The 71,778-nt window shown below is 46.0% G+C and overlaps 4 protein-coding genes across 4 annotated transcripts; 1 reads left to right on the plus strand and 3 right to left on the minus strand.

Annotated features, from left to right (window-relative positions):
• The first annotated feature begins 25,485 nt into the window (after positions 1-25,485).
• Positions 25,486-26,277, plus strand: LOC102462664 (olfactory receptor 52D1-like). The gene has a single exon (XM_006120155.3). It carries the CDS (start codon positions 25,486-25,488, stop codon positions 26,275-26,277), a length of 792 nt encoding a protein of 263 aa, XP_006120217.2.
• An 11,700-nt stretch (positions 26,278-37,977) lies between these two features.
• LOC142829102 (olfactory receptor 52P1-like) lies at positions 37,978-38,916 on the minus strand. The gene has a single exon (XM_075926884.2). The coding sequence runs from the start codon at positions 38,914-38,916 to the stop codon at positions 37,978-37,980; it is 939 nt and encodes a 312-aa protein (XP_075782999.2).
• A 6,648-nt stretch (positions 38,917-45,564) lies between these two features.
• On the minus strand, positions 45,565-46,503 carry LOC142829113 (olfactory receptor 52D1-like). The gene has a single exon (XM_075926958.2). The coding sequence runs from the start codon at positions 46,501-46,503 to the stop codon at positions 45,565-45,567; it is 939 nt and encodes a 312-aa protein (XP_075783073.1).
• An 11,750-nt stretch (positions 46,504-58,253) lies between these two features.
• On the minus strand, positions 58,254-63,762 carry LOC102461939 (olfactory receptor 52N4-like). Its single transcript, XM_089780965.1, has 2 exons — positions 63,702-63,762; positions 58,254-59,038 (listed from the first exon to the last, which is right to left on the minus strand). The coding sequence occupies exons 1-2, from the start codon at positions 63,760-63,762 to the stop codon at positions 58,254-58,256; spliced, it is 846 nt and encodes a 281-aa protein (XP_089637091.1).
• Between the last annotated feature and the right edge of the window lie 8,016 nt (positions 63,763-71,778).

A 71,778-nucleotide genomic window follows, 5' to 3' on the forward strand; every position in this document is an offset into this window, starting at 1 on the left:
GAAATAGCTTATTTCAAAATAGCATGTCTACACTACAGGGAAGCCTAGAAATTAGTCCGAAGTAGGCTCCCCAGATGTAGACATGCTATTTTGATTTAGAGTCCCAGGAAGCACTGGGGAGTAATTACTTTGAAAGGGGGAGGAGATACTTCAAAATAGCAGAAGTGGAGCGTCCACACTACTGCTATTCAGAAATAGCTATTTCGGAAGATGCATTATTCCTCATGGAATGAGGTTTACAAAAGCCAAAATAAGCTGCCTGTTATTTTGAAAGTATGTTAAAATAATGTGCTAGCTGTGTAAATGCTCACATAATTATTTCCAAATAATGGACGTTATTCTGAAATAACGCTGTTGTGTACCCATACCGGCAAACACCTTTGATGTCAGAATGTTGGGAGAGGAAGAATTCCCCATGCCCGAAATCTTCCATGAATTCAGGATCACGTTATTTGGATGCAGTAGGGTGGCAGAGAGTTTTCGGAAGCTAATTGCCTACATATTGCAACTGCACGGGTGATATGCAGCAATATTGATCTAAATTAAATACAGTTTCTAGGGTTGTGATCCTGTGTCGTCTGGTGCTACTCCCAAACATAGTGGAGATGGCAGTATATTAGAGACAGAAAAAACACCATCCTGAATTGATATGGTGGGCAATTTGCAAATCTAAGCTTGCCTGGACAATCAGAGCCGCTGGTATTGGTAAATCATTTCTTCATTCCGGGAGGGGTGGGGTGGGGAGAGAGAGTTTCTCAGGTTGTTGTTCAGCAGGGTTTATTTTCTGCTGTTCCCAATGCTCGTGGAGTCGAGGGAATTTTCAGGAAGTCCTGCCAATGTGTGAGCGTGCAGGGACTGTACAGGGGAAATATAAAAGTTGCTGTCCAGCACAGTGTATCATGCATGTGAAATTCCTACCCTGATTCTCAGTGCTCTTGTCTTCCCTTCACAGTCCAGTGATTTCCTTTCCCCGCCGAATGGGATTTCGGTGAGTGCCTCTTTCTACATTATAGTTAGTGCTTAAGGTCTCAGGGAATGTCTTGGCTTAAGCCAAGAACTTGGGCAGGAATTTACCAGGATAGAGTCTTGAACTGTTTACTATTATCTGAAACACTAAGGGTGAAATTGGAACTAGAGGTATACTGGAAAGAGTTTAAACAAACATTAGTTTTTTAACATCAGTACCTTGTCTCTTGCTGGGTCCTTCTTTGTGTCCCAGTAGTGTTTTGTTTTTTGGGGCTGGTGGGACTTTTCATCTGGTTCTCTCCAGTTTTCAAATTCAACAGCTTCTTTGCCCTGTTCAGAAGACAAGCTCAAGCTTCTGCAGTTGATACATGAGAACTGGTCTCTCTCTGAGAGCAAAATCAGGACTCGTGTGTTTTTCGAATCCTGTCTTTCATACCCAGTCTCATAACGCCACGTAAGCTGAGTGTTCCCTTTGGAATATCCCAATGCCTTACCAGGATAATGCTCTGTTGCAGGAGTCAGCATCGTGAAGATCATAGCTTGGGCTACATCTAGACTGCAAGCCTATTTCGAAAAAGAGCGTCTAGACTGCAACCAGTACTTTCGAAAAAGCAAGCCGCTTTTTCGAAAGGAAGCACTCAAGCAGTCTGGAGGCTCTCTTTCGAAAACGCCCTGTTTGCATTCAAGAACGCCTTTTATCAAAAGAGCGCTTTCGAAAAAAGGCGTTCTTCCTCGTGAAATTAGGTTTACCGCCGTCGAAAGAAAAGCCGCGTTCTTTCGATTTAATTTTGAAAGAACGCGGCTGTAGTCTAGATGCAAGTGAAGTTTTTTCGAAAAAAGGCTACTTTTTTCGAAAAAAAACCCTTGAGTCTGGACACAGCTTTGGAGCGGAAAACTAAATACTCTGGCTGTGTCTACACTGCAAAGTTCTATCAGAAAAAAGATAGGCAAATTGCAAACCGCAATTAGTGTATCTTTTCCCACTTTTCTTTCCACTTTTCTTCCTGAGAGGCTTTTCCGACATATGCCCCATCTACATGGGGACAAATGTTGGAAAAAAAACCCCTCTTTTGGAACGTCCCTTCTTCCTCGTGCAATGAGATTTACAGGGATGCCGAAAAAACACGTCTGCTTTTCTGATTTTTTTTGGAAAAGCAGACACATTCCTTTGAAAAACTGCAGTCTAGACTTACCCTCACTGTGAGTCTGGTCCCATTGAGATCAGTAATAAAACACCCAACCATGAAACAACCACAAAAGACCATGAATCCACACACAGGGACTTACATATATTTCCTGATTTATACTGGCTACGATCCGCCAGTGACTTCTATTGGAGATCCCCACTGACCTTTAGGGATAGGTGAAATGGCTTCCACTGAGGGGAACTGACCAGAAAGTTACTGATGTTCCAAACTCACAGGCTTAACATTCAGAACCATTAGGGGAAAAAATGAATTAAAGGCATGGCGGGGTCTGTGTTTTTTGAGCCCTGGTGTCTCTGGCTCTGGAGAGGATGCGAAGCAGCAAAGGCATTAAAAATGAGGCATGTTTCTGGCTAAGCGGTAAATAATTTGTATTGGAAATTTTTCCAGGGAAGGTCTAGGAACAGTGTTTGTGCCGGGGCTGGGAAGCAGGACGGTGGGATGTGCATCTAGATCACAGTAGCACGGTGTACTGAACCTGGGTGAAATCGGGAATAGATAGCCTGCCTCATGCACAGACTGAAGAAAGTGCAATGAGGACTTATAGTTTAGGGGAGTGTCTCAGACTGTAATCGAATGTTGCATATCGTCTCTGACACCATCCCTCAGGTGGACAATTCCTCCACCCAAGAGTAACCCTGCTACAGCCTGGTGGCCATGTCTGCAATTGCTGACATGGAGAAGCAGCCTCGGCAGTCCATGTTTCTAACAGGCTGCAATACATTTAAGCCTTGCGTTCTATTAAAGATGTACTCAGACTGGCACCTTTTAGACTCCAAATCCTCTTTCCCTCCTGCCGGGCTTGTCCCTCCCCAACTTCCCTGCATGGGGTGACCTGCTTCTGGGGAGCCCTACAACCAGAGACAGTTCAGGCTGATCTCCCCCTTCTCCTCAATGCAGGCAGGCGTTGAATTTAACCCAGTGTGGGGGGATATTTTGGTGAGGTATTGCGGTTAGATCTGTTAAATGGGTTTGCTCTGGGTAAAGGTTTTTACTGACTTACAATTCAGGGGACTGGACTTGATGGTCTCTTGAGGTCCCTTCCAGTTCTAGTATTCTATGAATTCTGGAAGTTGTGGGGGTGGTAGACCAATATAAATAAGTAGTCAGCCCTGGGGGATGTGGGGCAGAGAGTGAGCAGTAGGTGAGAGGTGAAGAGAAGCATCTTCACAGATGGATCTGGCTGTTCAAATTATGTGGATTTTTTTCTTTCTGATGGTTGATCCAAGGCCAATGCTGAGACCTTTCTAGGCATGGAGTGTGTTTGGAGGAGGGATGGGGGTCTCTTCAGGATGGCAAGGCACAGAACTACAGACTGCACATCACAACCTTTATTCAGGTCTCAAGCCAACCTTTGTTGATGTTGTGTAACTCCAGGCATTTGTCAGTCTGTGACACTGCCCACACTTTTGTGACGGGGATATTATTATGATACACTTCATGCACAATGGGTTATGTAAGATAACAATAAAGAAATTCTAATTTCCTGAATATGATTCTCTTACTCGTAGGTCTGCAATACAGACATTGTTGTATCTATATTTCACATGCTGTTACACTGAGGTGTTATCCACTAGGAAAGAGTCCTTCTATCTAGATAGTAGGTTTGGAAGGGTCTACTCAGGGCAATAAGCCTTTGGAAAAACTATCAGCCTTAGCAGAATCTTATCTAAAGAACCAGATAAATTCATGGAGGTTAAGTCCATTAATGGCTATTAGCCAGGATGGGTAAGGAATGGTGTCCCTAGCCTCTGTTTGTCAGAGGGTGGAGATAGATGGCAGGAGAGAGATCGTTTGATCATTACCTATTTGATTCACTCCCTCTGGGGCACCTGGCATTGGCCACTATCAGCAGACAGGACATTGGGCTAGATGGACCTTTGGTCTGAACCAGCATGGCCATTCTTATGTTCTTATCTCCTGCATGGTGATGCTCCCTGAGAATGCTCTAGACAGCGTATAAGCAAGGGTAAGATTTAGCAGGCATTTTGATTGATCATGGAAAATGAAGGGTTAGGATTGGGGGTTAATGGTGTTTTGGCAGGCTCTCTGTGCATAGGGCTGCTCTGGAATGGGGGGCAGGGTTCTGGGAACCTGATAATGTTGAGGGGATCTCCAGTGTGCATGCTGGTGCTCAGCAGTGGGGAGAATGGCCCAGGCTTGAGACAGCCCCAGTGACACGTAACAGTCACAGCCACTGCAGGCAGGTATCAGACTCATCACTCTGGGAAATCATTAATGATACTGATGGGAGGTGACCCAATACAGCTACTGCTACTGGCTGGAGTGCACAGGATCACCACACAGGGGCAAGGGTCAGTATGGTTGTCACCTCGGCCTCCTAGGCTGCTCAGATGGCCCTTGCATCGGTACAGGGTGGTGGGTGGTATCTAAGAAGCGTCAGAGGGTGATAACCTGACAATGTCAGAGGGTGGCAACTTGACACGCCAACAGTGATGTGTACGTTGTTTGTACCTGTATATAAGTAGTGTCTTGGGGGGACAGTCTTCGGATGACATAGGTGACAGGAGAAATTTCCCATTGATTGGGTCATTCCACTGTTATGGGGTACATATGCATAGTGGTTCAGTAGAGTCTACTGACAGCTATGACTTTACTTCGCTTAATAATAAACCTGGCCGGGCACCTTCAATCCTGATTTGGTTTGTGGTCTTCGGGGGCTCTCTTGGGGTCTGCTGTGGTGACTAAGAGCACAAGTCGACATGTTCCACATCATTGGGCACACACGTAAGCAGCCTTCTGGTCATCGTCAACGGAGCCCGAGACCTGTGAGGACACTTCAGCAGTCAATCCTGACCCCTCCTGAATAACTGCAGTGTGCATTGTCCTCTCCACACTGAGGAAAGGGTAACCTTGTCGCAAATTCATTCTGGTTGGAGTTCAGGCAAGGGCAAGATGTTCTTTTTTGGTCATGTTGCTTACTTTGCCTGTAGACTTTCTGTAGTTCATTCATGCCGTGGAAGGTGAAAGAATCTGAATGTAACTTCCTGTGTGAATGCTCGTGGAGTTGTAGGACCAGGAATGTCTCAGGAGTGCTTGTCCCCCCCCCCCCCAGCACATGGAGTGAGGGAGTCCAGGCTGGTGAGTCACAGAGTTCAATGGAAGCCCACTTCCAAGTGTCACACTTTTCTCCTCAGCTGCTCCAGTCTTCCATCATACTCTAGCACCCCCGTCCATATTTTCCTTCCCCATCCCAATCTGCCCTGATTCCTATATCCATACTCTATCTGCCACTCTCCTATGGCACTCTATCCACCACTCTCCTCTCCAAGCTCCCTAGTCATCCTACCACATCCAACCTACCACACACCACCCACAGCTCTTCCTCTGCAGGGTAGGGGACGGTTCCTCCTGTCTCACCTATTCCCTTGGTGAAGGGGAGAGCAGTGACTGTGTGTCACCAGCAAGGCCTCTCACACACAAGTGGCAAATGGGAAGGAAGGTCTCTGTGCTGCTGTTCATGACACCCGTGCAATCTATTGTGCACCAAGAACTACTATGGCATGAATAACTCACAGTTTGCGCCTTATGTAATAAGAGAGAGCAACTCTAGGACAGGTGAGGGCCAAGATCCATACAGCTGCCAGATGCTGGAACTACAGACACTGAAATGTTGGGCGATCCCCACCACAGATTGAGTCGTTCCATTGTTACAGGGTACATATGCGTAGTGGTTCAGTAGAGTCTACTGACAGCTATGACTGTACTTTGCTTAACAATAAACCTGGCTGGGCCAAGATACTCTGGGGTAATTTGAACTTTGTTGCCTGATCTAAGATCATGTTTAAATTTCTAATGACCCACCTTTAGGTTTGGCAGGTTCTTAGCCCCAGGATCAGGCCCAGTATTCAATTATTCTATGATTGGGAACACTGATGTGCACAGTTGCAACACTCACACTATAGAAACTCTGGTATATTTACAAATATAGGTTATCAATACCATTAGCACAGTCAGAAACACCCCAATTTCATAAGATCAGGAATGTCCATCCATATTTCCATACCATATACGTGCATCATTCCTTCTAGAACAATCTCAGGTGATAGCCCAACATCTTTTTCATTATCTTCATCTTCCTCATCATCATCAGGGGCCATCATTATGGCCCTTCCAAGAACGACATCTTCTTCTCCCTCTCGCCCCTATACCGGGGTCCCCCTTGTATACTATGTGACCCTGATGATTCTATGTTTGATGCATATTCAGTAGGGGATGTTTCTAATGCTGAAGTGTCCTTTTTGTGTCAGTCAATGTATCATTACTCTCAGCTTATTATCATATATGTCAATTCGTTGCCATGAGCCTTTGTGGTTATCTATCACATCCTGTGTCCTGATTACTCAACTCAGCCTGAACCAATTATCTGGGGACTTTTATATACTGATGCACCTGCTGGGTTTGAGGGTATTTGCAATCCTGGGAAACCATAAATAAGCTATGATCAATATCTAGGTGAGACCATGTCTCAACCACAGAAATCTGCTACATTAGTTTCTCCTGATCTTGCAAACAGCCTGTTACAGCATGGACTGAAGATAAAATGTAGCCCCATATTACTTGATCTGGACTGTGAGCTTATGTGTGTTTTTTTCAATCAAGTGCAACCCTGCCCTCTAACTGGCTGTAAAGCAGACATGGCGCTCATTGAAAAGTGCATTCAGAGGCTGAACTGTTTTGTTATACCCTACAGCAGGAACCACTGCACTGCAGGGGAACCCAATTCACCAGACAGCCCTTGGGCTGGGCTGTACTGAACCCATACTGCTCGTACACCTAATGGCATCTGGACTGCCACACAGACCAGTCAGTGCATGGCACCAGAAGGCTTGTGGTTGGCTGTGTGGGAGGAGGCCGGGCTTTTTACCAGGCATGGGCACCATATGAAGTAGCACACACACACAGACAGGTACCAGCAGCAGGACCACTAATTTAGGGCTCTTGCTAGACTCTTCTATACAAACATGTCCTGGCCCCCACTAAGAAAGGGCATGGACCTGTGCCCAGGCGCGTCAATGGCAAAGCACCCCCAAGGAGTTGAGTGCTGCTGTGCTAGTATTCAGTGGGCCTTCACAAACTGCAATGGGCAGACATAAGGCCTAGTTCAGGGGTGGGCAAAAGGGTCTCCAGGGGCTGGATGTGGCCCACCAAGTAGGTTGATCTGGCCCACGGAGGACCTGCCGCTCCACCTCCCCCAGGTCAATTAGGGCCTAGAAGCGGGGGGAGGGGGAAGGGCACGAAGTTTCCTTTGCCCTGCCAGGAGCGCACAGTGCTTAGAAGCACCATGAGCTTCTGGAAGGGTGGAAGGAGACTTTCTGCACTCCCCTGCCCCCAAGCCCTGATTGGCCTGGGGGCAGAAGTGGGAGCGCGTAAAGTCTCCTCCCACCGCCACGGGCAAGGGCGCCTAGGAGAAACCTTGGGAAGGGGGGCAAAGACTTCATAGTCTGCCCCATCTCTAGACCAATCACAGTATGTGGGTGGGGAAGCAGGGAAGTATCCTGGCCCCGCCCCTTCCACTTGAAGCCCCGCCCTTTCCGGAGTGGCCTGGGGCCACTTCAAAAATTTCTGAAGTGGCCCCCGGCAAAAAAATTATTGCCCACCCATGGCCTAGTGTATTACACCTGAACCAGACATCAGTCAAGCTAACACAAAGAGCCTGCGAGAATGCTGAGAGCAGCTTTCCAACACCTGCCTTTCTCCCACTCCTCTGAGTGTAGCCCTTTGGCCAGGTAGATATGCCACCCCCGGGTGCTCCAGTCTGAGGCATTGGGCAGACAGGGCACATAGTGCTGCAGGCCAGCCTTTAGCGGATTTTTTTTTTTTGCATTACAACTCTAAACTATGACGTAATTCATCTAATTTAACACAACCATCTTATTAGCATGGTAGGCAAGTAACTTGATAGGCTACAACTTGCAGGCAAAATGCCTCGTAGATTCCCAGGCCAGAATGGGCTATTGTGATGATCTTATCTGTACACTATTGTCCTATGTAAAATGTTATTCACCAAAACTTTTCCAAGATCTCAACATCCGACCTTGATTTAAAAATTCTCAGTGCTAAAGAATCAAGCCAGATCCCTGATAAATTATCCCAGTGCCTAACTACTAAGGCTGTTAAAAAAATGTATGCCTTATCATAAAATCCTAGGGCTGGAAGAGACCTCAGGAGGTCATCAAGTCCAGCCCTCCCTGCCCAAAGCAGGACCAACCCCAGCTAAATCAACCCAGCCAGGGCATATTTCCGGTCAGAATTTATTCAGCTTCAAATTTGAGCCATTGGATCCTCCTACACATCTGTATGGTAGCCTGAAAAGTCTATTATTAAGCATTAGTTTCCTGGGGAGGTAGTTACAGACTGTTATTAGGTTACCTCTAAGCCATCACTGTGAAATTAAATAGTCTGAGATCCTTGCGTCTATCCTTATAAGGTAGATATTCCAATCTTTTATTAATTCTTGTGAATCTTTACTGGAGTCTCTTTAATGTATCCACATCGATCTTCCATCAGGAACAGAAGAACTAGAAACAAGATTCCAGGAGCAGTTGGACCAGTGTCAAATATGGAGGTACTATATCTTCTCTACCTCTCCTTGAGATATGCCTTATTGTCAGCCGGGGTCACGTGGATAGTTTTGGCCACAGGGTTAGTTTGTGAGCTCATATTCAGCCAATTTAGTGCACAAATGGCATTCAGAGTGATTGCATTCCCATAGGAGTCTGCAATTGTTTAATCATCACCAACATTTTTTTGTTTCTGTAGAATTTGCATATCCTCTTTTGAAAATTCTGCGTAGTCTAGACATAGATTAGGGCTTGCCTAAATCATTCATTTGGGGTTCTGATCCCATCTGGGGAGTGGCATCCCATGAAGCTAGGCCCAAAACTGCACTCTCTTTGGACCTGAAGAGTTTCAGTGTCTGTGCTACTTTTTGCGGGGCAGGGGGAGGGATGATCTGGGGGAGACCAGGGAGCTGGCCCAGCAGGAGAGGGTGCTGAGAAGCCCAAGAATGCAAGAAGACGAGTGTCAGTGGCTGTGTCAGCCCTCTAGGATGCACCCCTAAAGGGTCTTCTGTTACCTCACCCCACCGCCGAAGGGTACTCAGTACTAAAGAGAAGAATACACAGGACGGTGAAACATTGAGCTCGACGGAGCTCATGGCATTGTATTTTCTGGATGAATTCCCATCCCACTCCTCCTGGAGCCCAATATTTTGCTTAGTCTCTGCCTGTGCTTGCACTGTGAACAGGGTTCAACAGAGCTGTGTCCCATAATGCCCTCGTTCCTGGCCTCAATTCATACTGTTAAATTAGAGTCTTATCAGGTGTTGAAGGCGTTCAAGTTTTCCACGCCAATGGACACAAACTTAGGGTATGTCTACACTACAGCGCTAATTCAAACGAACTTAGTTCGAATTAGTTAATTCGAACTAAGCTAATTCGAACTAACGCATCTAGACCTAAAGACTAGTTCGAATTAGCGTTTTGCTAATTCGAACTAGCATGTCCACATTGAGTGGACCCTGAACAGAGGTTAAGGATGGCCGGAAGCAGTGCCGGCAGGGCATCAGGTTAGGACTTAGAGCATGGAGCTGCTGTCTCAGGCTAGCTGAGGGCTGTGCTTAAAGGGACCCGACCCCCACCCCGGACAGACAGTTCTCAGGGGTGCCCCGCTTGCAAAGCAGTCCTGGCTTGGAGTGCCCGGAGTACCCACACTGGGCACATCACAGCACTCGGCCATCAGCCCGGCTGCACTTGCCACAGGCTGCCATCCGGGGGGAGGGGACAATCGGGGGGCTGCAGGAGAACTTCCACCCCAAGCAGCCCGCAGAGCCAGCCCAGTCCTCCCCATCGGAGGCTCGTACCCCATTCCTCCCTCACCTCCTTCCACTTACCCCTCCCTAGCCCCCCTTCCTGATCTACAAAATAAAGGACAAGTGTGTTCAAAAATAGAATCTCTCTTTATTGAACAAAACTGGGGGACACTGGGAAAAGGAGGTGGGAGAGGGGAAGAGAGAGGGTGGGAGCGGGGAGGGCAACTAAAATGATCAGGGGTTTGGAACAGGTCCCATATGAAGAGAGGCTAAAGAGCCTGGGACTTTTCAGCGTAGAGAAGAGGAGGGGGGATATGATAGAGGTCTCTAAAAGTATGAGTGGTGTGGAGAGGGTGCATAAAGAAAAGTTCTCCATTAGTTCCCATAAAAGAAGGACTAGAGGACACCAAAGGAAATGAATGGGTAGCAGGCTTCAAACTAGTAACAGAAAGTTATTCTTCACAAAGCAAATAGTCAACCTGTGGAACTCCTTGCTGCAGGAGGCTGTGAAGGCTAGAACTAGACCAGAGTTTAAAGAGAAGTTAGATCAATTCATGGAGGTTGGGTCCACGGAGTGCTATTAGCCAGTGGGTAGGAATGGTGTCTCTGCCCAAAGTTTGTGGAAGGCTGGAGAGGGATGGCACGAGACAAATGGCTTGGTCACTGTCTGTGGTCCATCCCCACCTAGGGTTGGCTGCTGTCGGCAGACAGGCTACTGGACTAGATGGACCTTTGGTCTGACCCAGTACGGCCATTGTAAGCTCAGGGCTCAGGGTCGGGGGTCTCAGTGGACCACCTTGATTTTCATGCAATCCTGCTCCTGGGTGGCCAGGCTGGCAGCTATCCTGCCCTAGACAGCCACTTTCCTGTGCCTAGTGCGGAGATTGTGGACGAGGTCCACAATGTCTGCACTAGACCAGGCGGGTGCCCGCCTCTTGCGGTCCTGGGCAGGCTCCCGAGAGCCGCCAGCCTGGTCCCGGGAAGAGGCGGAGGGCTGGGGGGCATCGGGTAGCTGGCTCGAGCCGTGCCAGGTGCAGGGTCTGCTGGCTGGGTGCTGGCAGGCTTGCACCTGGCATGGGCACCGTAGCCAGCCCGTGCCCCTTTAAGGGCTCCGGGGCTGGGAGGGGGGCATTCGAGTTTCCCTGGTGGTGCCCAGAGTGGACACCAGGGAAAGATGGGGAGGGCTAGCCTCCCACTAGTTCGAATTAAGGGGCTACACAGCCCTTAATTCGAACTAGTAAGTTCGAACTAGGCTTAGTCCTCGTGGAATGAGGTTTACCTAGTTCAAACTAAGCGCTCCGCTAGTTCGAATTAAGTTCAAACTAGCGGAGCGCTAGTGTAGCGCCTATCAAAGTTAATTCGAACTAACGTCTGTTAGTTCGAATTAACTTTGTAGTGTAGACATACCCATAGGAGTTAGTTTAAAAACAACCAATAGTCTAGTAGCACTTTAAAGACTAACAAAACATGTAAATGGTATCATGAGCTAATCATTCTTAACTTGAACAATCTACTCACCATCTACATGTTTTGTTCGTCCTTAGAGTGCTGCTGGACTGGTTGTTGTTTTTTAAATTGTATCTACTCACTGTCTCTCTTTTTCTTTCTCCCCGCACTCTTCCCTTATTTATCCTTGGATCTGGACTCATTATACTCCAATCATCTGAAGAAGTAGGTTTTGCCCACGAAAGCTCATGATACCATCTACATGTTTTGTTAGGCTTTAAAGTGCTACTAGACTATATGTTGATTTTTAAGTATTTCCTGTTACAGACTAACTCAGCTATCCCGCTGAAGCTTAGGAGTTAGTGACATCAAATTTCACCTGCCATTCTGCCGCTCATGTCTTTGGCTTGGTTACCTCCTCCTGAGGACTTCCCTGGACTTGATTATACCCTAAATAACCTGGCACCTCTGTCAATATTGCCACCTCCCTGCTCCACCCCCTTCTAGATTGATAATAAATATAAATTATTTGTTATAAAAGGTGTAATCCTCTCTCCGGGCTTATTTCTCTTCACAGATACCTTGAGCATTTCTGAGACTGAGATGCATCAGACGCCTCATGGCAACTTTCAACCTCACTTTCTCTGACTCTACAACATTCACCCTTATAGGCATCCCTGGCCTGGAAGCTGCCCACATGTGGATTTCAATCCCGTTCTTTGTATGTTACATTATCAGTCTGTTGGGAAATTTCACGGTTCTGGCTCTTGTCGGCAAAGATCAGACTCTGCACAAGCCAATGTACCTGCTGCTCTCCATGCTGGCACTCACGGACATTTCCACATCTACCTGTGTTGTTCCAAAGGCCCTGTGTATATTTTGGTTTAATTTGAAAGACATTACACTGGGGGGTTGCCTGACTCAGATGTTCTTTCTTAATACGGTTTTAGTTACGCAATCAGCCGTCCTGGTGGCAATGGCCTTCGATCGCTACGTTGCCATATGTAACCCTCTGAGATACACCACCATCCTCAGCAATGCACGGGTAGCAAAGCTAGGCCTAGTGTGTTTCATAAGAGCTGTTTTTTTCATTCTGCCCATGCCCCTGCTCCTAAGCAGGCTGCCGTTCTGTTCCGGCCACATTATCCTCCACACGTACTGTGATAGCATAGCTGTGATGAAGCTGTCTTGTGGGGACACTGCCTTAGACAGAACGCACAGCTTGGTGTTACTGATTTTGATCACAGGGCTAGACCAGAGTCTCATTGCCCTGTCCTATATTCTGATCATAAGGGCCGTCCTCCGACTATCCTCCACAAAAGCTCTTTGTAAAGCCCTCAACACCTGCACAGCCCACCTCTGTGTGATGCTGTTATATTGGACTCCCAGCTTCTTCTCCAATGTATCACAGCGGTTCGCTCAGAACATCGCTCCCCATGTAAACATCATTTTGGCCAACGTTTATCTCCTCGTCCCCTCCGTGCTCAATCCCATCATTTATGGATTCCAGACGAAAGAGCTCCGTGGCAAAATTTGGAAATGTGTCTGCAGAAAATGATCAGGGAGAGCCACCCACTTTAAACATGTGAAACCAGAAATAGAAAGATACTTCTTCTGTAGTCAAGGGGACTCAGTTTGGCTTCACCTTTGTGGAAGTTCAGAATGTAAGAATGTCTTGATAATTAGCATGTTATCATTCATGTTATCAGGGATGATCTAGACGGTGCTCTGGTCCCCCAGAGCAGGGGACTGGACTCGATGACCTCTTGACGGGCCCTCCGGTTTCCAGAATTCTATGATTCTGATTCCTTCACCAAGTCCTAATTTCTCTATTGCTGAATCCTCTCTTTGGACTGCTCTCCTGACTTCTTTCATGTCACCTGTGAGCCACCCCACTTACACATCTTTTCTCTTGTCTTTTCCATAATCCCCTGACTACCAGAATATAGTGCAGATTTCTGACACAACTTGGCTTTCCATTAGTCTCTCTCTGTTCATTCCCTCTAGGAGCACTTGCATTGACCACTGTCAGCAGACAGGACACTGGGCTAGAAAGACCTTTGGTCTGACCCAGTGTGCCCATTCTTATGTTCTTACTGAAGAAGGTTCTTGATCATTTCGGCAAATAAAATCTAGTTTCAGAGAGCCAAAGAACAGAAACTGTGATATTGAACTTCCTTGTCTAATGTACAGTAATTTAGTGAGTGAAATTTGCCTTTTTTTATGTCTACTCCTTCAGGAAATCTGGACTAAAAACTAAATGATGACTTACACTTACCAGCCATTTCAACACAAAATATGGATAGTGACTGCCACCATTGAATGGAAATATAATAATATTTTATAAAACCTTAAAAAACAGAAAATAGAATAGCAACTCCTTAAAGACTAACAAAACATGTAGGCGGTATCATGAGCTTTTGTGGGCACAATCTACTTCTTCAGATGAATCCAAGTGGGTTATACCCATGAACGCTCATGATACCAACTACATGTTTTGTTAGTCTGTAACTGGAAAAACTTTAAAAACAACAAATAGTCTAGCAGCTCTTTAAACACTAATTTGGCTACCTCTCTAAAGCTTTTAATATCTTATAGTTCCTGATGGCTCTTCAACACATATGTTTTTGGCTACTTTGGGGCTACTTTTAACATCATTTTCTTTGTTTGAATCACCTTCCAATTCTCAACCAGAATAGAACTGCAACAATGGGAGGGGGAATTTTGAATGTGATTGTCATAAGAACATAAGAATGGCTGTACTGGGTCAGGCCAAAGGTCCATCTAGCCTGGTAGCCTGTCTGCCGACAGTGGCCAGCACCAGGTGCCCCAGAGAGGGTTGACCGAAGACAATGATCAAGTGATTTGTCTCCTGCCATCCTTCTCCAGCCTCTGACAAACAGAGGCCAGGGACACCATTTCTATCCCCTGGCTAATAGCCTTTTATGGATCTAACCTCCATGAAATTATCTAGCTTCTCTTTAAACTCTGTTATAGTCCTAGCCTTCTCAGCCTCCTCTGGCAAGGAGTTCCACAGGTTGACTACACGTCTGGTGAAGAAGAACTTTCTTTTATTAGTTTTAAACCTGCTACCCATTAACTTCATTTGGTGTCCTCTACTTCTTCTATTATGGGAACTAATAAATAACTTTTCTTTATTGGCCCTCTCCACACCACTCATGATTTTAAATACCTCTATCATATCTCCCCTCAGTCTCCTCTTCTCTAAACTGAAAAGTCCCAGTCGTTTTAACCTCTCTTCATATTGTCACCTCATAAGTTTGTGGGGGAAACTCCTGAGAGGGCTGTTGGCTTTCTCATTTTGTTAGTCAAATCTGTCCTAGGTATTTAAATAAATATTTATTTGCTATTTGAGGTATAGAGAAATCTGCAAATAAAAAATATCGCCAAGACTGGACATATTTAAAGTGATTGCTGTGTGATCTGGGGCTATTATTTCAGCCAAAAATCTGACAAACCTTATGAACCACCTCAATCTGAGCTGGAGGCAGAAACACGAGGGCAGAGCAGTGGCAGTGAGACAGAACAGCCAGAGCTGGGCTGAAGGCAGAGCCATGGTGCTGAGGCAGAGCTGGAGAGCTGCCACTGGAGCAGATGAGACCAAGGAGCCGGGTTGGCATAGACCAGCTGTGCCAATCGGGAACCAGGACAGAGCCTATGTCTAGACTACATCCCTTTTTTGAAAAAGGGATGTAAATTAGACATATCGAAATTGTTAATGAAGCCAGGATTTAAATCTCCCGCACTTCATTAAAATAAAAATGGCTGCCGCTTTTTTTCGGCACGGAGCTTTGCCGAAGAAAAGTGGCAGTCTAGATCCAGATCTTTCGAAAAATAAAGCCTTTTTCGAAAGATCCTTTATCTCTCGTAAAAAGGCTTTATTTTTCGAAAGATCTGCATCTAGACTGCCGCTTTTCTTCGGCAAAGCTCCATGCCGAAAAAAAGCGGCAGCCATTTTTATGTTAATGAAGCGCGGGAGATTTAAATCCCGGCTTCATTAACAATTTTGATATGTCTAATTTGCATCCCTTTTTTGAAAAAGGGATGTAGTCTAGATATAGCCAGAGCTACAGTGAGAAACTGCAAGTTCAGAGCCAGGATCATGGATGTCAGCAATGCCACAATAAAATAGCAGCCAAGCACTTTTATGGGCAAAGGTGTGGAGAACGGTGAGGTCATGGACAGAGGGCCCAGCCCAGGGAGACGGTCACCAGACTATAATTGTTGGGGTGTCTATGTGTCCATAGAGTTGGCTTCTATGTCCCCTTGAATCTTTCCCATTTTCATTATTTTTCTTAGAGCTGCTGTTTAATAAATTATATTTGGTTTGAACTTAATACAGTTGTAGAAATTACAAAGAGCTATCCCTGTGATGTAAGGAAAGTTTTCAGTCTGTTCCTCACATGTGGAAGGCCTCCTGTCCATTCCTGGGTCAGCTTCACTCAAGTTCTCGGTGGCAGGGTTCTTCTCCCAAGTATCTACCCCCAATCAGGTTCATGTCCCACCTTCTCAGTTCTGCCTTTAAGACCTTGGGAAAGGACTGAACCATAAGGTGGCAAAGTTTGCAGCTGATTCAAAACAACTGCAAATAGCTCATTCCAAAGGAGACTGCAAACAGTCACAAAGGATCCCACGGAATTGGTTATCTTGACAACAAAAGGCAGATGAAATTCAATGTTCTAAAATGACTGGGTCAACTTTCTCCATTGCCACTCAAGAAAGAGATGTTGGAGTCATTGTGGACAGTGCTCTGAAAACATCTACGCAATGTGCATCAGGAGTCAAAAAATTAACAGAAGGTTGGGAATCCGGGAGAGTTTAATAAAATGGAAATATTTCACCTTGGAAAAGCCATGAGTAAGGAGTGATAAAATAGAGGTTTACAGAATCATGACTGGTGTGGAGAAGGTAAATTGGAAGAATTAATTACTGTTTCTTATAACACAAGAACTAGAGGTCATCAAATTAAATGAATACTTAACAGATTTAAAAGAATTTACATTCAAATTTTGGAACTCTTAGTCAAAGGATGCTACGAAGACCAAGACTAGAACAGGGTTTCAAAATTTCATGGAGGATTGATCCATCAATGGCTGTTAGTCAGTATGGGCAGAGATGTAAAACCAGGCTCTGATGTACAGGGTGTCCCCAGTATTGGTTGTCCCAGGATGCATCAGTTCCGCGTTAAAGTCGTTGATGTTTGTAGGAACTGATGCATTGTAAGTCCTATGTCCTCCAATTCCCGGCTATAAGTTGCATAAAACAAACAAACAAACAAACAAAATAACAACAACAACAACCCCCCAATGTGCTTAAATGGAAGTCAGCAGGGGGGAAAAAAGTCCCTGCTTTAAGTTGTTTTGCTATAAGTCTAAGTTTTTTGGAACATATCTTGGATTTATAGTGAGGATTGCCTGTCCTTAAATGAGGGCTAAGAAAATAAGAACATAAGAATGGCCACACTGGATCAGACCAAAAATCCATCTAGCCCAGTATCCTGTCTGCCAACAGTGGCCTATACCAGATGCCCCACAGGGAATGAACACATCAAGTAATCATCAGGTGATCCCTCCCCTGTCACTCATTTCCAGACAAACAGAGGCCAGGAACACCATTCCTACCCATTCTAGCTAATAGCCATTGATGGACCAAACCTCCATGAATATATCTAGTTCTTTTTTCAACCCTTTTAAAATCCTACTCTTCACAACAGCTTCCGGCAAGAGGTTCCACAGGTTAACTGTGCGCTGAGTGAAGAAAACCTTCTTTTGTTTGTTTTAAGCCTGCTCCCTATTAATTTCATTTGGTGACTCCTAGGTTATGTCTAGACTGCAGGCTTCTTTCGAAAGAGGCTCTTTCGAAAGTATCTTTCGAAAGAGCCTCTTTCGAAAGAGAGTGTCTAGACTGCACACGGAACTTTCGAAAAAGCGGCTTGCTTTTTCAAAAGAAAGCACCCAGTGAGTCTGGATGCTCTCTTTCGAAGAAGCCCTACTTACATTCAAGAACGTCTTCTTTCGAAAGAGGAACTTTCGAAAGAAGGCGTTCTTCCTCGTGCAATGAGGTTTACCGCCGTCGAAAGAAAAGCCGCGTTCTTTCGATTTAATTTTGAAAGAACACGGCTGCAGTCTAGACGCAGGTAAAGTTTTTTCGAAAAAAGGCTACTTTTTTCGAAAAAACCCCTGAGTCTGGACACAGCCCTAGTTCTTATATTGTGGGAATAAGTAAATAATTTCCTTATTCACTTTTTCCACGTCAGTCATGATTTTATAGACTTCTGTCATATTCCCCTTTAGTTTCCTCTTTTCTAAGTCCAAGTCTTTTTAATCTCTCTTCATAGGGGACCCATTCCAAACCCCAAGCTGGGAGGGATTGCAAGCTCTTTGGAAGACAGGACTATAATGCAAAATGATCCAGACAAACTGGAGGAATAGACTGAGGTAAATAGAATGGAACTGAAGAAGGAAAATGGCAAACAACTCCACTTCCGTAGGAACAATCTGCTGCACACATACAAAATGGGAAATTACTATCAAGCAAGGAGTCCCATGGAAAGAGATCAAAGGGTCATAGTCAACCACAAGCTACAGTGAGTCTAGAGTGTGACACTGTTCCAGAAAAATCCAACAGAATTCTAGGAGGCATGCCCAGAACTGTTGTAAGCAAGACACGAGAAGTCAGTCTTCCGCTCTACTCTGCGCTGCTTAGGCCTCAACTGGGCTACGTCTAGACTGCATGATTTTCCGGAAATGCTTTCAATGGAAAAGTTTTCCGTTAAAAGCATTTTCGGAACAGAGTGTCTAGATTGGCATGGATACTTTTTCGCAAAAGCACTTTTTGCGGAAAAGCGTCTGTGCCAATCTAGACACGCTTTTCCACAAAAAAAGCCCCAATCACCATTTTCACGGAAAACAAATCTGGGATGTTTACACTGGCCCTTTTGAGCAGCATTGTATTTCCGCAAAAAGCACTGATTTCTTACAATAGGAAGTCAGTGCTTTTGTGGAAATTCAAGCGGCCAGTGTAGATAGCTGGCAAGTTTTTCCGGAAAAGCGGCTGATTTTCCAGCAAAACTGGCCAGTCTAGACACAGCCCCTGGTGTATTGTGTCCAATTTTGGGCACCACATTTCAGGAAAGATGTGGAAAAATTACAAAAGCTGCGAAGAAAAGCAACAAAATGATTACACGTCTAGAAACCATGACCTATCAGGAAAGACTGAAAGAATTGGGCGTATTTAGTCAGGAAAGGAAAAATGTGAGTGGGATATTGATAAGAGCTTTCATGAATCACAAAAGGTGTTATGAGGAAGGGGAGGGATAACCTAAACTCCTGAGGATAGGATAAGAAGTAGTAGGCTTCAATTGCAACAAGGAAGGTTTAGGTTGGACATTAGGAAAATCTTCCTAACTCTCCGGTTGGTTAAGTACAGCAATATATTGCATAGAGAGGTTGTAGAATCTCCATCGTTGGAGATTTTTAAGAGCAGCTTAGAACAACACCAGTTGGAGACAGTGTAGGTGGTGCTTGTTCCACAGTCCATGTGTGCATTGATTTCCGGAAGATCAACACAGCATTGAAATGTGATGCTTGCCAAATGCACAGAGTAGACAAAGTATTAGAACAACTGGGAGCTGGCAGATCCAATTTTTTTTCCATACAGGTGGCTACTGGAAAATACCTTTCATGGCAGAAGAAGAAGGATTCTCCCTGTCCTTTGACTTACATGAATTCAGGTTCATGTTATTTGGTGTAAACAGGGTGCAAGTGATTAAGTGATTTTTCAGAAGCTAGTAGGCTGGATAATGCAATTGCAATGGGGGTGTGCATCAAGATTCACCTCCTGTCAATTGAATGAAGTTTTTGGTCTTACATCTTGGGTTACCATCACCAAACATAGTGAAGAAGGCAGTACATTACACACACACACACACACACACACACACACACACAAGCTATCATCAATTGCTACTCTGAAGAGTCTACAAGACTGAGTTTGCCTTGACCATCTGAGTCCCTGGTGTTAGCAGATCATTCATTCACTCCCAGGGGACTCTCTCAAGCTATCATTCTGTAGGGTCTATTTTCTGCTCCTTCCGATGCTCATGGAGCCGAGGGAAATGTCTGGGAGCGCTGCCAATGGCAGAGGAGGCAGGGACTGTGCTGAGCAATTATAAAGGTGGCTGGAAAGTGCACTCAGGTTCCGTTATGTGAGATTCCTACGCCGATTCTCAGGGCCCTGCTTTCCTGTCGCCGGGAGGAGATTTCCCCTCTGCTGGCCAGGATTTCAGTGAGTGTCTCTGTCTGCCACAAAGCCAGCGCTTAGGTATTGGGAGGTTTTCAGCCAAGGACTGCCTGAGGTAGGAAATCAACAGGAGAGATTTGAACTGTTTAGTATTGGCAGAAAAACTACAGGGTTTGCTTCCTTAAATTGGCACTTTAAAGGTATTCAAAATAATTCAGACAAATATTACATGAAAATATCAGTCCCTAGCTTCCTACTGAGTCCTTCTATGTCTCCGGGTCACTTCCTTTTCACGGTGGCGAGGAATTTCCCTGGTTCTCTCCAGTTTTAAATTCATCGGCTTACCTGCCATGTTTAGAAGTGCAGCCCAAGACTCTGAAGGGGGGTGTGTGAGATGCCAGAGAATGGGCACCATTCTGGCCTGATTGTGTTCTCCTGTTTTCCCTTCTCTGGGTCATCCCAGACGGACACTGGCCTCCCTGAGAGCAAAACCAGGGCCAATGGGATTTCGAATCCCAGTCTCAGGACGCCCTAGAAACTCAGGGTTTTCTTCAGTCTCTTTCAGCTGCCCTATGGAGGTTTTGATCATTGCAACTTGGAGCCGAAAGATAAACACGAAGGCTGTGTCTACACTGGGCCACTAATTCCGGAAAATCAGCCGCTTTTCCGGAGTAAGCTGCGACCTGTCTACACTGGCCCCTTGAATTTCCGGAAAAGCACTGACGATCTACTGTAAGAAATCAGCTGCTTTTCCAGAAAAACTATGCTGCTCAAGCTCGGGCAAAAGTCCTTTTTTCCAGAAAACTGTTCCGGAAAAGGGCCAGTGTAGACAGCACAGTAGTCTTTTCCGCAAAAAAGCCCCGATCGCGAAAATGACAATCGGGGCTTTTTTCCGGAAAAGCGCGTCTACATTGGCCACGGATACTTTTCTGGAAAAAGGGCTTTTCCAGAAAAGCATCCTGCCAATGTAGACGCTCTTTTTCCGGAAATACTTATAACAGAAAACTGTTCCATTTTAAGCATTTCCGGAAATTCATGCCAGTGTAGACGTAGCCGAAACGTAAATCTGGTCCCATTGAAATCAAGGGCAAAATTCTCACCAGAGCCAAGGCTTCAACCTAAATGCTCACACAGGGTATGTCTACACTAGAAAGTTAGTTCGAACTAACGGACGTTAGTTCGAACTAACTTTCCTATGCGCTACACTAGCGCTCCGCTAGTTCGAATTTGAATCGAACTAGCGGAGCGCTTAGTTCGAACTAGGTAAACCTCATTTTACGAGGACTAACGCCTAGTTCGAACTAGCTAGTTCGAACTAAGGGCTGTGTAGCCCTTTAGTTCGAACTAGTGGGAGGCTAGCCCTCCCCAGGTTTCCCTGGTGGCCACTCTGGCCAACACCAGGGAAACTCTATGCCCCCCTCCCAGCCCCGGACCCCTTAAAGGGGCACGGGCTGGCTACGGTGCCCGTGCCAGGTGCAAGCCTGCCAGCACCCAGCTAGCAGACCCTGCATCTGGCACGGCACAGAGCCACCCACCCGATGCCCCCCAGCCCACCCCCTCTTGCCGGGACCAGGCTGGCGGCTCCCGGGAGCTTGCCCTGGACCGCAAGAGGCGGGCACCTTCCTGGGCTAGTGCGGACATCGTGGACCTCGTCCACGATCTCCGCACTAGGCACAGGAAAGTGGCTGTCTAGGGCAGGAGAGCTGCCAGCCTGGCCACCCAGGACCAGGTGTGCATGAAAATCAAGGGGGTCCACTGAGACCCCCGACACTGAGCCCTGAGCTTACAATGGCCGTCCTGGGTCAGACCAAAGGTCCATCTAGCCCAGTAGCCTGTCTGCCAATAGCGGCCAACCCTAGGGACCCTGGAGGGGATGGACTGAAGACAATGACCAAGCCATTTGTCTCGTGCCATCCCTCTCCAGCCTTCCACAAACTTTGGGCAGGGACACCACTCCTACCCTCTGGCTAATAGGACTCCATGGACCCAACCTCCATCACTTTATCTCACTTCCCTTTAAACTCTGTTCTAGTTCTAGCCTTCACAGCCTCCTGCAGCAAGGAGTTCCACAGGTTGACTATTTGCTTTGTCAAGAACAACAACTTTCTCTTACTAGTTTCAAGCCTGCTACCCATTCCTTTCCTTTGGTGTCCTCTAGTCCTTCTTGATGGGAACTCAGGAAGAACTTTTCTGAATGCACCCTCTCCACCCAACCCCTGCTTTTAGAGACCTCTATCCTGTCCCCCCTCCATCTCCTCTTTTCTAAGCTGAACAGTCCCAGTCTCTGTAGCCTTTCTTCATCTGGGACCTGTTCCCAACCCCTGATCATGTTAGTTGCCCTCCCCTCTCCCAGCCTTTCTCTTCCCCTCTCCCACCTCCTTTTCCCAGTCTCCCCCAGTTTTGTTCAATAAAGACAGAGTCAATGTTGGAAGAAACGTTATCTTTATTTTGTACATCAATAAGAAGAGGGGCTAGGGAAGGGTAAGTGGAAGGAGGTGAGGGAGGAATGGGGTACGAGCCCCCGATGGGGAGGACTGGGCTGGCTCTGCGGGCTTCTGGGGGTGGAAGCTCTCCTGCAGCCCCCCAATTACTCCCTCTCCCCAGATGGCAGCCTGCGGCAAGTGCAGCCGGGCTGATGGCCGAGTGGTGTGATGTGCCCAGTGTGGGCACTCAGGGCACTCCAAGCCAGAACTTCTTTGGAAGCGGGGCACCCCTTAGAACTGTGTGTCCGGGGTGGGGGTCGGGACCCTTTAAGCGCAGCCCTCGGCTAGCCTGAGACAGCAGCTCCATGCTCTAAGTCCTCCTTTTATGCCCTGCCGGCACTGCTTCCGGCCATCCTTAAGCCCTGTTCAGAGTCCACTCAATGTGGACTTACTAGTTCGAACTAGCAAAACGCTAGTTCGAACTAGTTTTTAGTTCTAGACGCGTTAGTTCGAACTAGCTTAGTTCGAATTAACTAATTCGAACTAAGTTAGTTCGAACTAGCGCTGTAGTGTAGACGTACCCACAGGGACTTAGCTATACAACCTCATCTACACTGACCATGAGCTTTATTCATGCTAGTGCTTTTTCTTCTCCATGTCCTCTCTCCTTCCTGCCAGGCCTGGCATTTCATCTTTCTCTGCACAGACTGAGCTGCGTTGGGGGTTCACTTCACCCCCAGACTGGCAGGTCAGGCTGATGTCCCCCTTTTCCCTGGTGCAGGCAGCCACTGGAGTGAGGAGGTATTTCTGTGGGTGGTGTCACTGGATCTGGTAAATAGTTTTGGTCCTGGAGCGGGGGGAGGGATCACTGTATTGCAAAGCTTGACGTTGTGGGAGTGGTGGGACCAGTAGGGACGAGTGGCAGGGAGTGAGTTATAGAAGGGCAGCTAAGCAGCCCTGAGAATTCTGGGAGTGAAGACGGGCAGTACTCGGTGTGGGTGCAGGCAGGGGTGCGCACAGAAAAGCCACTAGTGCTGAGAGTTGTGTGGAAAGGCCCAGGGTGTACAGGGACAGGCGAGCAGCACTGGGCAGTGGGGGAGGGGAACAGATGGAAGTTGCCATGCTGAAGTTGCCTGTTGAAGTTGCCTGAGGAGAATCTTATCTCCGCGTTTTCTGTTTTTTCCCTTGGGTTTTTTTTTCCAGGAGGAGTGAAAAACATGATGATGCCACCCCCTAACAGACATGACTTTTCCTCAGGGTAGAACGTCTTTGTTTCAAACAGACTTGTGTGTGAGAAAAGAACAGGATCCCCAAGATGGAGTCTCTAGTTATAACATCCATTCCTCCCTCCTCCTGGTAACAATCTTTTAGGTACTTGAAAGCTGCAGTCACGCCCCCTCTCAGTCTTCTCTTTCCCAGACACTGTTATGCCCCTTGTGCGCAGCAGAAACTTTTAGCCCTGCATGGTTACGTCTGTTTCCATGGAGAAACTTGGCTTCATCTCATTATTGTAATTGCAACTTCGATCAGACCTATGGTCCGTCTGGTCCATGGTCTCCTCTCTGACAACCAGAGCCTGCAGTGTAAGGAGGTGTGAGAAACCCAGCCATATGGAGATGGCAGAGGGACTTGCCCATTGGAAGGGTGTCACGCCATCACAGTGGTTTTCAAAGTGGTCCGCAAAACCACTTTGAGAAACCTGTTAACTGGCCACTCCGATGTGCTGGATCTGCGCACACTATTGCAAACAGAGATTGGCTTGTGTCCTGGAATATGGGGTCTCATAAGCTTCACAGAGTATTTTTAGCTGCACTTACTCTAACTGGAGAGTGTCACTATACTTGCAAATATCCAAAACCTAACTGATTCTCTCATATAGCTCATGGCCTCAGCTATCTCTTTTGGCAGCAAGTATCATAGAATCAAAGGGCTGGAAGAGACTTCAGGAGGTCATCGAGTCCAGCCCTCTGCCCAGAACTGGATGAATCCCAACTAAATCAGCCCAACCAGACTTAAAATCTTAGGCTTAAAAACTTCTACGGATGGAGATTCCACCACCTCCCTAGGTAACCCATTCCAGTGCTTCACCACCCTCCTACTGAAATAGTTTTTCCTAATATCCAACCTAGACCTCTTCCATCAGTGTAACTTAAGACCATTGTTCTGCCATCTGTCACTACTGAGAACAACCTCTCTCTATCCTGCATCTAGGAAGATGAAGGCTGCTATCAAATCCCTCCTCACTCTTCTCTTCTGCAGACTAGATAAATCCAAATCCCTTAGCCTCTCCTCATGGGACATGTGTTCCAGCCCCTAATCATTTTGATTGCCCTCCGCTGGAAGTAGATCGGTGGCTTTGAATTATTGAGTGAAGAAAACATTAGTATTTTATTTTTTGCACAATTCAACTCAATTGAGTGTCCACTTGATCTTGAGTTATTAGTCAGGGAGAACATATTCCTAATCTATTCTCTACAAATCATGATTGAATAGACTTTTCTCAGATACCGTCTACTTCAATTCCTTTGAAAGGTAACAACCCCAGATCTTTCACACTCTCTCCTCATTTAAGTTTCTCTGTCCCTTTCATCATTCTTGATGGCATTCCCTTAACCCCTGTAATTTGGCAATATCTTGTTCCGATGAAGGGACATTTCCACATGGAGGGGTGTAGAGGAGAGTGAAACATAGACTGACTGGCTACATGGCTTTGTATTTTCTGGATGAGTTCCCACCCGACTCCTCCTGGATCGCAATTCTTTGCTCAGGTTCAGTCCAAGATTGTACTTTGAAAAAATGTGTGTCAGAGCTGTGTACCAAAACTACCTGGTCCCTGTCATCCCACATTCATACTGCTAAATTACAGCCTTATAAGGTGTTTGAGAAGATCAAGCTTTCTACTCCAATGGGCCTTCATTTTGCAGGTGCTGACATTAAAGTTCATCTGCCATCATCCTGCCCATTCCTTTGGCTTTGTTACTTCTTGCTGAGGACTTGTCTAAACCCTAAATAATTCTGTGCCTTCTGTGACTATAGTCTCCAGTGTTCCAGCCCCTTTCTACCTTGTTAATAACTACACATTATTCATAGCAGTATTTGCTCACTCTGCTTCTTTCCCTTCACAGGTACCTTGAGCATCTCTGACACGGATAGCGGCATCAACTCTCTCATGGCAGCCTTCAACCTCACCCCCTCGGACCCTTTTACGTTCTTCCTAACAGGCATCCCTGGCCTGGAATCTGCCCACGGCTGGATTTCCATCCCGTTTTCCTTGTGCTATGTGATCAGCCTGTTGGGAAATTTCATTTTTCTGATGGTTGTAGGCAAAGAGCAGACCCTGCACAAGCCGATGTACCTGCTGCTCTGCATGCTGGCATTCACGGACATCTCCATTTGTACTTTGGTTGTGCCAAAAGCCCTGTGTATATTTTGGTTCAATTTGAAAGACATTACTCTGGCTGGCTGCCTCACCCAGATGTTCTACCTTAACACGGTTCTGTTTACGCAATCAGCTATCCTTGTGACAATGGCCTTTGATCGCTACGTGGCCATATGTAACCCACTGAAATACGCCACCATCCTCAGCAGTGCACAAATAGCTAAGCTAGGGGCTGTAGGTTTGGTAAGAGCTGTTCTCTTCATTCTTCCCATGCCCCTGCTAGTGAGTGAACTGCTGTTCTGTGATAACCGCATTATCCCCCAAACTTACTGCGATTGCATGACTGTGGCGAAGCTCTCTTGTGGGGACATCGCCGTCATCAGGGTGTACGGTTTGGTGATAGGTATTGTAAACATTGCGTTAGACATGAGTCTCATTGCCCTGTCCTACGGTTTCATCATCAGGGCCGTTCTCAGAATCTCTTCCAAAGAAGCTCACAAAAAAGCCCTAAGCACATGCACCGCCCACGTCTGTGTGTTATTATTACATTGGATTCCCAGCCTCTTCTCCATGATTACAAACCGCTTCGGTCAGGGCATCGCTCGCCACACTCATGTCATCTTGGCCAACCTCTATCTGCTCATCCCTTCCATGCTCAACCCTTACATTTATGGATTGCAGTCCAAAGAGTTTCGTGAGAAATTGGGTAAATACACCTTTAAGAGTTGGTCATCTAGGATCTCGGAGTTGAAATCTATGTGACAACAGGAAACAAGTGTAACGTTGGGTGGGCCAGACTTTACTTCATTGCCCTTTTTCCGTGCCTTAAAAAAACGTCCAATTGAAAAGCAGCTGGAGACCCAGAATTCAGTCTGCAAGGATCTTCAGCAAGGATTGAACGAGGACAGCATCCCCCCATTCGGATCCCGAAAGGAACTAACAAGAAGGCATGCAACTAAATATATTTTAGAGAATTTGCGTGTTTGTCTGTCTATCCATGAGTCCACCCACCCATCTATGAGCCTGTTTTTTTTATGAACTCCTCCTGAATAATAAGAGCTAGGACCATCACATTTGGTAGGCAGCTTCCTCTGACCCCATCTTAAAGCATGGCCAGGGTTTGACTGTGCCAAGAATAAGGGATGTGACTGGAAACCAATTGTTTGCTATTGCATGGAAAGCGAATGGTCCAAGAGCAGGGACCGTTATGCTCCACAATGACCACCGGGGAGAAGTGATTGTGGCAACATTTGCACTACAGAGTGACCACAGGGAGGTGGCCATGCCAGTAAGAAAGTGGACCTCTTGGTTCATTAGCCCACCTAATCCAGTCCCTCAGTCCCAATCCCCGGTCATCAACACCAGCCTTGTCCTGGGGGGAACCCCACTGCCCCTCCCTAGGGAGCAGGACTCAGGGTGCAGGACTCAGGGCAGAGGACTGGGAGGTCAGGGGGATTACTCGGGGCCACCTATACTGGTGAGGGTGGTGATGCTCTGACAGTGGGTCCTCAAGGTTCCAGGGCTGAGCTGCCCAGCCAGTTGGCTTCTTCCAGGGGTCCTGGCTATGCTACCCAACCAGTGGCTCCTCCTGGGCACTGGGCAGTGAAGCCTCACAACCTCATTCCTTCATGCCTGGCCCCACAACTGCAGCCCTTTGCCCTCAGCCATTGCTCACCCAACACTCACGCCACCCCCCCAAACTAAAATGCTGCCCTGAGCCCCTCCTCACCCCCATTCTCCCTCCTGCACCCCCATGCACCAAACCCCTTCCTTGAAACCCTCCTCACCCAGACAATGACTTCTGCACCTTCTGAACCCTCCATATCCTCAGTCCTAAACCCCTCCTCACCCGTAACCCCCTGCCTTGCTCCCTGCTCCCCCCACCTGCACCCCCAGCCCTGAGCTCCCCATATGCTAATCTAACTCCTGAACCCCCATCCCCTTATCTGAGTTCTGCATTCCCCTCGTCTGCCCTCAGCCCCCCCATACCTTCAAATTCCCTGCCTGGATCATTTCTTTCTCACATCCTGACTCCTACCCATAGCCCCCTCCACAACACACATACCTCCCAACCCTCTGCCCCAACTCCTGCACTCTCTACACCAGTGGTTCTCAATTCATTTCAGTCCATGGACCATCAGGCCAATGAAAAAATTTCCGTGGACCACCTCCAGTGCATGTAGCACAGGACGAATGACACAGCAATCACTGAGCACGACAGCGGCAGCTACACTGACGCTCAGAGCCTCAGACAGAAGTTACTGGCAACAATGCAGTTGCATCCTAGGTGGCGCTATGGATGACGCACCACGTGCTTGTGAACACGGCCTAAAACAGCCTAATGGCAGCACCTGCTCACGCCATGTGACTTTGAACAATGTTTGTGTGGACCACCGAAAAAGTCACCATGGACCACTAGTGGTCCATGGACCAGCAGTTGAGAACCACAGCTCTACACCAATCCCTTACTTTTCCATCCTCCCCAAAAGGTTAAAGAACAGGACCAAAATCATGTACATCTGCAATTAACTTTATAAAATCTTATTTTAACCTACACACCCTTGGGTGTCATGTAGTAGCAGCAAGACTACTTACAGAGAGAATAATGCATCCGATCAATAACCTTAGCTAATAGGCTGTTGGCTTTTCATGCAGAAGAAGCTCATGCGTTCTTCCCCAGAGATCCCAGTTTCGCACCCAAGAGCAGACAACCAGGGTCGGTGGGTATTGCATTATGATGAAGTAACAAAGACTAATTGATTTTTGACAACATAACATAGATATTTTGTAACCCACAGTCATTTTCTTCAGAGTTACAATAAACATAAATAGAAAATAATGTTGAACAGTTCAGTCTACACAACACAGTAAGGCAAGGTCTATATTTACCCCAAGATCAATACTCTCCAGATCCATTTAGCTGGTCTAGTGAGGACCCACTAAATGGGTTGCTGATGATGCCCCAATGAACCCTGTTACTCTTTGGGGCTGCAAGGAGTAAGGGAAGTCCCAAGGTGTGTATGCTAGAGAAATTGGATTTACAGAACATTGACTCCGGTTATACGATAATTTAGGTTTGATTTGCTTGTGTAGTGTAGCTATGGCATAAGAAGAAACCAAGTAAATCCAAAACCTTTAGTTTAGTTCACCTAAGTTAGGGTCTTTGATCACCAAATCTGCACAATTTGCTGAGTCTATTTGCTTGTAGAAATCCTCAGCTGGAATTCAGGCACACTCCTCTCCTCTGTGGATCACCGCTAGCCAGTCAACTAAGGGTACGTCTACACTGCAACACAGTATTTGAAAATATCTAGTGCTATTCCAAAATAATTTAGTCCTCATCTAGGCTACATCTAGACTGCAGGCTCCTTTCAGAAGAAGCTTTCCCGGAAGAGAGCTTCCAAAAATACTTCTTCCTAAAGAGAGCGTCCACACAGCCAAAGTGCACAGAAAAAGCAATCTGCATTTTTGAATGACAGCGTCCACACTGAATGGATGCTATCTCACATGTAAGCTGTGATTACTATGGGCGAATGGCCACCAGGGCACCTGAGCTTTTTCCCCTTTCCTCTTCTTGTGAAAGAACTCCCTCTTCTCCGTCCACACACACTTTTTTCTGAAAGAGCTTTTTTGGAAAAAAGGCTTCTTCTTTATAGAAAGAGGTTTACACTAGCCCCCTAGATCAATGAAGGGAGGCTAACGAGGGCAACCGGAATTGCAAATCAAGCCCGGGATTTAAATATCCCGCGCTTGATTTGCATGTTCTCGGCCAGTCGCCATTTTAGAAATTGACTAGCCCGAAGTAATTGCCTGTGTCTACAGTGAAACAGGATTCCAATTTAAAGCCCCTAATTCAAATTAGGTGGTAAACCTCATTTCAGGAGGAATACCACCTAATTCAGTTTAGGGTTTTAAATTGGAAGCCCGTTTCACTGCCACGTGTAGACGTGGGCAGTTACTTCGGGCTAGTCAATTTCTAAAATGGCGACCGGCCGGGAACATGCAAATCAAGTGCGGGATATTTAAATCCCGGGCTTGATTTGCAATTCCGGTTGCCCTCATTAGCCTCCCTTCATTGATCTAGGGGGCTAGTGTAGATGTACCCTAACTGTTTAACCAGTTTCTCAGCTAAGTCACAAGTATGGAGATCTAGAGAAAACCCTTTTACAAGAAAATAAAAAAACCGGAAAATGGGAAAATATAAAGGACACTTCCCCAATTACTCCATTTAAAGAAAAGCTAGTCAACCATTTTAATTGTGAAACTGAGCTAGAAGAGTCTGAATAAAATGAAGACAACATTCAAAGCATGCAATTAAAACAGAAGAAGTTACCCCCCTCCTTCCCCAGTTTCCCCTGGCTATAGTTAACATTACCCTCTCTTTGAGGGTTAGCAACATCACTAACCTGAAGCAAAATGCTTCCTTGTGAGGGACAACAGCCTGATCTCTGCTCCTGGGCTCGGCTTCTCCCAACTTACACAGGCTATTTAGCCCTTAGCAAAGCACCTGCCCTGCCTGCTTGTTCATGGAGTCTGACACCAGCAACAGCAACAGAGCCTATTGGAGTAAACCCCAAACTGACCACCACACCCACTTCCAGAAGCTTCTCGGTGTGCAGTGCTAAATCCTACCTCCCCCCATGGGTCTCCTAAATCATCCTATTGGGTGCATGGCTTACAAAGGGATATCTCCTTGGTCATTTGTCCACTTTGATTGTCCTCAGCATTGTGGATGTTTCATTGGGGTTGGTCCTGCTTTGATAAGGGGGTTGAACTTGATGACCTCTTGAAGTCTCTTCGGGTACGTCTAGACTACAGGGTTTTGTCGACGGAAGTTTTGTCGACAGATACTGTCAACAAAACTTCTGTCGACATAGAGCATCTAGACACATTCAGTTCTGTTGACAAAGCAAGCTGCTTTGTCGACAAAACCCTGTAGTCTAGACGCAACCCTACAGGCAATAACACCTTCTGTCGACAGAACTCTGTCGACAGAAGGTGTTATGCATCGTAAAATGAGGTTTACCAGCGTCGACAAAACTGCTGAGTTCTGTCGACGTTATGTCGACAGAACTCAGCGGTAGTGTAGACGCAGGTATAGTTTTGTCGACAAAAGTCCACTTTTGTCGACAAAACTCAGTAGTCTAGACACACCCTTCTAGCACAAGAATTCTATGATTCTGTGCCTGCGTCTAGACTGGCATGATTTTCCGTTACAAGCATTTTCAGAACAGAGCATCTAGACTGGCATGGATGCTTTTCCACAAAAGCACTTTTTGCGGAAAAGCAGCCGTGCCAAACTAGATGCGCTTTTCCGCAAGAAAAGCCCTGATCACCATTTTCGCGATCAGGGCTTTTTTGCGGAAAACATATCTGAGCTGTCTGTACTGGCCCTTTTGCACAAAAGCTTTGCGCAAAAAGGACTTTTGCCTGAATGGGAGCAGCGTAGTATTTCCGCAAAAAGCACTGATTTCTTACAGTAGGAAGTCAGTGCTTTTGCAGAAATTCAAGCAGCCTGTATAGACAGCTGGCAAGTTTTTCCAGAAAAGCGGCTGATTTTCCAGAAAAACTGGCCAGTCTAGACACAGACTATGAGTCCGTGTCTATGATACTTAACTTCTGATCACTCCTCACCACACATCGTTCTATCCCTTTGCTATGTTCCCACTTTCTGCTGTTCAACTGACCTCTTGCATGTCACCTGACAGTTGGTGGCCCCACACACCCTTTAACTCAACCTCTTCATAACTCCTAGACTACCAGAATGGAATGCAGCTTTCTTGCACTTTTCTATACATTTTCCAATTTAATATATCATTTCTGAGATGAGGCTAATAGTTCTGCATGAAGTGTCCCAGATGTGGGCATATTATGGATTTGTATGGAGGCAAAATGCTGTATTCTGCATAATTATCAGTCCATTTCCTAATGATTCCCAACATTCTGCTAAGTTTTTTTTTTTTTGATGACCGCTACATTGTAAGTGGATGTTTTCAGAAAACATCCACAAGGATTCCAAGATCTATCTTGCAGTGGTGACAGCTAGTTTAGACCCAATCATTCTATTGGTAGGGCAGAAAATGTTTTCCAACATCCATTGGAATGCTTGGTCCTGCCTTGAGGGCAGGGGGCTGGACTTGATGACCTCTCGAGGACCCTTCCAGTCCTATGATTCTATGATTATTTGCATTTCCCAAATTGAATGTCATCTGCCATTTTGTTGCCTCCTCACCCTATTCTGTGGGATCCCTTTGTGGTTTTCCCCCAATTTCAGGAGCTTTGTATCATTTGCAAACTTCACCCCATTAGAATTCCCCTCTTTCTCCAGATCATTTATCCAGTTGCAGTGCAGAGGTCTAGGTTGGATATTAGGAAAATCTATTTCACTAGGAGGGTGGTGACGCACTGGGATGGGTTCCCTAGGGAGGTGCTGGAATCTCCATCCCTAGAGGTTTTTACATCCTAGCTTCAGAAAGCCCCGACTGGGATGATTTAGTTGGGTTTGATCCTGCTTTGGGAAGGGGGTTGGACTCGATGACTCCTGAGGTCTCTTCCAGTCCTAGGATTCTATGATTTTATGACTATGTTGAACAATAGTGGTCCTTGTGTATCCTCAGGTCTTGGTGGCTAATTACAGTTTATCTTATTCATTTTTTCCTAAGCACCTCTAATGTTAACTAATTCTGGGACAGTTTCGCAGATTGGACATGTAAAATAATGGTTTCGTTTTAGGACTCTCCCTCACATCCTCAAATAACCAGACCGACACAAGGAATACATTTCGTTTCTCTCGATGGCCTTCTTGTCCTTGAGTGTTCCTTTCACATCTCCATCATGTAGTGGTCTTGTTTAGAAACCGTTCTGCTTCTGATGTATGTAGAACAATTTTTGATGTTACTTTGTGGGGTTTTGGTAGATTGTTCTTCAAATTCTTTTTTTCGTCTTCCTACACTCCATTTGACAGAATGTATGTTCCTCACTAATTCCTCAATGGAATTTGTCTTCCATTTCATATGTCTTTTTGCTTTTAACTGCTTCTTTTGCTTTGTTGTTTATTTATGGTGGTAAAATGTTGCTTCTCTGATCATGTTTTTTTTAATCTGGCTTATACATTAATATTAATATTTATTCTAGATAAATTCATGGAGGGTAGGTCCATCAATGGCTATTAGCCAGGATTCGTGGGAATGGTGTCCCTAGCCTCTGAAACAAAAAACAGGACTGTTTAGCACTTTAAAGACTAACAAGATGGTTTAACAGGTGATGAGCTTTCGTGGGCCAGACCCACTTCCTCAGATCAAATAGTGGAAGAAAATTGTCACAACCATATATACCAAAGGATACAATTAAAAAAATGAATTCATATGAAAAGGACAAATCAAATTTCAAAACAGAAGGGGGATGGAGGAGGGAGAAGGGGGGGAGGTAAATGTCTGTGAGCTAATTATATTAGAGGTGATAATTGAGGAAGCTATCTTTTTAATGGGTACGATAATTAGCGCCTTTATTCAAATTTGAGTGTAAAGTGTTGAATTTAAGCATGAATGACAGTTCAGAGGATTCTCTTTGAAGTGAAGTCTTAAAAGGTCTTTGATGCAGGATGCAGGTAATCAAGTCGTTAAGACAATGTCCTTTCTGGTTGAAATGGCAAGAAACTGGTTTTTCTCTGTGATCCTGTCTGCTATCTGTTTTGTGGGCATTGATCCTTTGGCGAAGTGTCTGAGACATTTGGAAATGGATGACTGGAGAGAGGTCACATGATGATTGCCACTTTATTATTGTCTAGAAAATATCTCTACCCTACTTGCAAGGATTTCACTGTTGACACTGCATAATTTAGTTTCTATTAAATTGATTTCTTCATTTTTGTGTAGTTCCCCTTTCTCAATGTCAATGGAATAGCGGTCAGCAGCTCTGGTGAGCTCCTCCCCCCAACAGGGATGTTGAATTTCATTATATTAGCCTCAGAATTACCAAGTGGTTCAGCTGCATTCATACATTAAATCAAACCCGGTGCTCCTTCCTTAACACTAAGTCACACATGGACTCTCCAGTTGTGGGTTCCAGCACTAGTTGCTCCAAGAAGTGGGTTTTTAAGGTGTCAAGAACCTTTCCCTCTATGTCTGTGCAAGTGACATGTACCCAGACAACATGAGGCCAGTTGAAAACCCCCACTGTTATTGAAAGCTCTTTTATTTTATTTTATTTTATTTTATTTTGTTATTTTTTACAGCCTCTCAAACCTTCCTGAACTTTTTACAGTCAATAACACCATTCTGGTCAGGTGACAGTCAGCATGACCTAGATTGTACTTTTTTGTATCCTGGTACAGTAGACTTCCGATAATCCTATGGGACCTAGGGTTATCAGATATGCCGGACTATCAGGAGGTACTATAAGCTGGTTTTATATATATACTGTATACATTAAGCTGGTTATATATATACTGTATACATTACATACTGTATATAAAGTGTTCTTAACCCTTTTTATTGTACATACTGTATACAGTATACTGTAATGTTTTAGTTTTTTTAAGCCTTTTTTACACTTTTTGCTCAGTTTAGCTGCTGCCGCTGTTACCTTGTAACTCATTTTTTGCCGAAGCTCACTCACTAGGCTCTTGCCATTTTGATGCCAGACTATCAGAAGTGCCGGACTATTGGATGCCGGCCTATTGGATTTTTACTGTATTATCATTAGTTATTCTCATTCCACTAAGTTTCTTTGATGCCTATTAAATGATTATGTACATTTTGTGCCTATTAAATGATTATGTACAAGGTACTCAGGTTCACTGATCTTGTTATTTAGACTTCTAGTATTTGTGTATAAGCACTTGCAAAAAATATTGTTAACTGTCTACAAATATGCGATGTAATTGAATGGGTCTCTTTTCTATTTGACTGTTGCTATTCAGAACCATTCATCATTTTTTCCCACCTTTCATCTTCTCCTACTTATTAGGACATAGAAAATCTTTATTAATACATGCACTGTATGCTCCTTTTGAAACTAAAAGGGAATTATTATCCTGGTGCATTTTTTTGAAGATGTCTAATTCATCTAAGTAATTTTGTAATTGTTATTTTCCTATTGTAGCTCACATTTTCACTATTCTTCCCTATTTGAGACAACCAATCACCACCAACCATTCTGAAACAAAGACATCAATAAGTACCTCTACCATTTCCACATTTTGTGGTATTGTTTTTCCTTCCACATTGAACAATGGGCCTACCCTGTCCCTGGTCTTCCTCTTGCTTCTACTATATTTGTAAAATGTTCCCTTCTTACCCTTTATGTCACTATCTAGTTTTGTGCCTTGGCCTTTCTAATTTTGCCCCTACATTATTTGTTTATAGACATCCTTTGAAATTTGACCTATTTTCCAATTTTTTTGTAGGACTCCTTTTTGATTTTAGATCGTTCAAGGTCTGGTGGTTGAGATAGGCAGAGTCCCAGATTGCTTCTGTAGTAAGATGAAGGCCTAAAACATAAGCCCATGTAGCACAGGCCTGGTCTGAGCCCTGAGGCCTAGCTAACAACTGACAAAACATGGCTAACATAAAGCTAAGATAAGCTTTGGGCAAGAGGCAGGCCCCTGCTCATGGAACTTGGCACAAACAGGGCTGAGAGTGAAAAATACTAATTGGTGCAAGGTACCAACGGCAGAACATTAATTGGTACTGCTCATAAGTTGAAAGCGCATGGTACTTTAAAAAGCACATGGTACAGCTCGTTAAAAAAGACCTTTGGTACCCACTCCCCACAGATACAGACCCACAGCATGATGGATAGAGATAATCTAATCAGATCATGAGGTACAGGTACAGAGTGATGGGTGGCATCTAATAGCATCAGAGGGTGGTAACCTGACGGTGCCAAAGGGTAATTTGGTCCATTAGCAGTGAGGTATGATTTGTATGTACCTATATATAAAGTGGTGTCTGGGAGAGTGGGGGGAGACAATCTTTGGATGACCGAGGGGGCGGTGGAAATTTCCCACTGATTGAGCCATCCATCATTATGGGATACATATGTGTAGTGGTTCAGTAGAGTCTACTGACAACTATGACTGTACTTCGCTTAACAATAAACCTGGCCTGGCACCTTCGATCCTTAACTGGTTTGTGGTCTTTGGAGGCTTTCTTGGGGTCTGTTGTGGAGACTAAGTGCACAAGTCAACACGACCCACATCACTGAGCGCACACACACACAGCCTTCTGGTTATCATAATCAAGGGAGTCAGAGACCTGTGAGAACACCTCGGCAGTCAATCCTGACCCCTCCTGAATAATTGCAGCTTCCTATCTTTCCTATGCGATAGAAAAAATTGCTCTTGTGCCCTTAGTAATGTCTCTTTGAAAAACTGCCAACTGTCTTCCAATTCGAACTTACCTATCAACTTCCTGAGTTTCCTAAAGTCTGCCTCCTTGAAATCCATTGTCTTTGTTTTGCTGATCTCCCTCCTACCATCCCTTAGAAACATGAACCCTATCATTGCATGATCACTTTCACCCAAGCTGCATTCTTTTCTTTAAATTGTGACCCTTTGCATCCCAATTTCTCAAAATCAATTCTTGCACAGCTTCCCCAATAGCTTTCTCCACCTTTTGAAATACAAAATAATGTCTCAAATACATTCCATGAACTTGCTGGATAATGTGTATTCTGCTCTGCATTTTCCCTACAGATGTCCAGAGAGTTAAAGTCCCCCCATCACTTCAAAGTCCAGTGCTTTTGATTACTTTGTTGTTTTAAAAGGCTTCATCCACCTCTTCTTCCTCGCTAGGTTGTCTTTGGTAGACCCCTACCATGACCCTAACCTTACACAGAAAGCATTTATACTACCGTATCTATCTATGGCTATGTCTAGACTGTGAGCCTCTTTCGAAAGAGAGCATCTAGACTGCACGCGGAACTTTCGAAAAAGCAAGCCGCTTTTTCGAAAGAAAGCAGCAAGTGAGTCTGGATGCTCTCTTTCTAAAAAGCCCTGTTTGCTTTCAAGAACGCCTTTTTTCAAAAGAGCACTTTCGAAAAAAGGCGTTCTTCCTTGTGCAATGAGGTTTACCGCTGTCGAAAGAAAAGCCGTGTTCTTTCGATTTAATTTCAAAAGAACGCGGCTGCAGTCTAGACGCAGGTGAAGTTTTTTCAAAAAAAGGCTACTTTTTTCTAAAAAAACCTTGAGTCTGGACACAGCCTATCTATCTATCTATCTATCTATCTATCTATCTATCTATCTATCTATCTATCTATCTATCTATCTATCTATCTATCTATCTATCAAAAAATTCACCAAGAGGCAGTCCACTCTCCTTCTTGAAAGAGAGTATTTTTATTCACACATTAGACTATACATCAAATTACAATGGAAAGATATCTATCTAATACAGACTTGATTAAAAAATGAAAAAGCTACAAGCCCTCTCAGGAGTTTGTCCAAATCAACAACAAACCTTTGAGATGACATTCAAATTCAAAAGCAAGTCCCCTGTACTTATGTTTCTTCTCTGCCAGAGGATGGGGTGAGGCGGGGTTTCAAATAAAGATTGCAAAGAACGACATTAAGAAGAACCCAAAATAAGCTGAAAATGTATATAGTGAAGATACAACAATAACATCATTGTATTAATTCTTTCTGACTTCATTCAATGATGGAAGTCACTGTCCATATTTTATCTTGAATTAGCTTGTCAGTGTTAGTCATTATTTGATTTGTCCTCCCAGTTTCTTGAAGGATTGCCCATAAAGAAATCATCTAAGAAGTCAGCTTAGATCACTGAATAACTATACACATTATAAAGAAGTTCAGTATCGTGGTTTCCCTTCTCTGAAGGTGTATCTTTGGTTCGTCAAATTGATCAAGAATGCAGTTCACTGAGGGTGGAAATTACGTAGCTTATTTCGAGTCAATTTCAAAATAGCTTATTTTGAAATTTGGCACTGTCTACACAGCACTTATTTTGAAATAACTAGCTCTTCCAAAATGTCCCTTACTCCTCATGGAATGAGGTTTACAGGGACATCAGAATAACAAGCTAGTCATATTTAAAATAATGGGTGAGCTAAAAACATGCGAAATAGCTATTTCAGGATACCCCCAGTATCCCAAAATAGTGCTGCAGTATAGACATAGCCAGAGAGACTAATAGAGAAAAGCAACTTGCATCAAAAAGTTGCACTTAAGTTCTTTGTAGTCTAGGAGTTATGGAGAAGTTGACTGAAAGGGTGTGTGAGGTAAATGACTGACAGATGAGATGAAAAAGGTTAGCTGTGTAGTTGAAAGAGGCAATTTAGCACAGGAGAGACCAGCACTTGCTGATGGAGTAAATAGGTATTTCATATCAGGAAATTCTCTGTTTTCGACCTCCACAATGCTGAGGTCAACCAAACTGGGATAGATTAATAAGGAGGTATCCTTTCTTTTCACCCAGGTTTAAAGTCAACGACCTGATACGATCACCTTATAAAGTTGAATTTGACCATTTTCTCACGAAGCTCTTTGGATTGGAATCCATAAATGATGGGGTTGAGCATAGGGGGGATGAGGAGATAGAGGTTGGCCAAGATGATGTGAACATGAAGAGCGATGCCCTGACCAAATCGGTGTGTCATCAGAGAGAAGAGGCTGGGAATCCAATTTAACAACATGACACAGATGTGAGCTGTGCAGGTGTTGAGGGCTTTTTGGTGGGTTCCCTTCGAAGAGACTCTGAGAACAGCCCTGATGATCAGAGCATAGGACAGGACAATGAGACTCACGTCGATCCCTGTAACAACAATACTTATCACCAAACCATATGCCCTGATAACTGTGATGTCCCCACATGACATCTTTGCCACAGCTATGTTCTCACAGTACGTGTGGGGGATAATGCGGATGGCACAGAACGGCAGCCTGCTTAGGAGCAGGGGCATGGGCAGAAGGAAGAGAATGGCTCTTGTCAAACCCACCAGCCCTAGCTTTGCTATTTGTGTGTTGCTGAGGATGGTGGTGTACCTCAGAGGGTTACATATGGCAACATACCGATCGAAGGCCATTGCCACAAGGACAGATGACTGCAAAAAGGAAAATGTATGAAGGAAGAACATCTGGGTGACACAGCCACCTAACGTAATGTCTTTCAAATTGAACCAAAATATACACAGTACCTTTGGCACAACAGTAGTAGAAGTTGTGATGTCTGTGAGCGCCAACATACAGAGCAGCAGGTACATTGGCTGGTGCAGGGTCTGCTCTTTGCCTACAACAGACAGAACCATGACATTTCCCAGCAGGTTGATAGTGTAGCACATAGAGAAAGGGATGGAAATCCAGCCATGAGCGTCTTCCAGACCAGGGATGCCAGCCAGGATGAATGTCAAAGAATTAGAGAGGGTAAAGTTGGAAGTTGTCATGAGGTGGCCAATGTATTTATCATTCTCAGAGACGCTCAAGGTACCTGTGAAGGGAAGGAAGCACAGCGGGGAGGGTTACACATTTTATAATAAATTATACTGTAAACAATGTATCATTATTAGTAATGTAGGAAGGGGCTTGAGCACTGAGGTGGTAGTAATCACGGATGACACCACAATGTTTAGGGTATCGTCAAATCCAGGAAAGTCCTCAGAGGAAGTTAAATAAGTCAAATGACCATTTTTCCAACAAAACCTGAGTTATGTCCAACTGAAATTGCATTCTTCTGTAAGAAAATCAAAAGAACAGAGGGGCTTTTCTGGCATTGGTAATCGTCTTTCTACGAGGCAGAAGTCTTTTTCCGAAAGAGCTCTTTCACAAAAAGGCATATGTGCATGGGGAAGAGGGAGTTCTTTCAAAAGAAGAGGAAAGTGGGAAAAGCACAGGTGCCCTGGTGGCCACTCTGTCCATAGTAATCACGGCTTAAATGCGAGATAGTGTCCATTCAATGTCGACGCTGCCTTTCGAAAAAGCCGGTGGCTTTTTTGATGAGCTTTTGTGTGTGAACACTCTATTTCGGAAGAAGTTTTTATGGAAGAGCTCTTCTGAAAAAAGGTTCTTCCAAAAAAAGCCTGCAGTCTAGGCAAAGCCTAGGTGAGCATTTAGGAAAATTCCTGGCTGTGATGGAAATTTTGCTCTTGATATCAATAACATAAGACTCACACTTAGTTTTTATCTGTCAGCTCCAAGCTGCAACAATCAAAGATTCTTTTAGGCTGTTGAATGAGACTGAAGGAAACTCAGAGTTTATATTACATCCTGAGACTAGTGATGAGAGAAGAGATTCAAAAACCCTGGTTTTACTCTCAAGGAAGCCAGTATCAGAGAAGGGAAAATAGGAGAGCACAATCTGGCCAGACTGCTGCCCATTCTCATAGTAAACCCCCTGCTAACTCAAATGCCCCCCTGAGGAGGCTTCAGCTGCACATCTGAACAGGGGAGTGAAGCTGCTGAATTTGAAAATGGGAGAGAACCAGGGGAAAACCTCAACGCCCAAAAAGGAAGCTACCAAGACACATAGAAGGATGTAGTAGGAACAAGCAACTGATCTTCTAATGTAATATTTTTCTGAAATATTTCAAATACATTTGTAGTTGTAGCAATTTTATGGGGGCAAATCCCTTAATGTTTCTCAAATACTAAATAGTTCAAGTCTGTCCTGGTGATTTCCTGCATAAGGTAGTTCTTGGCTTAAACACCCCACCCTCCCGATATCATAAGCACTGACTTTAAGGCACAAGAGGCACTCACCAAAAACCTGGCCAGCAGAGAGGGGAAATCTCCTCACGGCGACAGGAAAAGAGGGCCCTGAGAGTCAGCGTATGACTCTCACATGACAGACCCCGAGTGCGCTTTTCAGCCACCATTATAACACCTCAGGACAGTCCCCTAACGATCTGACTTTGGCAGCGTTCCCAGGCAATTCCCTTGGCTCTGTGAGGGAATTACAGAAGATAAACTATGAGGAACTCCCGCAGGAGTGAAGAAGTGATTGACCAATGCCAGGTCAAACTCAGTTTCACTTCTCCTGGTGTTCTGTCATGAAAGGTATTTTACAGTATCCATTTGTGGGGACAAAATTGGAACTATATGTGCCAGCTCCAAATGTTAGAATCATAGAATCCTAGGGGTATGTCTACACTACCCCCCTAGTTCGAACTAGGGGGGTAATGTAGTCATTCGGAGTTGCAAATGAAGCCTGGGATTTGAATTTCCCGGGCTTCATTTGCATGATGCCGGCCGGCGCCATTTTTAAATGCCGGCTAGTTCGGACCCCGTGCCATGCGGCTACACGCGGCACGGACTAGCTAGTTCGGATTAGGCTTCCTATTCTGAACTAGCTGTACACCTCGTGGCTAGTCCGTGTCACGTGTAGCCGCGTGGCATGGGGTCCGAACTAGCCGGCATTTAAAAATGGCGCCGGCCGGCATCATGCAAATGAAGCCTGGGAAATTCAAATCCCGGGCTTCATTTGCAACTCCGAATGACTACATTACCCCCCTAGTTCGAACTAGGGGGGTAGTGTAGACATACCCCTAGAGCTGAAAGAGACCTCAGGAGTCATCAAGTCCAGCCTCCTGCCCAAATCAGGACCAGTCCCAACTAAATCATCCCAGCCAGGGCTTGGTCAAGCCAAGACTTAAACACCTCTAAGGATGGAGATTCCACCACCAACCTAGGAAATCCATCCCAGTGCTTCACCACTCTCCTAGGGAAATAGGTTTTCCTAATATCCAACCTAGTCTTCCCCCACTGCAACTTGAGACCATTGCTCCTTTTTCTGCCATGTTATTCTAATAGTATATCTACTCCATTCATTGGGTAAGCGCCAACTTTAAACATTGTGCTGATCTTTCGGAGATGGATGAAGAAAAGGCTGTGCTATCCTGCACCAGAGGCTGGTACCATGAGACTTCTTCACTTAGCCCTGGTCTGCACTAGGGAGTTATCTGAAAATAACCCCCCTTATTTCAAAATAATACGCTGAGCAACCACACTACCAAGCCTGTTATTTTGAAATTACAGGTCTCTAAGGCTATGTCTAGACAGCAGGGCTATTTCTGGATACTGGAAGTATCCCAAAATAGTAATTCCATGTCTTTAAATGTGCCCGTTATTTCAAAATATATTTTGAAATAACAGGCATGCTATTTCGGTTTCCTTGTAACCCTCATTCCATGAGAGTTAAGGGACTTGTTGGGATAGCGCTTTATTTCAAAATGTGGCACTGGGTAGACAGCACCACATTTTTAAAAAAGCTATTTTGAAATTACCTCAAAATAAGCTACGCAATTTGTGTAGTGCAAAGTGCGTAGCTTATTTCCAGGTAAAGGTGCTGTGTAGACGCACGCTTCACTCAAAATGTATAATTCTGCTTTCCTCGGGGAAGAACGCTTGTTTAGAAATGGTTGTTTTGTAATAGCAGTAGTGTGGACACTCCGTTGCTTCTGTTTCAAAATATCTACTCCCCAGAGTCATTCGAAATAATTACTCCAAGTGCTCCTTCGAGCTCTCAGTCTGATGCTACTAACGGATGCTGCTTTGACTTAATTTTGAAGCCCGCCCATAGTGGGGACAGGCTATTTTGATTTTTTTATTTCAGGAATTACTGCTTCTAATTTAGTTATTCTGAAATAATTTCCTAGTGTAGACGTGCCCTTACTGTGTGATTCCTTCACCTTTCCCTGGGCCAAAATGACCTGCAGTTCATAGATTCTATCCGTATATAGAAGAGGGGCCTGCAAGTGCAGGAAACAGCAATACTGCAGAGTGACCACTGGGGGCAGCCACAGCAGGAGCACGGGGGCCACATGAAGACAGGTCTCTGCACCCTGCCCCCCAGAGGAGGAGGTAAGTGCCCCCCAATCCCAGCCTTTCCCGCCTTATTCATGCTGAGGCCAGGGAAAATGTGCCAGCCCCACCCCCATCCCAGCCCCACCCACTCCCAACACGCTGCAGGCCGACATGTCCCCTCCCCCCATTACAGACGGGAGCCTGGGAGCTGGGAGCTGGGGCTGGGCAGCTCCCTAGTCCCAGCATGAATTAGAGAGCTGGGGTAGGCCCAGGCCACTTTCCCCGGTGATGCCTGAACTGTTGCTGGGGGGCAGGATGCACTTACCAGACTATCCCCTACCCAGAGGACAGGTGGGTGATCTGGAAGCCCAGGCCTGGACAGGTCTCCCCCTAGGACAGACAGGGGATCTTTCCTGGGGAGGCTCACTGCTCTGTCCTCAGCAGGGAGCTGCTGCAGTCGCTGAGGAAGAAATGCCCCTCCCCCAGCCAGGCAGGTCCATGCACAGAGTCCAGGCTCCTGGCTAGGTGGGGCTCACTAAGCAGCTGTGTGGCCGTGCTGCCACATAGCTTAGAGGGAACCTTGGTGCTCGAACCCCAAATTTCCTAGCTCCTTCCCTCATTCCTGAACCCCCATCCTCTGGCCACAGCTGCCCACAGACCCAACCCCTGCCATGAGTTGTGCACCACCCACCACTGACCTGTAACCTCCACCCCTCCAAGCTACTGCTCTGACTGCTGTACCCCCTGCCCTGAGACCCCCCATAGCCAACCCCCTATCCCAACTCCAGCACTCCCGATTCCTGTCCTGAACCCAATACTCCTGCCCTCACTCCTGCACACCCACTACCTAGCCTGGCACCTGTATCTCCCAACCTTGCCCTCACTCCAACACTCATCACTCCCTGCCCTGTACTTCCCACCACACACAACCCCCTGTCCTGGCTCCTGAACCCCCCATTCCCTGCCTGAGTTCTGCAACCCCACTGCCCCACTCTTCAGGCCTGGCCTGGCCCATTTTGCCCAGCCCTAATCCTGCCCCAGTCTGAGCTCCAGGAGTGGGTCGGGATGCACCACTTTGCCCATGGCTTTGCAAGCTCCTTCCCCCACTTCCTCCTGAGGTCGGGGGTGTGGCTGGCCAGGAGCAGGACTGGGCCATTTTGTCAGGCCCTGCATTGTGCTGAGGGGCATCTTCCCTTGACCCACAGTGAACTCCAGGGGAGGCCACTTTCCCTGGCCCAGGCTTCAATTAGGAGATGAGGCGTAATAGGGGTGGAGCCAGGGCTGTGACACGTTTCCCGGCCCCAGCACATGTTACAGGCCTGGGTCACAGCTGGAGCCAGAACCAGGGCTGGGATGCATTTTCTGGTGTGCGTTAGGGTTCCGGGCTATTACAGACACACTCATAGCTCAGAGGTACTAACCACAGGCCTTAAAGAAGGGCAGCAACAGAACAGCTTGTGAAATAACATCCACAGATAACAGGAACTTCCCAAACAAGGTTCAGGCCTCGGCCTACACTGACAGCATAACTGACCCTGATCGAACCTCCATTTACAAGGTAATGCGTGGATTGGGGTATGTCAGAAGGTGGCCACTTGACACGTCAGTTGTGGTGCGTAACTTGTACCTGGGTATAAAAATGTTCCCCGGGGTTTTGCCTTTGTGTGACCTGGGGGCAGTGGGGAATTCCTGGCATTGACTGAGCTGAGTCCATTCTCACTCTCTTTGTATCCTCGTAGAGTCCACCAGGTCCTATTACTGTGCTTCCTTTACAATAAACCTGGAGGGACATCTTGGATCCTTATCTGATTTTGTGGACTGTGAGGGCTTTCTTAGAGTCTACTCTATAACCTGTCCAGATATAACACAATTTACAGAGGGAGCATCTGCATGCAAATTAACATTTATGATCACTGGACAGAGCAAGAGATGTCTCAGGACGCCACCCCGAGATTCCTGGCAACCACAAATGCTTCTTCATACTGTGGAAACAAATTGTGTAACTGCAGAAAGTGTCCATGGTTTGCTTATTCTTCTCCCTCGGGCTACGTCTACACAGTTTGTTTTTTGGGGAAGAGGAAATGCAAATGAAGCGCTCATTTGCAAATCTTATGCTCTCGTTTGCATAGTCTGTTCGGATGCTTTTTGCAGAAGAGGTTTTTGCGAAAAAAAACCCTGCAGTGTAAACGGGGCCATTTGTTGAAGGTGCACCGGGCAGGAAGCAAGCCAGGGTGGTGCAGCCTGGCAGCGCAGCCGGCTCCTTGCCTTGTCCGGGAGCCTGGCTGAGTGGCGGCCCCCGCACCGTGCTGCAGCGGGAAAGTTTCTGTGCGGAGAAGAGGGGGAGTTCCCTGGCTCGGAGGCACTTACAGGTTCATTTCATAGGTGTGCATAATATATTTAGGAGTGTAGATTTTTCCACTGTGATAAGACTTCCAAGTCAGGGTGCGCATTATACATCGATACTCATTATACTCGAGTTTTTACCATAGTTTTGATTGATTTTCTTATACCTGAAGTCTCATAAACGGTAAGGACACTATTGCTCTGAAGATTCTTTTTTCCTGTGGGCATCTTTCCTAATCTGGCACTATGTCAAATATGAGCCACCTGGCCTGGAAGTTACCACACGTCCCTCAGGCTCCACAAGAGAGAAACCTTCTCTCAGCATCTGTCCACCCAGTAGGTCCATATCCCCCATCCTTAGTCCAGCCTCCAATGCTCTGTGCTATGAAGATATCTCTTTGTGGCAGGCCATCTGCCCATGCCCCCATTGTGTTCTCCCCAGATGTTCATTGTACTTGGCTGCTGTGATATTTGTGGCACAGAGGACATGCGTGATCATGATGGAGAACCTGCAGCTCCCCACTGTAGCTCAGCCCTGGCTTCCCATCCTCGCAGCTGGTCTGTGCTGACCCAGTTCCTGGTTCTGCTCTATTCCCGTGCAGTTCCCCCGGTCTGCCTCAGCACAGCAGCTCTAGCCCTGGCTGAAGTTTCCTTTCTGAGCTGCTTCTCTAACCTGGATGCTTCAGCCCAGGCTCAGGTATTTCTGCATGTTTGCCACAATAACAGCCCCAAATTGCTGATAAACTCACCTAAATGTAGTCCAGTCTATTCAAGAAATTATTTTTATTCATACATTCTTCTGTGCATCAAATAATGAAAGATTCCTTGCGGTATCTAGTGATTAAAAGCAAAAAGTGCTAGAAGCCCTAGGAGAACGTGGTACACGATTAATCCGGAGGTATCCTTTTCCCCTCTTGTCACAAGGAAATATATTTCAGAGCCTGATACAATCATTTTCTGAAAATATATTGGACTATTTTGTCACGAAGCTCTTTGGTTTTTACCCCATAAATGATGGGGTTGAGCATGGAGGGGACAAGGAGATAGACGTTGGCCAAGATGATGTGAACATGAGGAGCGATGCCCTGACCAAACCGATGTGCCATGTGGGAGAAGAGGCTTGGGGTACAATATAACAGCATCACACAGAGGTGGGCTGTGCAGGTGTTGAGGGCTTTCAGATGGGCTTTCTTGGAGGAGATTCGAAGGACAGCCCTGATGATCAGACCATAGGACAGGACAATGAGACTCTGGTCTAATCCCATATTTACAATCATAATCACCAACCCATGCACTTTGTTCACGGTGATGTCCCCACAAGACAATTTGGCCACAGCTATGTTCTCGCAGTACGTTTGGGGGATCATGCGGTTGTCACAGAACGGCAGCCTGCTCAGGAGCAGGGGCATAGGCAGAATGCAGAGAACAGCTCTTAGCAAACCCACTAGCCCTAGCTTAGCTAACCGTGTGGTGGTGAGGATGGTGGTATATCTGAGAGGCTTACATATGGCCACGTAGCGATCAAAGGCCATTATCACGAGGATAGCTGACTGCATAACCAAAATTGTGTTAAGAAAGAACATCTGGGTGAGGCAGCCACCCAGAGTAATGCCTTTCCAATTGAACCAAAATATACACAGGGCCTTCGGCACCACTAGTGTAGAAGTGGCAATGTCTGTGAGCGCCAACATGCAGAGCAGCTGGTACATGGGTGTGTGGAGGGTCTGCTCTTTGCGTATTATAAATAGAACCATGAAATTTCCCAACAAACAGATAATGTAGAACATACAGAAAGGGATGGCAATCCCGATGTGGGCTTCTTCCAGACCAGGGATGCCCATTAGTATGAATATGGAGGAGTCAGAGGTGGTGAGGTTGGAAGGTACCATGAAGTCGTAAGAGCATGGATTGGTCTCAAGACCCTCGAGGTCCCTAGGAAAGGAAAGGGGTACAATCAAGGTGGGTACATTCTTTATAAGAAATAGGACAGTAAATAATTTCTAATAAGGAACAATAAATACATAAAGAGGATTGACCAGTGAGAAGACAACATGGACAGGCAGAGCCAGATTATTTAGATTCTAATGGCTAGTCCTATGGCCACGATTTCTTGTTTTTAAAGTTACTAAGTAGGCTACCTCTCTGAGGCTATTCAAATTATAGTGAAATCCAGCTATGTCCTCAGATGGAGCTGAGTATACCAAGCGAAGGGTTAGCGTGAAGGCAGATGAACTTAATTGGTGGAAACTATAGAATGCACACTCATTGGAGCAGAATTATTGAACTCCTCAAACACCTTCCAAGGTCCTCATTTGAGTGCATGATCTCACCATAGTGTATCAGAGAACCTGCCTCTATTAAACCGTGCTCAACGCTTAGAAGGAAATTTCCCCCAACAGTGCGATCCAGGAGGAATGGGTTGGGAAATTGTCCAGAAAATACAATGCCACAAGGTCTCTTGGTGCATGTTTCACAGTCCTGTGCACTCCTCCATACGGTACTAAGTAAGTTCTCAAACAGGATGCTTCAAAAGCAGAGGGGCCCAGGGAAAGGCAACAAGAATGATCCAAGAGCAAGAGAAATTGTTGAAGGCAAGAGATTGAAAAGAAATGTAGGATGGCTATCTTACAAAAGAAGTGAATTAAAAGATTTCTGAAAAGAAATACCCATCTGTAAAATACTGACTAGATCGGGAATATGTCCTCTCTGTGTCATAACACAAGATTGAGAGGAAACACAACTTATATTGAAATGTAGCCTGCAACAGATAAAAGATTAATGCTTTCTTCGCTCAGGGTACATCTACACTAGCCCCCTAGTTCGAACTAGGGAGGCTAATGAGGGCGACCAAAATTGCTAATGAAGTGCGGCATTTAAATATCCCGCGCTTGATTAGCATATTCCCAGCCGGCCACCATTTTGGAAACTGACTAGCCCGAAGCAACTGCCTGTGTCTACATGTGGCAGAGAAGCACGATTCCGAGATAAACCCCTTAGTTCATCCCATCATCCCAATAATGTTGAGTATTTTATAGCTTCTTTGCTGCATGTTGGGCTTTTGCTGTCAAAGAGAGGGCCTAGGACAAGATGGATCGTAGGACTGATCCACAATGCAATAACTATCCTGCAAGGGAGGAAAGATTACGGCATGGAAACAGACATTATCGTGCTGGGCAATCTATAACATCCTGCTCCACAGAACAAGCGTGAAGGGCACAAGGTTCTTTACTTTCCTTTACACAAGAGATCCACTTCCTGGACACCACGGTGCAAAAAAGTGAAGGTTACAGAAACACCACCCTATTACAGAAACCTACCGACCGCTATGCCTACCTTCATGCCTCCAGCTTCCATCCCGGACACACCACATGATCCATTGTCCACAGCCAAGCACTAAGGTACAACTGCATCTGCTCCAACCCCTCAGACAGAGACCAACACCTACAAGATCTTCACCAAGCATTCTTGAAACTATGATACCCTCACGAGGAAGTGAGGAAACAGATTAACAAAGCCAGACATGTACCCAGAAACCTCCTACTAGAAGACAAGCCCAAGAAAGAAACCAACAGAACACCATTGGCCATCACCTCCAGTCTTTAGCTAAAACCTCTCCAACGCATCATCAGTGATCTACAACCCATCCTGGACAATGATCCCTCACTTTCACAGGCCTTGGGAGGCAGGCTAGTCCTCACCCACAGACAACCCACCAACCTGAAGCAAATTCTCACCAGCAACTATATACCGCGCCACAGTAACTCTAACTCAGGAACCAATCCATGCAACAAACCTCGGTGCCAAATCTGCTCTCATATCTACACCAGTGACACCATCACAGGACCTAACCAGATCAGCCACACCATCTCCGGTTCATTCACCTGCACATCTTCCAATATAATATATACCATCATATGCCAGCAATGCCTCTCTGCTATATACATCGGCCAAACTGGACAGTCCCTACGTAAAATAATAAATGGACACAAATCAGATATTAGGAATGGTAATATAGAAAAACCTGTAGGAGAACACTTCAATCTCCCTGGACACACAGTAGCAGATTTCAAGGTAGCCATCCTGCAGCAAAAAACTTCAAGACCAGACTTCAAAGAGAAACTACTGAGCTACAGTTCATCTGCAAATTGGACACCATCGGTTTAGGATTAAACAAAGACTGTGAATGGCTAGTGAAATACAAAAGCACCTTCTCCTCTCTTGGTGTTCATAGCTCCAAATCAGCTGCTAGAAGTGGGACTCACCCTCCTTGACTGAATTAATCTTGTTATTTCTAGCCTTATTGTGGCCTGCATCTTTATATCTGCCTCTGTAAATTTCCACTACATGCATCTGACAGAGTGGGTCTTTGCCCACGAAAGCTTTTGCCCCAATACATCTGTTAGTCCATAAGGATTCCTTGTCGCTTTTGCAGATCCAGACTAACACAGCTACCCCTCTGATACTTTACTTTCCTTGTTTCTTTATGTGAGACACTTATTTGCAACCCTCCTTCTTTGGCTGAGGCATTCATCACAGACGTTAACTAAGAAGCGTAAGCAGGGACATGTGTGAGCAACTCAGCTGTTTATGCCTCTCAAGACTGATGTTTGCAAAAGTCGCAAAATTGGTGGATTGGAAATAATGAAGAGGACGGGTCACAGCTTTGTCATAGTGTGGATTTGTTGCTAAGCTGTGTCTGAGCAAACACTATGGGTGTGTCTAGACTACATGCCTCCATCGACGGAGGCATGTAGATTAGACAGATTGGCAGAGGGAAATGAAGCCGCGATTTAAATAATTGCGGCTTCACTTAAATTTAAATGGCTGCCCCGCTCTGCCGATCAGCTGTTTGTCGGCAGATCGGGGCAGTCTGGACGCGTCGCTGTCGACAAGGAAGCCTTTGTCAATCGGCGCAAGTATGCCTCGTGAAACCAGTTTTACCTGCGCCGATCAACAAAGCCTTCCTTGTCGACAGCGGCGTGTCCAGACTGCCCCGATCTGCCGACAAACAGCTGATCGGCAGAGCGGGGCAGCCATTTAAATTTAAATGAAGCTGCAATTATTTAAATCGTGGCTTTATTTCCCTCTGCTGATCTGTCTAATCTACATGCCTTAGTCGACAGAGGCATGTAGTCTAGACACACCCTATGTGCTGTAGTATATCCATGGAGAGGTCCACAATGAGGAACAAAAAATATAGGTGAGAAATGATGGCGGACTTTCAATGGAATCCCAATACTTCTCAACACAATTTGTGGCCGAGAAAGGGGAATTAGCTAGATATGAGCTCCCAGTGAGACACTGTGCCCAAAAGAGCCAATGTTACTCTGGAGTGATAACCAGGAGAATTTCAAGGAGAGGGAGAGACGTTCTTTTACCTCAGTATTTGGTACCGTTGCAACTGCTCCTGGAATCCTGTGTCCAGTTCTGCTCTTCCAGATTAAAGGTGGGTGTTGATATATTGAACAGAAAAGAGTAAAATAAAATAGGGTCCAACTAGAAAATGTAGCTTATATTGGTAGTCTCACAGGGTGTTCCTATATATGCAATTCGCACTACACAAATTGCATGTCTTATTTCAACTCTATTTCAGAACAGCTTATTCTGAAATTTGGTGTGTCCACACAGCACCAAATTTCAAAATAGCACGCTATTTCAAGCCGTCCCTTAACCCTCGTGCAATGATGTTTACCGGGATCTTAAGAACATAAGAACATAAGAACGGCCATACTGGGTCAGACCAAAGGTCCATCTAGCCTAGTAACCTGTCTACCGACAGTGGCCAGCACCAGGTGCCCCAGAGGGTGGACCGAAGACAATGTTCAATCGATTTGTCTCGTGCCATCCTTCTCCAAACTCTGACAAACAGAGACCAGGGACAACATTTCTATCCCCTGGCTAATAGCCTTTTATGGACCTAACCTCCATGAAATTATCTAGCTTCTCTTTAAACTCTGTTATAGTCCTAGCCGCCTCTGGCAAGGAGTTCCACAGGTTGACTACACGCTGTGTGAAGAACTTTCTTTTATTAGTTTTAGATGGTGAAATAGTGCGCTTGTTATCTTGTAACATATTTCGAAATAACAGGCAGCTTATGTAGATGCAGGGTAGCTATTTCTGGATACCTCCGGTATCACGAAATCACCATGCTATGTAGACATACCCAAAGAGTGCAATCAAGTTTGTTGAGCAACTGGTGAAATGGTCGCTTGAAAAGAGCCTATAAGTAACTATACTGGGAACAAATATTTAAGAATCGGCTTTTCAGCCTTGCATACAGAGGTGGAACAGGATACAATTGCTAGAAGATGAAATTAAAGAGTTATCCCTGGAAATAAGGTGTACATGTGTGATGACACATTGCAGCATTCCTTTAGCAATTGTTCCAGGTTAATAATCAATATTCAATAATCAATAGTCAATAATCCCTCCAGCATAGTAATAGATTGTTTATTTCTTATATTTAAGCAATTGCCCTGCTGTGACTTACAAGCCAGGAGCCAATGTGATGCTGCTAGACCCAGCCCCCTGTCCTCTGCGCCCTCATAACCACCGGTGTTTTCACTGATGTCTACATGTTTTTGCCACTTGTAAGGAGATGTCCAATTTCAGTTTCCCCCTCCATCCAGACAGTCTGTGAATTCACTGACAGTTGGCAACGTGGATTGTGACCACATAAGGTTACATTTTGAGACACCGCTTATCCCAGGGGGGCTTATTTTCCCTCTTTCGTTGGTGCATTAGGCTGGCTGTCCATTCCCTATTTCATCCAGATTCACGTCTTCCTGCCACTGTGATCAGCATAGTACATTTCCTGTTTCCTTCCTCCCCACCTTACCGCACACCCTGGCTTTGTCTATACTACAGCTTTTGCCAGAAGAGGTAATGCAAATGAAGCACTCATTAGCATTTTGTCACGTTTCATTTGCATAGTCTATTCTGCGCCGTTTTTGTGCAAAAAAAATCAGTGTGGACAAGTCTGTTTTGCGCAAAAAACTCTTTTTATGCAAGTTCCTTATGCCTCCCCAGGCAAAAATGGCGTGGAATAGATTATGCAAATGAAGCATGACAAAATGCTAATCAGCGCTTCATTTGCATTGCCTCTTCCAGCAAAAGTCGTAGTATAGACATAGCCCCTCTGTATTCCTGGATAGATGTCCACCACCACCTGGTTTCATCTTAGCCAGATACATTTTTTTACATCTGCTGCCTTCGGTGCTTCTCATCCTCCCCAGAACCAGAGGCACAGGGAGAATCATAGAATCATAGAACCATAGAATCATAGAGCTGGAAGAGACCTCAGATGGTCATCATGTCCAGCCCCCTGCTCTAGGCAGGACCAATCCCAACTAAATCAACCCGGCCAGGGCTTTGTCAAGCCGAGACCTCCCTGTCCTTAAATTCCTTTCCCCAATTGTTCTGAACTGTTAATCCTGTGTGTCAGCCCTTCAACAACCCCCCACCCCCCCGAGACCTTGATCCTTGTCTTTAAAGCAGAAAGAGACACTTACCAAAATCTAACCCGGCAGAGAGAGGAAACCTCTATACTGTGGCAGGAAAGCAGAGCCCTCTACGAATCTCACCTGTTTGATGCACGATGCACAGGACGGTGTCATTTATGATTTCTCCAGACAGTCCCTGTGCACTCTGAGGTTGGCAGAGCTCCCAGGCAATTCCCTCGGCTCCATGAACTTCAGGAAGAGCAGAAAATCAACCCCTTGGGAATAACAACTTGGGAACCTCCCCCAGGAGTGAAGAAATGATTCACTTTTCCCAGCAGCTCAGATCGTGAGGGCAAACTGAGTCTTGCAGATTGTTCAGCCTAGAAATTAGCTTTGGCTTTTTTTTCTCTGTTAGGTATTTCCAGCTCCACTACATTTCAGAATTGCACTGCAAGATACAGGAACCAAAATTACACTCAGCTGATCAGAGCAGAATACTGTTGCACACAAACCCCTTCTTCTCCTAGCATTATGGCATGAAAAGTATTTGCCAGAATCCGAGGTTCAAAATGTATATCTAGAACCTGCAGCTCTCGGTTGTTCTAACACTTCATCCATTCAGTGCACCGGCAAGCATTACATTCCAACGCTTTATTGATATTTCAGAAACTGACGCAGAAATATTTTGTGCTATTCTGTGACCAAACTAGTACAACAGGACTTCTCCACTCACTGTGTGATTCTTTGACCTCTGCCTGGGTCAAAATAGCCTGTAGTTCATCTCACATTTTGTCCCACTTAAGAGGGAACAGGCAGAGATGTTCTCTGATCTGCTGCTGTGGGATCCTTTCTGTAAGGAGGTGTTTCAGCCAGTTGTGCCCTGCTGACATGAAAATACTGACAAAGGAATGAAACAACTACTGGATCTTTTTGTGTATGCCGCCATCCCTCCCATGCGTGTCCCTCTCTGGTGTTTGAAGGGCCAAAGCGCACTCTGAAGAGGATGAGTGTGATGGGTTTCAGGCATTAGGATGCAGTCTGGGAGCTGAAGGACCACAGCAGCCTTCTAACCATCCAGCTGGCTTGGCCTTTCTTACACTGTTCTGGTGATGACTCACCCTCTCCAGGCCTTGTTATCACACATCAGGACAGCAGATGGCACCACACACCCAAACTGAGTGACGTGAGGGCATGTCTACACTGCAGGGCAAAAGTCAAATTAAGCTACGCCACTTCAGCTACGTCAAGGCTGCGTCTAGACTGGCATGATTTTCCGCAAATGCTTTTAACGGAAAAGTTTTCCGTTAAAAGCATTTGCGGAAAAGACCGTCTAGATTGGCACGGACGCTTTTGCGCAAAAGCACTTTTTGAGGAAAAGCGTCCGTGCCAATCTAGACGTGCTTTTCCGCAAAAAAGCCCCGATCACCATTTTCACGATCAGGGCTTTTTTGCACAAAACAAATCTGAGCAGTCTATACAGGCCCTTTTGCGCAAAAGCTTTGCGCAAAAGGGACTTTTGCCCGAATGGGAGCAGCATAGTATTTCTGCAAGAAGCGCTGATTTCAGACAGTGCCACAGGACTCCTCGCCGCTTTTGCATGATGAAATGCACACTCAATTGAGTTGAAATGTGTTAAAAATAAAACATATAAAAGATTAACGCTTTCTCCACTCGATACCTCTTTGAGACTGAGGTACTGTGCCGCTGTGATCTAGAAACTACACAGCCCGATAGCCTGCCGCTCCAGCCCCTGCAACACCACCTCATTTCCACTAAGTCAGAAACGTCCTTTTATTTTTACTGCCTTAGATGCTTATCATCCTCTCTAGAACCAGAGATACAGAAGCTCAAAGAGAGCACAGATCCCCTCTCCTTCCATACATTAATGTCTCCTTATTATTCTGAACCTGACGGCCTGTGAGTCTGAGACAGCAGTAATTCTCCTGCCAGTTCTTCTCAGTTGAAATCACCTCACCTGTCAATAAATGACACAGGAAGTAACCAATTGACTTCTCTGGAGGCTCAGGGCCAGTGCAGATCAGGATATATAGCTAAGTCCCTTGTGGGAGTTTTGGGAACAGTTTCCCACTAACTTGCAGCTCCGTGTAAGTACCCCCTTTAAAAAAATAAAATTAGAAGTTCCCCTAGTTTTCTCCAAATTTCAGTTGTGTTGATGTACTCCCCAGACTTCTCTCGAGTACTCCTAAGGGGACTTGTACCACTGGTTGAGAAACACCGGTAGAGTGAAACCACGCCAAGAACATTGGTAGAAACTTGGTACTGGTAGGTAACATTTCTAATAAGCAAAAATCACAGGTACAGCAACAGAACTGTTGATCAAGTAGATCGGTTTTGGAACAGCCTGAATAGCAGAATGTATCCCAAATATGGGCGTAATAGGTATTTTATGCAATACATAACGAATAGGCAGATATTGCTAGAATGACCAAGTTGAGTATAAATATTGAACTCATAGGGGGGAAGTGTAAGTGAACTAGGCTTAATTATTGTATTAAAATAATAAGAACATAAGATCATAAGAACATAAGAACGGTCGTACTGGGTCAGACCAAAGGCCCATCTAGCCCAGTAGCCTGTCTGCCGACAGCGGCCAGCACCAAGTGCCCCAGAGAGGGTGGACCGAAGACAATGATCGAGCGATTTGTCTCCTGCCATCCCTCTCCAGCCTCTGACAAACAGAGGCCAGGGACACCATTTCTATCCCCTGGCTAATAGCCTTTTATGGACCTAACCTCCATGAAATTATCTAGCTTCTCTTTAAACTCTGTTATAATCCTAGCCTTCACAGCCTTCTCTGGCAAGGAGTTCCACAGGTTGACTACACGCTGTGTGAAGAAGAACTTTCTTTTATTAGTTTTAAACCTGCTCCCCATTAACTTCATTTGGTGTCCTCTAGTTCTTCTATTTAGGGAACTAATAAATAACTTTTCTTTATAGGCCCTCTCCACACCACTCTTCTATCAATTGCTTTTGCATGGCTTTATGCTGTATTAATTGCCTTAGAATGTATACTATTTAAGGTTTAAATCCTATAGTCATTGTTTTTAAGGGGTTGTAAAATTTAAACTATATTAACTGCTTAAAGCTTGCAATAAACAAGTAAGAGGTTAAGTCTCTCTGGAGTGTCCTGCTTTCCCTTGGATCTAAAAATTGAACCTCACAACAATAGGCTCTGCTTTTCCTCTCAGGGAGGCCAGTGGCAGTCTGGAATATACGGAGATATAAAAGGCACAGAAAAGGCAAAATAGGAGATCCCCATCTGTCCAGATGCTGCCCATTCTCATTGTGAGCCCTCTGGTAACACACACAACCCCTGTGAAGGATTGGGCTGCATTTTGGAACACGGCAGTGAAGCCAATGAATTTAAAACTGGAAAGATTCAGGGAAAATCCTTGCCACTCTAGAAGGAAAGTGATCAAGAGACATAGAAGGACACAGTAGCAAACTAGGAACTGATCTTAAAATGTAATAATTGTCTGAATTATTTTGAGTACATTTGTAGTTCCTATTAAGAGAAAATTCCCTGAGAGTGCTTCTACGTAGCACCCTACAATCGAAATAAGATGCATAATTCGCGGTACACACATTGCACATCTTATTTCGAATCTATTTAGAAATTGCTTATTTTGAAATGTGGTGCAGCTACACAGTGCCAAATTTTGAAATAACGTGCTATTTCAGACAATCCCTTATCCCTCGTGCAATGTTGTTTATCGGGATGGGGAAATAGCACGCCTGTTATTTTTTAAAAAATGGGTGACATGTGTAGATCTGGCGTAGCTATTTCGGGTGACCTCAGGTGTCCCGAAATAGCTGTGCGGTGTAAACGTTCCCTTAGTGTTTCTTCCAATACTAAACAGTTCAAGTCTGTCCTGGAGATTTCCAACCCTAGGCAGTCCTTGGCTGAAAATCTTCCGATACCCTAAGCGCTGGCTTTGAGGCAGAGACACTCACTGAAATCCTGGCCAGCAGAGAGAGGAAATCTCCTCACAGCGACAGGAAAGCAGGGCCCTGAGAATCGGCGTAGGAATCTCACATGACAGAACCTGAGTGCGTTTTTCAGACACCTTTATACTTCCTCAGTACACTCCCTGCCTCCTCTGCCATTGGCAGCGCTCCCAGACAATTCCCTCAGCTCCGTGAGCATTGGGAAGGCTAGAAAATAGACCCTGGAGAACAGCATCTTGAGAGGGTCCCCTGGGAGCAGTCGGCTGGAATGTGTTTTTCAGTCAGTATTTTCTAGCCATGCGAGTGATACTGGTGCTGAGTTCATGTAGAGCACACCGCCAGGCAGGCAAGTGTCTGTTTTTGACAGGCCATGGCTGTTGCTCATAGCAACCTTTTCCTGACAGGTACAGGCCTCAGGCCTTCCATTAGCTCTGTGCTTCAGACCCGTAATTTATACTACAGGCACCATCAGAGAATTTGCCAGCTCTCAACTTGTACAGCATTTCAATGACACTCATTAAATAGCCTTGATGTCATGTCTGGCTACCAGATTCATAGTATTGGCAAGAAAAACGTGGCCTTCCTCACGCCGTTGGCATCATTTTGTCAGCATGTTTCTCCTGCAAACTCCTGCATGCAACAACCATTGTATGAAGTGTGCCCTCCCCTTTTTGTAAAGGCTGGCAAGGACCCTTGAGGTGACCAAGCACAGCTTCATACAGTTGATAAAATGACTGAAAATATATTGTGGATATTCTTAGCCATCTTCTTAGCAGCCAGTAGCTGTCAGTGAATCATACGATGATTTCAGGGGGCTGAGGGAACCACTTCTTCTACCCTTGCCACTGCTCCTGGGCTGTAAATTCCAAAACAAAGTCCCCAATCAAGTCCTGTGTCTTGGAAAGAAAATGTCATTGTTTCAATTGGCTGGTGCAACAGTTTCCGTCTCTTTCCCCAGAGGCCTGCTTGACCATAAGCATTCCCCTTCAGAGAGTCAGAGAATCACAGGGCTGAAGGAGACTTCAGGCCAACGCCCAGCCACTCTACTTTGTGACAAAGTCCTCATAATGGTAACATGGGAGGATGCAGGATTCCTGGGTGGCTGAACCCCTTGTTGCACTGTGGTTATCTTAGATAATGGCTGGGGCATCCCCATTCTCAGGTGCTCTCTTCACATGAGGTGCTTCCCAGGCCCACGGATCACTGACATTCAGTTCTAACTAAACATACTGTATTAACCACCAAGTGTAAGGGAAAAAAAGGGACAATGGGAAGTTTCAAGGAGCTCAGCTCCGTGGGTACAGGGACATCACCAGTAGCTGTGTGAGGGATGTAAGGAAAGCTCATAGTCTGTTCCTCACCTGTGTCGAGCAACCTCCATAGGCCCTGCCACAATGAAGGCCACCTGCTCTCTCAGACATGGCAGGGCATCAGGCTCTGGGTGACAAAAAAGTCCACAAGCCCCCATAGGAGATTGTCCAAATTGGCAGCAAACCTGGGAGACGACGATTAAATTCAAAATCAAGTCCCCCACCCTTGGGGTACGTCTAGACTACAGGCTTTTGTTGACAAAAGCTTTGTCGACAGATACTGTCGACAAAGCTTCTGTCGACAAAGAGCATCTAGACTACATCCAGTTCTGTCGACAAAGCAAGCTGCTTTGTCGACAGGACAGTGTAGACGCAAAGGACAGTGTAGATGCAATAACGCCTTCTGTCAACAGAACTCTGTCAACAAAAGGCGTTATTCCTTGTAGAATAAGGTTTACAGCTGTCGACAAAACTGCTGAGTTGTGTCGATGTTATGTGTAGATGCAGGTATAGTTTTGTCGACAAAAGTCCACTTTTGTTGACAAAACCCTATAGTCTGGACACACCCTTGTGTTGCTATTTGGCTTAAAAAGTGGCAGGGGTTTCAAACAAAAGGTCACAAACAATGGTGTTAAAATGATAGCAATGTTATATTATATTTTTCTGATTGCATTCGATAATGGAAGACACTATCCATGCTTCGCAGGTGACATGACGGAGGTTAGTAAGCAGCAGAAATAGTGGACTCCACAAGGAAGAGAGCAGTGCTGGCTAAGGAGCGATCAGAAATTAGTGATAAGGAACTTGTCAGACCCTGTACTTCCACACTACTGTGGTCAACCAAACTGGGACAGATTAATGGGGCGGTATCTTTTCTCCTCCATCTCACACAGGGTAAAAGTCAGTAACCTGGTATAATCATTTTCTGCGGATGAATTTGACCACTTTGTCACGGAGCTCTTTGGTTTTGACCCCATAAATGACGGGGTTAAGCATGGAAGGGAGAAGAAGATGGAGGTTGGCCAAGATGATGTGGACAGGGGGAGCAATGCCCTGACCGAAGCGGTGTGTCATCATGGAGAAGAGGCCGGGAATCCAAAATGTCATTAGCACACAGATGTGGGCCGTGCAGGTGTTGAGGGCTTTCTGGTGGGCTTTCTTGGAGGAGATTCTGAAAACAGCCCTGATGATCAGACCGTAGGACATGGCAATGAGACCCACGTCTACCCCCGTATTTAAAATACTTATCACCAAACCATGCATCCTGATAACTGTGATGTCCCCACAAGACAGCTTAGCAACAGCCATGTTCTCGCAGTATGTGTGGGGGATAAGGCGGCTGGCACAGAATGGTAGCCTGCTCATGAGCAGGGGCATGGGCAGGATGTAGAAAACAGCTCTTACCAAACCCACTAGCCCTAGTTTAGCTATGCGGGAGTTGCTGAGGATGGTGGCATATCTCAGAGGGTCACATATGGCCACGTAGCGATCAAAGGCCATTGCCACAAGGACAGCTGATTGTGTAACCAAAACTGTGTTAAGGAAGAACATCTGGGTGAGGCAACCACCAAGAGCAATGCCTTTCCAATTGAACCAAAATATACACAGGGCCTTCGGCACCACTAGAGTGGACATGGAAATGTCTGTGAGTGCCAACATGCAGAGCAGCAAGTACATTGGCTGGCGCAGGGTCTGCTCTTTGCCTACAACAAGCAGAATCATGACATTTCCCAACAGGTTGATAATGTAGCACACAGAGAAGGGGATGGAAATCCAGATGTGGGCATGTTCCAGGCCAGGGATGCCTGTTAGGATGAATATCAAAGGGTCAGATGGGGTAAAATTTAAAGCCGCCATGAGGTGGTCGATGTATCTATCAGTCTCAGAAATGCTCAAGGGACCTGTGAAGGTAAAGAAGCAGAGTGAGGAGGGTTACACACAGTACAACAAATAAAACCATCAATTATGTATAGTAATTAGCCATGTTGAAAGGGGTTGAGCCCTGGTGGCAATAGTCAGAGATGGCACATAGTTATCTAAGATATAGTCAAGTCTAGAAAAGTCCTCAGTAGGAGGTAACGAAGGGTGCTGTATGGGCAATATGATGACACGAACTTCAGTGTCAGTACCTGCAAAATGATGGCCTTTTGGAGCAGTATATATGAAAAAGTCTTTAAAAATGGATTGGCAGAGAATAGATCGAGAACGTGAGGGGAGGAGGAATTAAGCTTCAATGTGGCCGAAGTAAAAGAGATAAAAGGGAAATGCTTTTTTCATTCAATGTCTTAATAGAACTGAGCGACTCATTGCTAAAAGAGGTAGGTGAGGCCATGAGCTACATGAGAATCAGGAAGCGTGTGGACATTTACATGCATAGTGAGACAATGGACTACATGGACTGTAGGTTGATCCATGATGCATCCATTGTATTAGAAAGTACAGGCAGTCCCCGGGTTACGTACAAGATAGGGACTGTAGGTTTGTTCTTAAGTTGAATTTGTATGTAAGTCGGAACTGGCCTCCAGATTCAGACGCTGCTGACCAACCCGGCAGCACCCCAGCTGCTCTACCACAGGTGTCCCCAAGTCAGCTGCTGCTGAAACTGATCAGCGGCTGATTCCAGGAAGCCCGGAGCAGAGCAACTCTGCCTCGGGCTTCCTGTAGTCAGCCGCTGGTCAGTTTCAGCAGCGGCTGACTTGGGGATGCCTGGGGCAGAGCAGCTGCGGTGCTGCTGGGTTGGTCCAGTAGCGCCGAGGAGCGGCTCTACTGGACCAACCCACCAGCAACCCAGCTGTTCTGCCCCAGGCGTCCTGATTCAGCCGCTGCTGAAACTGACTAGCAGCGGCTGAATCAGGACGCCTGGGGCAGAGCAGCTGGGGTGCTGTCGTGTTGGTCCAGTAGCGCCGAGGAGCGGCAGTGCCCCAGCTGCTCTACCACAGGCATCCGCACTAGCTGCGCCCCCCCCCCCCAGCAGATGAGGGAGACGCGGGCGGCAGGACCGCCGAGACGTGCCGCGGTCCCCCCAGCAGACCATGGAGACGCGGAGACGCTTTTCTCGCCCCGGAAGACGCGGGCGGCAGGACCACGGTGTGTCTGGAGGTCCCGCCGCCCGCGTCCTCCGTGGCTCTGCTCCACATCTCCCTGGTCTGCTGGGGGCGGACCCGCCGCCCATGACCTCTGGGGCGAGAAAAGCCCCATTCGTAAGTACGGATCCGTAAGTCAAGTAAGTCAAGTTTCCCCATGGAAACAGAGAGTTCAATGCTGGGCTAGAACTTTCTGCTGCACAGAATGGGAAAGGAGTCAAGGCTGTTGGTTTCTAGGGCCTCTATTAGCTCTCTTGTTTCTTTTGGTGGGAAACTTACTTGCATCCCCCCAACTTGGTCTGAGACAGAAGTTGCAGGTGTTAACGAACATGTGTGAGCTGAGCCGCGGGTCAGCTTTTCAGCTCTTTGCCATTCTCAGTTTGCAGAAGACACAAAACTGGAGGATCGTCAATAATGAAGAGGACAGTGCAATGTGGATAGATTGCTAAATGGTGTCAAAGCTAACAGTGTGTGTACTATTATAGCCCTGTAGTTATGTACATTTAGAAACAACGAAAACAAGCTATGCTTAAACAATGGGGGCTCTGATAGGAAATGCAAATATTGGGAACACGATTTGGGGGCCAGGAGGGATAATGAGATAAACATAAGCTCCCAGGGTGACCCTGTGGCTAAAAGAGCCCATGTGATCCTGAGAGAACAACCTGGTGAATCTCAAGGAGCTGGAATCCTTTGTTCAATTCTGCTGCCCAGGATGAAGGCTGGATGTTGATTTATTGAAGAGAATTCAAAGAAGGGTCTCTAATTAGTTTAACAATAATAATTAAGAGGTGACTTGACAACAGCTTGTTTGTATAGAAATGGGGAACACAAATTTAATGGTGGGTACTTCAGCCAAGCACACAGTGGTGTAACAGGATCCAGTGTCTGCACGTTGAAATTAAAGAAGTTCTGACTGGAAGTAAGATTTTTTTTAAATATTGAGAATAATTATCTATTGGAACCATCTTTCAAGGGTCTTCATTGTTTCTTCATGGCTGAATATATTTAAACCTAATTTTAGATTTTACCGTGAATATTTTAGTTGAAATTGTAAGACCTGTGTTAGACAGTGGACTAGAGACTAGATAAACACAGTGGTCCCTTGTGACCTGACTATCTATGGACATGATCCCAGTAGTTAGCTAGAAGCATTTTGCCTGCAGCCTGGTGCCTGAGCTTCCTGAAGTCATTTGCTTGTTTGTTTGTTTGTTTGTTTGTTTGCTTGCTTGCTCTTTTCTTTGTTTGTTCGATCGATCGATCGATTGATTTCAACTGGTTGAATTGAGCGCTAAAGAAAGAAATTCACATCTTGAATACTGTGTACAGATGTGGTCTCCTCACCTCAAAAAAGATATTTTGGCCTTGGAAAGGGTTCAGAAAAGGGCAACTAAAATGATTACGGATTTGGAACAGGTTCCCATAACAGAAGAATTAGAGGACACCAAAGGAAATTAATGGGTAGCAGGTTTAAAACTAATAAAAGAAAGTTCTTTTTCACACAGCGCGTAATAAAAGGCTACTAGCCAGGGCATAAAATGGTGTCCCTGGCCTCTGTTTGTCAGAGGCTGGAGAAGGATGTCACGAGACAAATCGCTCGATCATTGTCTTTGATCCATCCCCTCTGGGGCACCTGGTGCTAGCAACTGTCGGCAGACAGGCTACTGGGCTAGATGGACCTTTGGTCTGACCCAGTACGGCCATTCTTATGTTCCTATGTAAATTCTCATCTGACCCTGGGGTCCTTGCATGTGTTATACTAAGTGTCTATTTCACAAGACTGAGAGATCCCTGAGGCCTCATGTGGACAAATGTTTTAAGTGTGAAAAATGGTTATCTAAGCTGATGAAATCTCCCCACTGCAGAATGAATGTCCAATATTCATCATTAATGACTAAAAAAGCTGGCTAACAGATGGTCCCAGAGCATCCTGAGTAGAACCTCTGGGATGTGATCCCCAACCTTTTCGGTGCCTGTGGCTCCAGCACATTGCAGCTGTATTGATCTCGGCCACCCCACGCCTTGAAGGACAACCGATTGTATGGGTGTCACATGACCACTAGTATTGGTGCCTGTCCTCACATTTGTCACAGGGGTTTGAGGTTTCTTACTACAGTCACATGTCTCCCACTAGCCAAGGGAGCAGGTGTGATATAAGGAACCTCCTGCAATGAGGAGTAACGGTAGTTCAAATTAGGATCTTTAATTCGAACTACCTAGTCCGTGCCGCGTGTAGCCGTAGACAGGGAGTTTGAACTGCGGGGCATTTAAAAATGGCAGCACCCGGGAACATGTAAATAAAGCCCGGGATATTTAAATCCCAGGATTCATTTGCAAGTTCAAATGCCTACATTAGCCACCCTAGTTCAAACTAGGGTGGCAGTGTAGACATACCCACTGTTTGCTAGCGCCAGGGGAAAGGGGGACGTCAGCCTGATCTGCCTTTCTGGGGTGAGGGGAACCCCAGCGGCAGCTGAGAAGAAGTTCAGCCTGTGTGGGGAAGGGGGATGGACAGATGCAGCAGGCGGTGGAGGGGACATGGAGACTGGAGTAGATCTTCTTTAAAACAACACAGAGCTCAAATATAACATGGCCCATTACAAACACGGTGACACCCCCCTGAGGTTGCTGCTCCGTGTTGACAATTGTTGACACTACCATGCGGCCGGAGCGGGGTTACTCATAGGCAGAGGGAGGGTCCAGACAGGGGACTGCGACGGAGACAATTTAACATAGTGTGCTAAGGATTTCCAATGGCGGGAAATGATGTTTATGGAGAGTGTAGAAAAAAAATTACGGAGAAATCAAACTTTCTTTAGGACACCGTCTTACCTAATACAATGGTGGCTTGAAAGGACAATCATGAACAATATTCAATGGTGTTATTCATACAACACAGCGCCAATGTTATTTTGCCAGTTTAACCTAGGGTACATCGAAACTACACACAAAAAAGAAGCTTTTTCAAAAGAGATTGTCTAGACAGCCACAACTTTTTTCTAAAAAGTGATCTGCTTTTTCGAAAAACAGCACCCAGGCAATCTGGATGCTCTCTTTCGAAAAAGCCCCATTTGCAGTCAAGAACGCCATTTTTCAAAAGAACACTCTAAAAAAAGAGGCATTCTTCCTTATAAATTGAGGTTTACCGCTGTCGAAAAAAACCACCACATTCCTTCGATTTAATTTAGAAAGAACATGGCAGCAGTCTAGACACAGGTGACGTTTTTTTGAAAAAAGACCACTTTAAAAAAAAACCCTGTAGTCTAGACATAGCTCTACTTACTAGCGAAATCAGCATCCTCCCCTTTGTACTGCATGTTGTAGTCAGGCACCGCTTTAGTCATTTCTCAGGGTCCATTGTCAACAGACTATAACCCACCCAGCAAGGGAGGGGACAGGTTTTTTTTCTTACATTTAAGGGACTTCCTCCCCGTGACAGATGGGTGTGGCATGAGCCTGTAAGAGGCAGCTGACCCTGGCCATCTGTACCCCGTCCCATGCACCCCCAAAGCACAGAGAGGCCAGCAGGGTGTGAGCTATATGCCCACGCAGAGTTGCCACATTGCTGATGCTGAAGAAGCATTCCAATGTGGCGGTGGAGAAGACCCCACCAGCCAGCAGCAACCCAGAGAGACCCCATCAGGAGAATTCTAGAGCTGCCCCACAGGGCACAGCTCACTCTGGGGCTAACGAGGCGGGACCCCTCAGCCCCATCTCAAAACTCAGGGTTTCTTATTGACATCTTAAGAGGTTTTTTATTATTACATAATGGAAAGGCCCAATTTTAGCCCATTTTTGCAGAATTTGTCCTTGAATTTACTGACATCTGGCAACACTGAATGTGGCCCACGGGATCGTACAATCTGAGACACCCTCTACCCCAGGAAGCTTCATTGCCCCTCTCTGGTCTGTCCATTCCCTCCCTCACACGGCTTCAGGAACCTGTGCCACTGTGATCTGGATACTACACAGCCCGGTATTCTGCCTCCCCACCCCTTACACACCCTGCGTGTTCTTGAACCTTCCCTTGTAAGATTCCCAACACCACCCAGTTTCCTCCAAGCTGGACACTTGCTTCTATTTTTACTGCCCTTGGTGCTTCTCATCCTACCTAGAGCCAGGAGGTGCAGAGGCTCTGAGAGAACAGACCCCTCTCCTTCCTTAATTCTGAACCTATCAGCCTGTGAGTGAGAGACACCAGTAACTCTCCTGTCAGTTCGTTTCTGCTGAAATCACCTCAGCCATCCGTACAGGCAATGGGAGGTCTCCAGCTGACATCTCTGGAGGCTCATGGCCAGTGCAGATGAGGCCGTATAGCTAAGTCCCTGTGTGAGCATTTAGGGTGAAACCTGGCCCTGGTGGGAGTTTTGCCCTTGATTTTAATTGGACCAGATTCATGCATTGCATTTATCTTTCAGCTCCAAGCTGCAATAATCCATGCACCTGGTAGGCCACTGAAAGAGACGGAAGGAAACCTGAGTTTATATGGAATTTTGAGATTGGTTATGAGAGACGGGATTGGAAAACCCATTGGCCCTGGTTTTGCTCTCATAGAGGCCAATATCAGTCTGGAATGACCCTGAGATGGGAAAATGGGAGAGCACAGTCTGGCCAGATGCTGCCTATTCTCATTGTGAATCCTCTGGTACTTCATACGCCCCCTGCAGAGGCTTGGGCTGCACTTCCAAACAGGGCAGTGAAGCTGCTAGGTTTGAAAATTAGAGAGAACCAGGGAAATACTTCACCTCCCTCAAACAGAAGCGTCAGAGAGACATAGAAGGACATGGAAGGATACAGGGAATCGATCCTAAAATGTCACATTTCTCTGAACTATATTGAATCCATTTTCAATTTTGTGAGGCAAACCCCTTAGTGTTTCTGCCAGTACTAAACAGTTCAGGCTTGTCCTGGTGATTTCCAGCCCTAGGCAGTCCTTGGCTTGAAACCCTAAGCACTGGCTTTGAGGGGGAAAGAGACACTCACTGAAATCCTGGAGAGAAGAGAGGGGAAATCTCCTCCCGGCGACAGGAAAGCAGGGCCCTGAGAATCGGCGTAGGAATCTCACATGACAGAACCTGAGTGCACTTTTCAGCCACCTTTATAATTGTTCAGTACAGCCCCTGCCTCCTCTGCCATTGGCAGCGCTCCCAGAGAATTCCCACGGCTCCGTGAGCATCGGGAAGGCCAGAAAATGGACCCTGGAGAACAACAGCTTGAGAGCCTTCCCTGGGAGTGAATAGATGTTCCACAGATGCCAAGGGCTCAAATTGCCATGGCAAACTTAGTCTGGCCATGGCGTTTTGAGGCTGAGGCTGAGGCTTTGAGATAGGGAAGCTGGCTCCTCTGGATCTTTCGTGTGTGCTACCATCCTTCCCATATGTTTCCATGACTGTTGTCTATGGGGCCAATGTGGACTCCAAATGGCACACGTGTGATGGGTTTGCACCTTCTGCATACTGTCTGGGAGCTGTGGGACCATGGTAGCCTTCTAACCATCCAGTGGCTTCTGGCCCAAGTCACAGACTTCCATGTTCATGACTTTCCTGTGGGATTTGGTCACCTTGTCCCATTAAACCTACTTTAACATCCCTTGGCTAAGAGTTCTGTTGCTCTGCCTCATGGGCAGCTTCTCCTGTGCCTCCTGCCCCTCTGCCTCTAGCTCAGTGTGAGCTGGTTCTTCAGCTTTTCCACATTTCTGCTGGACTGACAGCCCCAAATCACCCAATATTGGCCTGAGAATAAACTTTCCCGAAAGATGCACATTTTATTCACATGTTGGTCTGTACATCCAAAGACATTTCCATGATTTTGGGACTGCACTGCCCAGACCCCAGGAGAAGCCACCAGCTGGGCAGCACATCCCTGGACCACAGGAGGAGTGGCCGTGGGAGCATCAACACCAGTACTAATACAAGTGGCCCCAGTAAGTCCCCTGATTTCCCATCACCCTGCCCTGAGCCCTGTACCCTGACTTGTGCCTCCCAGAGCACTGCCAGGCTCCCACCCTGGGCAAGTGCTGGTGCTGAGAGGTGAAGGAGGGCAGGTTTTGAGACTGAGGCTTTGAAATAGAGAAGCTACTTCCTCCACCCAAGATGGCAACTCTCTTATTGGTGTCAAGTATCAGAGGGGTAGCCGTGTTAGTCTGAATCTGCAAAAGCGACGAGGAGTCCTGTGGCACCTTATAGACTAACTGAAGTGTAGGAGCATAAGTTTTCGTGGGCAAATACCCACTTCATCAGATGCATCTGACGAAGTGGGTCTTTGCCCACGAAAGCTTATGCTCCTACACTTCAGTTAGTCTATAAGGTGCCACAGGACTCCTCGTCTCTCTTATTGGTGTAGCTGCCTCCCTATGATGACTGCAGTATAACTGTATGCAGTACCTGCAGTGGTCACTGTGGAGCATACCAATCCCTGCTATTGCACCCTTCCCTTTCTATGTGAAAGAAAACGATGGGATTCTAGGCACACCCCATAGTCCTGGCAGAGCCACACCTTGATCTTGAGTTCAGTGGGAATAAGAGAAATCTGCAAGCTGGTGATCCTAGCTCTTACCATTCCAGAAGGGATCATAAATAAACACATTCAAGGATAGGTGCATGGACACATTGACAGACAGATATATAAACTCTCTCTCAATAACCATTTACATCCACTTCTTTAGTTCCTTTTTGGAGTTGAATCTGGGGATGCTGACTCTATTCAGTCTAATAGTGGACCTTGAAAGGTCATCAAGTTGAGTCCAGTCCCCTGCCTTCACAGCAGGACCAAGTACCATCCCTGATAAATTTTTGCCCCAAATCCCTCTGCAAGGATTGAACTCAACAATCCTGGGTTTAGCAGGCCAATGCTCAAACCACTGAGCTATCCCTCTCCCCTTTTCAGTCTTTGCTGAAGATCCCTACAGACTGAATTCTGGGTTTCGAGCAGCAGTTTATTTAGACTTTTTTTAAGGCATGGAAGAAGGGCAATGAGGTAAAGTCTGGGTCACACAAGGTTACACTTACTTTCAGTTGTCATACAGCTTTAAAGTCAGAGTCCCTATACCCTCTTGAAGGTGTATTTGACCAATTTATCACGAAACTCTCTGCAGTGCAATCCGTAAATGAAAGGGTTGAGCATGGCAGGGACGAGGAGATAGAGGTTTGCCAAGATAACGTGTGTGTGGAGAGCGATACCCTTCCCAAAGCGGTGTGTCACAATGGAGAAGAGGCAGGGAATCCAATGTAACAACATAACACTGATGTGGGCCGTGCAGGTGCTGAGGGCTTTTTCGTAGGCTTTGTTGGAAGAGATTCTAAGAACGGCCCTGATGATGAAACCATAGGTCAGGACAACAAGACTCAAATCTAACGCAATGTTTAAAATAGTTAGCACCAAACCATACATCCCAATAACAGCGATGTTCCCGCAAGAGAGCTTTGCCACAGTCATGCCATCACAGTAAGTTTGGGGGATAACGCGGCTGGCACAGAATGGCAACTTGCTCAGGAGCAAGGGCACGGGTAGGACCAAGAGAACAGATTTCAGCAAACTTGCTATCCCTAGCTTAGCAATTAGTGTGTGGGTGAGGATGGTGGCATATCTCAGAGGGTTACATATGGCAAGGTAGCGATCAAAGGCCATTATTTCAAAGACAGCTGACTGCATAAACAAAAGGATGTTAAGTTGGAATATCTGAGTGAGGCAGCCGGTCAGACTAATTCCTTTCAAATTGAACCAAAATATACACAGAGCCTTTGGCACAACCAAAGTACAAATGGAGATGTCTGTAAACGCCAGCATGCAGAGCAGCAGGTACATCGGCTTGTGCAGGGTCTTCTCTTTGCCTACGACTAACAGAAATATGACATTTCCCAAAAGGCTGATCATGTAGCACAAAAAGAAGGGGATGGAAATCCAGCCATGGGCAGATTCCAGGCCAGGGATGCCTGTTAGGAAGAATGTAGAAGAGTCAGAGGGGGTGAGGTTGAAGGCTTCCATGAGAGGATTGATGCCGCTATCGGTCTCAGAGATGCTCAAGGTACCTGTGGAAGAAGTGCAGTGAGGAGGGTTACACACGTTAAAGGAAATAGTTTTGTAAGGAACATGTGGTTATTAACAAGGTAGAAATGGAGGTGGAACACTAGGGAGGCTACAGTCAAAGACAGCAGAAAATGAATTAGGGTAGAGTCCTGTTCAAGATAGGCCTCGGGGAGTGATAACTAAGCCTACAGAACGGGCAGCATGATGGCAACTGAACTTCAATGTCAACACCCGTGAAATGAAGACCCGTTGATCTGCTCAAACACCTTATCGGGCTGTAATTTATCTGTATGAACGCAGGACGGGGTCCAGGGAGTTGTGGTGCACAGCTCTGAGACAGTTTTTCAAAATACTAGTGTGGATAGAAACTAAGCAAAGACGTGTGAGCCAGGAGGAGGGGGTGGGAATTCATCTGGACTGTACAAAGCCATGAGGCCACTCACTCTTTGTCTACTCTTTCGTACACATTTTCGTGTGAAAATGGGCATCCTGCTGAACAAAATATTGCAAAACTACAGGAAAGGAAAGGGCAACAAGAATGACACAGGGGCCAGAGAAAGTCAAATGACAACCTTTGTAAGAATCTTTTAGATATGAAAGGTGTGATCATGTCCCCTCTCAGTCTACTCTTCTCAAGACTCAAGGATTTGATGTTATAACCGGGACCGCCATCTTGGGGGGGCTGTTCTTTTCTCCCACACTGGTCTGTAAACCAAGTTAAGAAGAACTTGGCAGGGGGCTGAGCTCGATGACCTCCTGAGGTCTCTTCCAAACCTAGGATTCCATAATTCTGTGTATTCCTGCCCATTAGAAGCACAGTTACGCCTCCCTGAGGCTGCTTCTCTCTGTTGGGAATGGCTGACATTGCCTTGAAGCTGTGGTGCTCTGGAAAGGAGGGATAGACAGGAGGAGGAGGGTGTCACAGGCAATCGGCGTGTTCAGCAGTTCGATTTTTCAATGATTTTACAGACACTCTCAAAATGGCCGACAACCTGGCTGACTGACGCACACAGTGCAATATAAAGGTGGCTTGACAGGACAAAAGAGGTGTTCATACCTCACCGCACCGATGTGAGGGCGCTAGTTTAGCCTATTGACCAACCACCTCAGCATCCCCCAAGTTCTCCAGTTTGTCATCCCACATTGCAGCAACCACAGTTTTCCTGGGTCCATTTCTGAGAATCAATGACCTTTTCCAGCATGGGAGGGAACAGTTCATTTCTGATATTTAAGGGTCTGGTGCCTTGTGACTGACTGGTGTGGAAAGCCTGTGAGAGGTGGATGCCCCCAGCTACCTGTACCCCATCCCCAGCACCCCACAGGCACAAGGAGCCCAGAAAGGCGTGTGTTACTTGCCCACCCAGCGCTGCCGTGTGGCTGAGGCTGGTGATGCTGAAGAGTTCCGATTCGGAGGTGGAGAAAAGTGACCCTAGCAGCCAGCAGCAGGTCTGAGAGGCCTGGTCAGGAGAACTCTAGAGAGACCCCACAGGGCACAGCTCACCATGAGGCCAAGGAGAAGGGTATCTCAGATCCACAGAAAAACTGAGTTGTTTTAACTGGTGTCTACAGGGCATCCCCACTATAATCCACCCTGGCATACAACCATTCTGTGATAAAGTTGTTAACGCTTGTAGGAACTGATGTGTTATAAGTCCTCCCATTTCCCACTCTTAAGTCATGCAATGAATAAATAAAAATAAAACAACACAATTTGCACACATAGAAGTTAGCCAAGGGAAAAAAATAAGTTTCAAATGTTTTTAGGAATGTATCTGGACTGACAGTGAGGACGGCCTGTACGTGTTTTTAATGGATGTTAGAGCAATTCACATTTTAACTATTTTTTTACAGGCTGTCCATGATTTTACTAACGTCTGACAATACTCAATGCAGCCCACGGGATGGTACAATCAGAGACACCCTCTGCCCCAGGAAGCCTCATTGCCCCTCTCTGGTGTGAGCATGAGGCAGACTGTCCATTTCCTCTCTCACCTGGCTTCAGGAATCCGTACCACTGTGATCTGGATACAGCACAGCCCAGTATTCTGCCTCCCCACCCCTCACGCACCCTGCATGTTCTTGGACCTTCCCTGGTAAGATTCCCAGCACCACCCAGTATCCTTCAAGCCAGATACTTGCTATTATTTTTACTGCCCAAGATTTCATCCAGAACCAGATCTGCAGGGGCTCAGAAAGCACAGACCCCTCCCCTTCCTTAAATTAATTGTTCCTCGTTGTTCTCAAGCTATCAGCCTATGGGTCAGAGACACCAGTAACTCTCCTGTCAGTTCTTCCCAGCTGAAGTCACCTCAGCCATCCCTGGAGGCAACAGGAGGTCTCCAGTTGACATCTCTAGAAGCTCATGGCTGGTGTAGATGAGGCTCAATAGCTAAGTCTCTGTGTGAGCATTTAGGAAGAATCCTTGGTCCTGGTGGGAGTTTTGCCAATTGCTTTCAGTGGGACCAGATTTATTCTTTGTGTTTATCTTTCAGCTCCAAGTTGCAATAATCAAAGATTTCATTAGACCACTGAAAGAGACTGAAGGAAACCCTGAGTTTCTAGGGCGTCCTGAGACTGGCTATTTAGAGATGGGATTTGTAATCCCATTCACCCTGGTTTTGTTCTCAGGGAGGCCAGTATCCATCCGGAGAAGGGAAAATGGGAGAGCCCCACCTGGCCAGAGCATTGACCCCGCAATTCCCCCCTCCACCCTCATGCAGAGCCTTGGGCTGCACTTCTGAACAGGGCAATGAAGCTGCTAATTTTGAAAACTAGAGCAAACCAGGGAAAGTCCTCAACACCCTCTAAAGGAAATGACAGAGACCCATAGAAGGACACAGTAAGAAACTAGACAGTGATCTTAAAATTGAATATTTGTCTACATTATTTTGAATACATTTTCTAGTTCCGTTGTAAGGCAGCATATCCCGTAGTATTTGAACCTACACTAAGCAGCTCAGGTCTCTCTTGGTGATTTCTTGCCTTGACTGAAAACCTCCCAAAACCCTAAGCACTGAGCTTGAGGCAGAAAGAGACACTCACTGAAATCCTGGCCAGCAGAGAGGGGAAATCTCCTCACGGCAACAGGAAAGCAGGGCCCTGAGAATCAGAGCTGGAATCTCACATGGCAGAACCTGAGTGCGCTTTTCAGCCACCTTTATAATTGCTCAGCACAGTCCCTGCCTCCTCCACCCTTGGCAGCGCTCCCAGAAAATTCCTTTGGCTCTGTGAGCATTGGGAAGGGCAGAAAATAGATGCTGGAGAGCAACAGCTTGAGAGCCGCCTCTGGGACTGAATAAACATTCTCCCGTTGCCAGAGGCTCTGATCACCATGG

Source organism: Pelodiscus sinensis, chromosome 1, assembly GCF_052426305.1.
Source record: "Pelodiscus sinensis isolate ZL-2025 chromosome 1, ASM5242630v1, whole genome shotgun sequence".
NCBI classification, from domain to species: domain Eukaryota; kingdom Metazoa; phylum Chordata; order Testudines; family Trionychidae; genus Pelodiscus; species Pelodiscus sinensis.

Bases quoted from the DNA above. Each gene is read 5' to 3' on its own strand.
- LOC102462664 (XM_006120155.3), top strand. From the start codon at position 25,486: ATGTACCTGCTGCTCTGCATGCTGGCATTCACGGACATCTCCATTTGT.
- LOC142829102 (XM_075926884.2), bottom strand. From the start codon at position 38,916: ATGACAACTTCCAACTTTACCCTCTCTAATTCTTTGACATTCATCCTG.
- LOC142829113 (XM_075926958.2), bottom strand. From the start codon at position 46,503: ATGGTACCTTCCAACCTCACCACCTCTGACTCCTCCATATTCATACTA.
- LOC102461939 (XM_089780965.1), bottom strand. From the start codon at position 63,762: ATGACTAAAGCGGTGCCTGACTACAACATGCAGTACAAAGGGGAGGAT. The intron at 59,039-63,701 runs GTAAGTAGAGCT...TGCTTGTTGTAG, and splicing joins GGAGGATGCTGATTTCGCTA to GCAAAGAGCAGACCCTGCGC.